A 72,089-nucleotide genomic window follows, 5' to 3' on the forward strand; every position below is an offset into this window, starting at 1 on the left:
ACACTGTATGTCTTTGTGCATTTGTATGTTACATGCAAAAGGAAATGAGATAGACCCATAGTTCCTTTTAGGCATATACATAGAATCACCTTCAGAGTCGACTTATGCATGTCCGTCCCTTTGTGCATGTATTTTTGTAATCAAAGTACAGATTTTTGGCCAATTGCATGTGTGCAAAAACAGTTATTCGGGGTCAAAGGTCAACATTTAGGGATTTTTATAGGTTTTCGGAAAACCGTGGGTCTAATCAAAAAGTGACTAGAACAAATATTGTAGACATAACAATTCTCTACAAGTTTGGTAATTTCTTTTTTCTTAGATGGAACCATTCTCAAGATAGAGTGGTTCAAAGAAACACATCGTTTATATGCACTTATAAGGAAAATACACACATATCCAGGTGAAACGGATAAAATAACCGGGGTAACCGGTTCTGTCCCCCCAAAAATATATGTTTTCTTGAAGAGCGAAATTATACCTAACTTTTAAAAAAATCGAACAAAATTGGATTTTAGAGTCATATTATGCAAAAATAGCCTACATGTGTAATCGAAAGCCCAACTGGAACGACCCCGAAAACTCTACGTTTTTTTTTTTAACTTTTGGCCAATGGTAGGGTTTGTCGCGCTGATTACGGAAATGTATAATTTTCATGGGCAACGGATCCGGTTCACAGGTTATTTGACCCGAAAGGCAAGATTTAAAACCGGGTTAGACCCGTTTCTACTGAACCGATTACAGCAAAGTGGGTATCGTTTGAAACCGTATGGAAATACCTAACACATGACATTGTTATTTTAACCGGTTCATCTCATGATGTTCTTTCGCGGCTTACTCCTTAACATGTGTAATTTAACATTTACACAATATCACAATATCTCAAGAATGGTGACCCCTATTGAAAAGTCATAAAGATCATTCTTGTAGGAAATTTGTAAGCCTACAACTTTTACTTCAGTCGATTTCAAAAACTTACCTTTTTGAGAAAAATCAAAAAACTGAATAGTGCCACCAAAAATAACATTTGACGTTGAATAAATTCGTTTGCACACATGGGATCGATGGGAACTTTTAGGGCTTTGTTGGAATTTTTGCTATTTTCCCCTTATACGCATGTCTATTTTGACTGGACTAACCGTTCTATGAGGGCTATATGAAAAAATGGACCTATGCAGACTTATTTCAGGTGGAAAGTGGGATTTTGACGACACAACCTTCAAAATACCGAAAATCGGGAGGTTCGCCCTGTATAGGCTATATCAAAACGTTTAATACCAAACATATTTGGATTAATAGAAACTTCCGTACCAAATTATAAAGCAATATCAAATCTATAAACCGAACTTGATTTTGATTTCAGCAGACAATTGGACAGACATACCTAGCAAACCAAATGTCGCATGTCCGACACGTCTGAACAATTTCGGAAGCAACATCGTTCAGATTTCGTTCCGATGTCTAAACGATTTTTCGGAGTGGAAATAGTTCAGATTATGTACCGATTTCGTAGTGAATGTCGGAAAGAAATTTTCTTTTCGAATTTCTCAAGGATTTTCTTCAGATTTCGTTACGAAATCGGACCGAAATCGATACGATGTCGCTCCGACATTTTGCTCCGAAATTATGTCAACCACTTCATACAATTTTCGTTCAAATATCGTTACGATTTCGGATCCGACATCGGACGTATCGTCCGAATTTTGTTCCGATTTCGTTACGATTGGTTTGCTGGGTAGTTATATCAAGAATGTATAGACTTCATAGGGTCTCCTCTTGTGTAGGAAGTACCTGAACCGACATAGTCAATTTTGGAAATGGATCTAATTGTGTGGGCCGTTCATTTCGATAGCTATCATAACAACCAGCCATTTTTGGTGGTCACCGTAGGATTTTTAGCATTTCAAAACAAGCCCTAAGACTGCACTTATTCGAAATTTTCAAACATTTGTGAAAGAATTCCTTCCGATATAGCCTATCTTCGAACTTCATTTCAGTATTCTTCATACAATTTTATTTTGCTCTCTGCTAGTTTTGAACGCTCGAACTTCTGATTTGTAGCCAAACACACTACATGCTGTGCCATGTGGACGAACATTGATAGTTGGTGGTTAAACACATGCGAGTAAAACAACATCTCTTCCTAGTATTGATAACAAAAATCTCCAGTACCGACGCTAAGCGTTGAACACACAACTATCGGTTTGGTGGTCGGACACATTCGCTCTGTGCCACCGTACTCATTACTTAATAATGAGTAAAGTAAGTAGTTTTGTCTTGTAAATTTTTTAAGAAATAACCCATTATTTTTATCATACTGGTAATGCAGAAATTGGCTTGTTTACATTACATTGTAATGGGTTATTCGGCACATGTGGCTCCGAAATTTTTGCTGGGTAATATGACTGTAAAATGGACCACTTGTGAGGAGGTACCCGAAGGTGCTGTCCGATATAGCTTTCTTGGAACTTGATGTCATTTTCGAAGACATTTTACGATGTGTTTGAGCCAAATCGGGCAATCAAATCGCAAATAATCATGTTCGTCCATATGTTTAGTTTGTCTCGTTGTAGAAGGGACCGCGAGGACAACGTGACGCAAAAAAATTCAACACAACCCGATAACTGGCTTTAAGTTACACTTTCGTATAATTTTGTAGGGGATTTATACGGAGAAGTGGACCGATGTAGTCCATATACAAACTTGAAGAACTGAGGAGTTTACCGATATAACCTATCTTTGAACAGGATCTAAGCTTAGACAAAATATTACAAGGAACTAATTTTGGATCAAATCAGTTCATCCGCTTGAAAGTTATCATGCGTTCCAGCCAGCCAGACAGACGAACGGACATAGCTAAATAGACTCCAAATTGTCTAAAACGGATTTCGCCCAATCATACTTGGGGGCATACAGCATTTCATCGCTAGCCTAATTGTTGGGCATACAAAGGTATGTGTTAATCTCCCCAATCGTTTTATACACAATGACATGAAATGTATAAGGCCAATATTCGTATATCTTTGCAACAATTACTCAACTCAGTTAAGTATCCGATAACAGAATGAACGCAATTATAGTTTACATTTAAACATTCCTACATTTCGGTACACATACAGTTTTGAAGATATCGGTTCCCGTTCAAAACTGTATCATAGTTCATTGTAAATTATCTTCATTGGGAGGGTCTGAGTGTCAGTTTTTATTCCTGTTCCATTGAGTGTGTTTCTTTGTGATTTCACTTCTTCTCTGTAATCTTTGGCTTCCTCTTCTTGGATTTTTTTTTACTTTTTCATCGTAGAACAATATCGAAAATACCAATAGTATAGTCCAATCATTAGTTTAATAGTCCACACAATAACTTCGATAATACTTTGTATGCGATTGGGACGCGCTACCAACTGTCCCCCTTAACATTTTATAATAAAAATTAGCTTTTGTTTTCTTTTAATTTTACACAAATTCAATCATCAGTGAGTGATTGTTTGGACAAATATTTTTATTTCATTTAATATTTCATTTATAAATAAATATCAATTATTTGCATTGTTGTTGTAATTAATATTATTTACTTTAATACAGTTGTCGGATTACTCGAAAATATTCTGCCATTTTTCGTCCATTTTAATCCTTTGTCGTCCGTTCAATGGAGGGAGGAGTTTACTATCAGCAGTCATAGATTGCGTGAATGCCGTTGTGGTGCCGGTGATGGTAAGACTACTATTTATGTAAACATTACATAAATATATTAATTATAATTATGGCAATTATTTGTTTGGTCATGTATGGTTGGTCAGTTGTCTGTCGGTCGGTCGGCGGGTTGGTCGGTCATGTTGTGTTAATGTCGAATACTATTATCGAACAATGAATGTAGTTGAATATTTCGTCAGGAAATGGTTGATTGGAATTTGTTTTTACGTGATGGATTTTGTGAATTAGAAACACATGTGCCGAATAACTGATTACAAAGTAATGTAAGGAAGGATCCTTTTAAATTAGTAGTAGGTGGAATTATGGGTTTATTAAAATCAAGAAGAAATTTGCCGTTTTAAAAGCTCCACCATAAATGATATTGAAACCAGATTTCAGCAATTTCGGTTGAATGTTGTGTAGGTAACTAAAAATACCGAACTATTTTTTTGTCTTTAGAAGTAGATATTTTTATCCCTTATTTGTCTATAATGTAAGATTTACTATGTCTTCTGACTACAGGAGAATATTCTGTTTATACAAGAAGTTCTATTTAATATAATAGTCTATCTAAGAAAGAAGACCATCCGCTATTTATCCATCCGATATATTATCCAAATGTCTATATCTTTTCAAAGGTCTTTTGTCTACACAATGCAAGCATTCATAGCCTTTATAATGTTGGCAAAATTTGCGTCAGCCTAAAGGTGGACCGAACATAATAATAACATGTACGTATGTGTGTTTAACATGTCTGCATAGTACTATCCTATATTATATGTACATAAAATCCTCTTTAGTCCATTTTCACCCGCCTGCTGTTGCTATTGTTGATGTTGTTGTTCTTTTAATTTCATATAATTTACCAAGCAAATCAGCGCTTGTTATTACGAATACGAACAACACTGGACTTTTGTGTGATTTTGTTATTGGAAATTGTGTAATGACATGTGAAAAATGAAATATTTTGTAATTACTTCAATTTTACGTATATTAATTTTATTTAAAAAACAAATTAATTATAATTATTTACCGTTATTGAACGAAAAGCAACATAAACACAATTAAAAAGTTATTATATTGAAAAAGAACAAAATAAATAAAAGTTTTATGTATGTATGTATGAGGATGGATAGTGCTATCCTATGAACTAAAATGTGCAGTACTCGTATTATAGTAAAAATAGTAGAAAACAAGTAAAAACGGCGTTAAGTTCGGCCGGGCCGAACTTGTTATACCCTCCACCACAAGTTGTATTGAAGTAAAATGGAATAATTTGTTTCTTTTCGTGTATGAAGAAGACTTAATACTACATTTCAGCAATTTCGGTAAAACAATGTGAGGCACCATTCTATGGGGGCTATTTCAAAACGTCGATCTATACCGACAAATTTCTTACGGAAAGTTTTTAGGCTCAAAGAAGACTAAATACCAAATTTCCTATATTTCGGTAAGAGAATGTGGCTAAAATTTAAAAAATACCGAAAATCAAGAAGTACGATTCTGTGGGGATATAGGAAGGCGTGGACCTATACTGATAATACTCTTCTGGAATATTTTATAACTTTGGAAGACGAAATAACGAATTTCAGCCATTTCGTTTGGATATTGACGTCGCAATCTTCAGTATTACGAAAATCGGGAGGTACCGTTCTATGGGGACTATATCGAAACATAGACCTATACCGACGAATTTTAGTCAGAAATGGGGCAATATGAAAGCGTGGACCTGTACAGACATATTTCTGGCGAACAGTTTTATATCACATTGAAGACTAAATACTCAATTTCAGCCATTTTGGTGGAATATTGAAGACACAACCTTCAAAATACGAAAAATCGGGAGGTACCTTTCCATGGGGGCTATATGAAGGCGAGAACCTATACCGACAAATTTAGAGGGGAAGTTTGAGTACCCCCACCGAAGTCTAAATACCAAATTTCACCCATTTCGGTGGAATATTAAGGCCACAACGTTCAAAATACCGAAAATCGGGAGGTACCGTTCTATGGGGGCTATATGAAGGCATGGACCGATACCGACAATGTTCTGGGGGAAAGTTTTATACCACCAACGTAGACTAAGTACCAAATTTCAGCCATTTCGGTGTGATAATGAAGCGAAAACCTTCAAAATACCGAAAATCGGGAGGTACCGTTCTATGGGGGCTATATGAAGGTGTGGACCGATACCGACAACATTCTGGGGGAAAGTTTTATACCTCTAAAGAAGACTACGTACCAAATTTTAGCCATTTTGGTAGGATAATGAAGCTAAAACCTTCAAAATACCGAAAATCGGTAGGTACCGTTCTATGGGGGCTTTATGAAGTTGTGGACCGATACCGACAAAATTCTGGGGGAAGGTTTTATACCCCTAAGGAAATTTACGTACCAAATTTCAGCCATTTTGGTAAGATAATGAAGCTAAAACGTTAAAAATATCGAAAATCGGGAGGTACCGTTCTATGGGGACTATATCGAAACATGGACCTATACCGACGAATTTTAGTCAGAAATGGGGCAATATGAAAGCGTGGACCTGTACAGATATATTTCTGGCGAACAGTTTTATATCACATTGAAGACTAAATACTCAATTTCAGCCATTTTGGTGGAATATTGAAGACACAACCTTCAAAATACGAAAAATCGGGAGGTACCTTTCCATGGGGGCTATATGAAGGCGAGAACCTATACCGACAAATTTAGAGGGGAAGTTTGAGTACCCCCACCGAAGTCTAAATACCAAATTTCACCCATTTCGGTGGAATATTAAGGCCACAACGTTCAAAATACCGAAAATCGGGAGGTACCGTTCTATGGGGGCTATATGAAGGCATGGACCGATACCGACAAAGTTCTGGGGGAAAGTTTTATACCACCAACGTAGACTAAGTACCAAATTTCAGCTATTTCGGTGTGATAATGAAGCGAAAACCTTCAAAATACCGAAAATCGGGAGGTACCGTTCTATGGGGGCTATATGAAGGTGTGGACCGATACCGACAACATTCTGGGGGAAAGTTTTATACCCCGAAAGAAGACTACGTACCAAATTTCAGCCATTTTGGTAGGATAATGAAGCTAAAACCTTCAAAATACCGAAAATCGGTAGGTACCGTTCTATGGGGGCTTTATGAAGTTGTGGACCGATACCGACAAAATTCTGGGGGAAGGTTTTATAACCCTAAGGAAAACTACGTACCAAATTTCATCCATTTTGGTAAGATAATGAAGCTAAAACCTTAAAAATATCGAAAATCGGGAGGTACCGTTCTATGGGGGCTATATGAAGGTGAGGACCGATACCGACAAAATTATGAGGGAAAGTTTTATACCCCTAAGGAAGACTACGTACCAAATTTCAGCCAGTTTGGTAGGATAATGAAGCTAAAACCTTAAAAATATCGAAAATCGGGAGGTACCGTTCTATGGGGGCTATATCAAAACGTGGACCGATATATCCCATTTTCAATACCAACCATCCTGCAAGTAATAAAAACTTCTGTACCAAATTTTGACTCTCTATCTTTAAAATTGCGAGCTGTATCTTGATTTCAACAGACAGACGGACGGACTGACTGACTGACGGACGGACGGACGGACGGACGGACAGACGGACATGGTCAAATCGACATAGAATTTTATGCTGATCAATAATATATATACTTTATAGGGTCTCCGACGAATATTTCGATGTGTTACAAACGGAATGACAAATTTAATTATACCCTCCATATGGTGGAGGGTATAAAAATACCTCCGAACTCCATAAATATTTCGAAGAATAGTTAACTCAGTACAAAAATCGTTTTAAAGACCTCAAATCTGACAAAAAAAAAAACTAAACACAAAATTTCAGCCGTTATCAAAACGTGCACCGACAAATTTCTAGAGATAAGTTGTGCTGAAGACTAAGTTCCAATTCTCTGCCATTTCGGTGTGATAATGATACTAAACCAATAAAAATATCAACAAGTAAAAAAGCTATTTATGTTGTTTTTCTTATTTAGCTTACTGACCTATGTTAATGTTTTGCAAATAAAACAAAAGTTTATTGCGTTTATTCCCGACGTTTCGTGTATTTTTTGTGGACTTCTTCTGGGGAACTCTTAATACTAATTTAGATACGCAACGTAAAAATAAAAAAATTGCATTCAAGTACGAGCAAATCGAATGACAATTGTAAAAATTAGGCCCGAAAAATATGATTTCTAGAAAAATGTTCGCACAAAATTTTCTTATTTGAATACAGATTTCTCTGAAGCTGTGAAGGCTAAATTCACGACACATATATTAAAAATCTCAGAATCGCGACTTCTACAATCCTATATATGATTTTTTGAAAACCCTGTTTGCGGAACGAAATTAGAAGAAAATTTCAAAAAACACTTAAAATCTGGCTTTAATAAGTCAGCATCATTTAATGGTAGACGCAGATCAAATTTTGAAAAGTTATACATTGGTGAGATTATGCTTATTTAGTTGGATTCTACATTTAATTTGACATTTTGTCTAAAAGCATTTAATTTGTATAATATACAACCACAATTAGCGAGTTATAAAGGGGTAAACCTTAGCTTCAACTATGTTAAATTTTCAAAAATATTGTCCATATATGGAACTTAATGACGATCGGTTAAGGTTAACCGTGCCAACCGGGCGATCTTTGTTGCCATTGTAATTTGTATGGGGCCAAAGGTGCATTTTCACGAAAAATTTCTAAAAACCGGATTTATGGTCCAATTTATGAAATTTTTTTTTACCAGTTCATTGTTAAGGCTAAAACTCGGGTAAAATTTGGATATAACTAGGATATGGCACCATCTGTAGTGGATGCAGCGCACGATAACTCTCCAACGAATAAACCAATTCGATCATAATTTGGCATTCGTAATATTTTGTGCAGACTCAAATCATGTTCTATAATATGTCGTCGAAGGCTCAGTTACTGCCTTCATGGTCCATTCTTTGCACACCCTGATATTTCTATGAGACACAGGTTGTAATATGGACTATATATGTACGTCAGCTTGTTCGGCTACCTCCCACACAAAATTTCGGAAAAGTGCAGTTTAGGACCTCCTTTGGAATCGTTTTGATGTTTCTTGCAACAGGTTGCAAGTTTTTTAAAGGTTGCAAGCTATTAATCATGAACAAATAAAGCGAATTCAGTTTAGGAATGCCCCAAAATATTCTGTCCAAACTTAGTTTATGTTCAAAAGTGGGACCTAACGGTCCCCTGCTCGGAGTACCAACCACACATTTTCAACATTTTTGTTTAAGGGTCTGTTCGAGGATGCATTGGAAATTTTTACCGAAGGTACTCCTAGTGTCCCTGTTTACAGCGATAATATGTTTTTCCGCGACATTTATAAAGATTAATGACTCCCAAAATAAATCCCACTTCCAAAACGGACTATTTCGGTCCACTCCTTTGGTACCTCCCCCGCAAAACTTTTTAGCTTTAATCCAAAACCATATTTTTGACGGTAAGTTCATACACCCAAAATTCTGAAAACCCCCTAAATACATAAATTTTTATACCCGCCACCATAATATGTAGGGTATAATTATATTTGTCATTCCGTTTGTAACACATCGAAATATTCATCGGAGACCCTATAAAGTATATATATTCTTGATCTGGGTAAAATTCTAAGTCTATATAACCGTCTGTCCATCCGTCTGTTGAAATCAAGATACAGCTCGCAATTTTTAAGATAGAGCTTTGTAATTTGGTACAGAAGTTTCTATTACTCCTAAGATGTTTGGTATTGCAAATGGGAAACATAGGTCCACGTTTTGATATAGCCCCCATAGAACGGTACCAACCGGTATTTTGAAGGTTTTAGCTTGATTATCACACCGAAATGGCTGAAATTTGGTACTTTTACTGCGTTGCGGGTATAAAACTTTCCCCCAGAATTTTGTCGGTCCAGGCCTTCATATAGCCCCCATAGAGCGGTACCTCCCGATTTGCGGTATTTTGAAGGTTGTTGCCTCAATATTCCACCGAACTGGCTAAAATTTTGTATTTAGTCTTCATTTGGGGCATAAAACCTTACATATGAAATTTGTCAGTATAGGTTTACGCCTTCATATAGCCCCCAGAGAACGGTACCTCCCGATTTTCGTTATTTTGAAGGCTGTGGCCTCAATAATCCACCGAAACGGCTGAAATTTGGTATTTAGTATTCGTTTGGGATATAAAAAATATTCCAGAAGAGAATTATCAGTACAGGTCCACTTCTTCCTACATCCCCCATAGAAGCGTAACGCTTGATATTCTGGATTTTGAAGTTTTTAGCCACATTATCTAACCGAAATATCGGAAATTTGATAGTTAGTCTTCTTTGAGTATAAAAACTTTCCACTAGAAATTGGTAGGTATAGATCGACGTTTTGATGTAGCCCCCATAGAACTGTACATTGTTTTACCTAAATTGCTGAAATTTGGTATTCAGTCTTCTTCATAAACGAAATTAAAGTTATTGTTCCATTTAACTTCATTACAACTCGTGGTGGAGTGTATAACAAGGCCTGGCCGAACTTAACGCCGTTCTTACTTATTTGAAAAAGAAGTATTTCAATTCACACAGGCTGAGGGTATATCTCTGTCGGCAAAGCCGACTGGTAATTTTGTACTTGTCTTTTTTTTTTTTTTTTGTTCTGTCTAACATATAATTCGTAGGGTCTTTTGATGTGTTACAAACGAAATGACAAAGTGGAGAGTATACAAATATGACATTTTTATACAAAGCTTATGGTTAATTTAAGCCGTTAAATATTATCCGATCATTATACAAAAGTCCAGGTTTCCATGTCAAATTTTCGTGTTTCATCCATTCCACCGGCTAAGCTTTTTACAATCATTTTCTAAAACTATATGTGTTTATTAAATTGATAATGATTTATGCCAGGAGTTTGATTACAATTTATGATGGACACATTGCTTCATCATTTTATCTTCTCGAGATATGGGGATGGGTCCTAGGACAAATATTTCGAGGTGTTACCTAATTTATTGGCAAAATAAACTTACAATGCTCTCCCACATTGTGATGTAGGAAATAAATACGTTTGGCTATCACACAATGGACGTCATATTATTGCGTTTGTAATTAAGCAAGGAATAAATGCCATCGTTGTTCTACAGCTCACAAAATAGCAATTTCCCTTTCCTAACAAAAAAAAAAAAAAAAATCCAATGCCTTTTAACGGCCATACAATATTTTTTAACACTTTGTTTTCGTTTTTTTTCCTAAATTTGCCAACAATTTAAAATAATTAAAACAATTAAAATTCAATGTTGTTTTTAGTTGGCTCTAAAAGCTTTTTAATTTGAATTTAGATCGAATATTTTTCCATGAATAATGTATTCTATTTTATTTAACTGCATTTGGATGTATGTCAGTATGTTTTTTTAAATGCTGCTGCTACTGCTTTCTGGCTGAGTTAAATGGCGAACACTTAAACATTTTCTGTTACTGACAGAAAGTTGAGCCTATTTAAGCAATTAATGGACTCTTTATATGGATGTTTTAAAAGAAAAATTGCCTCAAGTTGGCATTTTAGACGGCTAACAGAGAGAACAAAATGTCGGTTTTTTTTTTCTTGCGTCGTTTCACAACCAAAAGTCAAATTGCAAACGAACGAATGCCAAAAATCAGGTCATACCAATCAAAAACTTTGTATGTTAGAGGTTGTGCACACACACAGCCATCTAGCATCAAGAATTACCCTTGTTATACAAGTGGGTAAGAAGGGAGGATTAGAAAAAAATGCAAAATTGTATTCCGTAGCATACCATGTCAGTCCATGCTGATCTATAAAGATTTTAACAGTAAACATTCCAGAAGCGCAAGGGCCTTCGTGTAGAGCTGAGGTAAGCTCCGTTGCTGCCAGTTTCGACCGATTTATATTAATTTTTTTCGTTGGAGTTGAGCTGGATTATCGAAGATTTTTTGCAAGTGTAAAAGGAAAACCGATGATTTGAACCCACACTACCACCAAATTATGTGACCGTTTCTCTGTTAGTTAGCAGCTCATCAGACATTTCGGCGAAACAGGATTACCTGTCATCGAATTTTAGTTTCTCAAATGCGATCAGTTTTTACAGCGACATATATTTGTCCGTTCAATCTGCATGGCTTCCATGACAAAAGCTTTTTTAGCGCTGCCTTCCTAATTGCCATTTTACTCCATCTAATGTACAATCCTCACATAGATCCTATACGTCGATTTGAATAGAATGCTGCTAAAAGCCATCTTCATCTGTGGCACTGTTTCCTGCCGTAGCATTTGCCAATGCTTTGAGCTACCACGTACGTCAATTTGAAAGGAAATGTGGCCGAAAACAGTTGAACTTTTTTTGTTTTCATCTTCAGTTCTGTTCCTCAAAGGCTATTCATGTGTATTTCACTTTTTTATTGAATTTGTTATTGAGGGTATGTCCTAAGGCAATAGACTTAACGGAACACGAAAATGGTTGGCTTTAAAAGTATATTTACATAACGAAAAGATAACTGGTTCATAGTTCTGAAATTGTTACACGAAGTTATAAACGAATGTTTTATGGTATTGATAGGTTTAAATGCTGTAAGAAAAAACAAAATCCTGAAATCTACATTTATCTCAGGATGCACTCTTTCAGATATTAAAATTCCTCTAAAATCAGCCTCTAAAATCGTGAGCCAAATAAAGGCGACAGCATAATGCCATTGTTAGTTGTCCCAAGCCACCTCTACATTGTTTGTTTTGATTTCTATTTTGCCAAAGTTTCAAATCGAGAATTCCCTCACCGGTATTTCCCCAGCAGAGTTCCTGAAGTTTTTGGATGACCTTGGAGTTACATAGATCCTGGATATGCTAGGAATTTGGAAGGGAGTTCACTGATTTTCTTAAAATTATCTGCAACTGGTGGACCTCTTGGAGCCGCACGCGAAGTCTGTCATTCTCGTGGAGGTAGTCAACAGCTTTGGGATGGGGTCAAATCGTAGCTGGTGACGTAGGACCAAATCCCTCACCTGACCAAAGCGGCGACACATTTTAATGTGTATGACTGCGAACTTGAGAAGGAGGGCATGCTTGAAGTCTTTGGCAAACAAAACGAGTCTTTGGAAGTGAAAAAATGGGATTGTCTTCCAATTGACGACCTTTCAGAACAGAAGGCTAAACCTCTGAGCAATACACAAGAGGGAACCGAAACCATTAGCGAATCCCAAGATTGAGGTCATCCAAATAGAAACACCTGTATCAACTTGTAGCGATTTATTGACACCGATAGAGGGTCTGGCCGGCTGAGAAAGATAAACCAAAAAAAAACGTGTAACGAAGTACTAATAGGTAACGATTCTAACTCATACCACATTCCGTAGGTAGTACTAAAACAAACTAAATTGATAATTTCATTTTACGTTAATCGGAAGGAAGAGGAAGGTTTATACATAGCAATATGTTAAAAAATTTCCGATATTTCGGTAAGATAATGTGCCTAAAACCATCAAAATACCAAAAATCAAGAGATACGATTTTATGGGGGTTATAGGAAGACGTGGACCCATATTGATAATTCTTTTCTGGAATATTTTATAACCCCATGACAGACTAAATAAAAATTTCAGAATTACGAAAATCGGGAGGTACCGTTCTATGGGAAAGTTGTATATATCAAATTTCAACCATTTTGGGTGGAATATTGACGTCAAGGCCTTCAAAATACCGAAAATCGGGAGGTAGCGTTCTATAGAAAGTTGTGTATCCCAAATGAAGACTATATATCAAATTTCAGTCATTTCGGTGGATTATTGTGGCCACAACCTTCAAAATACTGAAAATCGGGAGGTACCGTTCAATGGGGGCTATTAGAAGGCGTGGACCTATACCGACAAATTTCTGGGGGAAAGTTTTGTACACCCAACGAAGACTAAGTACCAAATTTCATTAATTTCGGTGGAATAAGTGAATTGTGGGCAACGGTTAAGCCTCTCTGGAACCCTGGAAATAAGGAACATATGATCTGATATTGCGAATGCCATCATGAACGTTAAATCATTCAAAGCGTTGGGCCCTGATGGAATCTCCATGGTAATGCTGAAACAGATGGATGAGCCGGGAGTCGAGTATTTTACCAAAGTTCTCAACATCGTTCCCGAACTCTAGAAAATGGGCAGAAAACCAAATTTGCTTTGCAGAAGGTCCGAAACGGCTCTAAAAATGGCTTATAAGTGGGCCAGACGAAGAGGTCGAAATTTAACCCGGAAAAAATGAGTTATGCCTATTCACTAGGGAAACGAAAAAAGATCGAAAAAGACTACCAAATCATATTAAGAGTCACGTTCTTTTCCACTTTTTTTAGGGTGGTTATATCGCCCGGACCTTAAGCCCGATTTGGCTTACCCCAGACATGGGATATTTATTATTAATCTAAGTCGAAAGTAATTGCTTAAATACCCAACTTATTCTGAATTTATATTTTGTCAAAATAAGTTGTTTTCACGCAAATCAATGTTAATAATTTTATGTCTCCTTGCCGTTCAAATGAAGACAAAATCAGTGATGAATAAATCAGTGAAACAGAAACAAAAATGAGATTTATTTTCTTCCATTTTTTTAGTTTTCTAACAAAAAATTTATGAATTCACATCGATTTTCTACCGTTCTCTAAGTAAGTCTAAAGCTGAAGTAAGTAAGTTCGACTAGTAGTAGTAGTTTTAATGAAGTCTCTTCTGATTATTGCCAGTTCTTAAACAAAACAACAACAGCAACTAAAACAACAAATGGAAAGAAATCAAATCAATTGATTTTAAATGCAATTCATCTTCGTGTCAATTCTTCATTTTTTATTCAATCAAATGCAATTTATTTGTATTTTATACGTCTGTCTGTCTATCTGTCCGTCCAACTGTCGGTCTTTGTTGTTGCTGCTGCTGATGATGATCCCTTTCCGTTGCATTATTGTTTGTTCGTTCGTTGGCATGGCAAGCAAACTCCTTTCGCTACTTGAGGCTACTTTTTATGCATCATTGGAGAATATTTCTCCACAGCCAAGTTTTTTACAACTCCTCGTTAAACTCCTTCTAAAGTTTTCTTCAATGATTTTGGTTTTATTCCTACTTGGCTACTCTTCTGCTTCAGCTTTTTCGTCTATATCTTCTTTAGTGTGCCTGCACATATAAACGGCAATCAATGTTTATATATCCGCATTTTTTCTTTACCTACAAACTTCATCTCTCGTCTTCGTTGCAGTCATCGCTGTAGTAGAGCATAGCTTTTCCTCCTTTTTTTGTTTTCTCCACAAATCTTTTTTTTCGTTTTATTTGAGAGAAAAGTTTCCAAAGCGGCAATGGTCTGATGTTGTCTGTTTATAGCTTTAAAAGTAAATCCATCATTTTGTTCCTCAATAGAGATGAATTCAATTTATCCCTGGTGCAACAATACAGGGCAGAGGTGAGAGACGTCATCATCGAATAATGTAAAGTTTTGCGTTTGCACTATTATTGACCGAGCCGTGAATGTACGTAATGATAGACTCAGGGAAATTTGTGAGTGGATTCGACGCTAGTGGTGAAAATAGGCCAAATATAGGCTATCCCCTATTTTTTTATAATCGTTATTTTAGCACGCTCACTTTTTAAATATGTTATATATTCAAAAGTACTGAACCAATTTTCCTGAAAATTTTAGAACCCGTGGTGACATATTTTATATATTTTGATGGATTTTGGAGGGGGAACCTCCCCGCATATTGCATCTTACATTGTAAAATTTTATAAAAATTTATCAAACGAAGAACAAATTTGTTTCGTTCGACAATTAAAAACGGCTAACTTAATAAACAATTTTTTTAATGGATAACACGTGTAAAGGTATGTAAATTAATATTCTGATTAAGAATTAAAAGAAGTAAGATTTGGTAAGGTGTATTTTTAGTGTAGTTTATATTGTAGTTTATATGGTTTTTGGAATAGAACTCTCGGTATTGCGACGTATTGTCGAAACTATATATATGTGATAGAAAGTAATAGTGAGTACTATATGTGTAGAAAATTTCATGTCCGTATGGATCCGAAAACTTATAGAAAAATACTTACAGATAGCGTGACACTTAAAAATTTGGATATTTTTATTTATTAGACTGGGTTGGGACTGGACGATGCTCAATATGACACAAGTTGCCAAATTTTATAGTAATCTTATCCGAGTTACAACAAGCATTGAAATCTTCAATATTCTAGATCTTTAAATTTAATAACTGGTTCTACAAACACCTACTAAATTTCAAGATCTTAACCTGTAATTATAAAGTTTTCAAATAAAGGACGGGATCGCGGTTTTCTACTTCCAAAACATAAATTAATGATACACAATTACTATTGTTGTGTATACCAATGCGTTTAATAATCTCTGAGATTTCGCGTTTGGCTAAAACACGTTGTGGGGGAGGTCCTGAAAAAGTTTCTATATATATGTAAATATAGATCTGAACCGATCAGAACCACATTTTCAGGACATGATTCTAAACTGAACAGGATTTACCATATCAAATTTGTAGGCGATCGGACGCAAATTTTGACCCTTGTAGGGCTTAAATATAAAATCGGATTAAATCGGTTGAAACATATATATGAAAACTATATCTATATCTGAACCGATTCTTACCAAATTTTGCAGAAGTACTTTTTGCCCATTATAAACATTGGAACGAAATTTGGTAGCTTCAGTGACTTGTTGCCTCAAAAACCTGTCATTGGGCCCAATGTGCACCGTTGAAAATTTGATGTTTGCCTAGCCAGGGAATCGCACCCACGACCTTCTGCGTGCAAGGCGGATGTGCATACCATTGCACTACGGTGGCACCCACATTTTGATATAGTCCCATAGAAACTATCTCCCGATTTTCGGTAGTTTCAAGTGTTTCGCCATATTATGTTTCCGAAATGGTTTACATTTAGTATTTAGTCCTTGTTTGTTGTATGAACTATTCTTGCGAGGAATTGTCGGCATAGACCTACGTCTTGATATAGCTCATTTGCAGTTATTCCCCGATTTTCGGTAGTTCGAAGGTTTTGGGCGCAATATCTAACAGAAATGGTTGAAATTTGGTACTTAGTCTTCTTGGGGTTACAAAACATCCCGATGCGAATGGTCAGTACAGATCCACGTTTTGATACAACCCACGTCGAATGTAACTTTCGATTTTCGGTATTTTGAAAGTTTTAGCTACATTATCTAAACAAAATGAAATACTAATTATAGTATTTGGTATGGGTATAAAACATTCCTAAACGAATTATGGGTGTATGTATGTATGTGCTTGTTTTATTATATACCCTTTAAAAGAAGGACACCAAATTCATGTTTGTACCCTCCATGTTGGGTACATTAAAATTGTCATTCTGTTTGCAACACCACTAAATATTTAACTAAGAATACTTGAAGTCCATAAATTATATATGTATGCAAATTCTTGACCAGCATATAATTCTAAGTAGATTTAAGATGCCCATCCGTTTGTCTGTTGTGGTTTAAAACATTTTAAGCAAACTTTGTTTATAGAGCGCCAGGTTTCAGTATGGCCCTGATATAGCGTACCGCTCGATTTCAAGTATTGGAAGTTTTGGCATTTCGTATTCAAAGTAGTCAAAAATCATATCCACCAAAAGCTATGTACATCGGTCCACCTCCACCCGATTTCAAGTATTTCTTAAGTTTTTATCGAGTTTTCTTCCCAATTTGGGTATAATTTGGAATTTATGGATGCGAGTAGTCAAAAACTTCTCCACCAAAAATTGTTGACATGGCTTTACGTTTTGGTATCACCCTATTTCAGGTATTTTGAAGTTTTAATCGTTTTGATCGTTTTCGGCCCAGATTGGATGTAATTTTTATACCCTTCTCCATAATATGGAGGTATAATTAAATTTGTCATTCCGTTTATATCACATCGAAATATTCATCGGAGACCCTATAAAGTATAAATATTCTTGATCAAGTTAAAATTCTAAGCCGATATAATCATGTTCGTCTGTCCGTCCGTCTGTTAAAATCAATATACAGCTCACAATTTTTATGATAGAGCTTTCTAATTTGGTATAGAAGTTTCTTTACTCCTATGATGTTTGGTATTGCAAATGGGCTATATTGATCCACGTTTTTATATAGCCCCAATAGAACGGTACCTCCCGATTTTCGGTATTTTGAAGGTTGTGGCGACAACAATCCATCGAAATAGCTGAAATTTGGCGTTTAGTCTTGGTTGGGGGTATAGGTCCACGTCTTAATATAGGTCCCATAGAACAGTTCCTCCCGATTTTCGGTATTTTGAAGGTTGTGGCCACAATAATTCGTGGGGGACTTGTGGTTTCCAAGCAAAATCGCGAAAACCTAAAATAAACCTAAAAATGTGAACTTTGACCGCGATTTATTTAAAAAATCCCTCATCAATGAACATTGCTGTTTCAGAATCCGCATAAACTTCCCAAGTGTAAGCGGTTTTTATTTGAAGTTAGTTAAGGCGCACCGTACATGACATTGTTTTATTTCCTTACTTCCATTTTGATAGGACTTGTGATTTCCCAGCAAAATCGTGGAAACCTAAAATGTGAACTTTGACCGCATTTTTTTTAAACGCTCCGGCAAATTTTTTTGTTTTTTGATTTTTCTGATCTATGAACATTGAAGTTTCAGAATCCGCAAAAACTTCCCAGGTGTAAGATCCTTTCATTTAAAGTTGGTTTAAGAGCACCGTGACTATGGTGGAGGATATAATAAAGACGAACACGAACATGTAGTTGCTGAGGTGACGGCCCCTGGCCCAGAAGATGTTTCCTCGGGTCAATCCGGTACATAGAAACGGCCGTCGCGGTATTAAGACATTTATTGTTTCGCCGCCGGCCAGCTTTAAGAAGAAGAAATAATGTACTGCCCTATTACAAACTACATTCTTTGAGTGTTTTTTACCCACAACCAGGTACAAACTGACCATTACACATGTGCAACATTCAATGAGGTACTTAAAAAATCTCTTTTCCAATTGTGATGCTGATGTACGAATTGAATTTGATGGACTACATGCTGACAGTTGGACAGTTGAGACAGCTCAGCCAAAAAGCAGGACAAAATAACAAAAAAATCCTCATAATCACAATGCCAAAACAAACAAATAAAATTCAAGAAATAGAAGAATAAATGGTAAAATCCAAAAGAGGAAATCAACCAACAACAAAACCCAGCCAAACGACGAACAGATGAAATAATTTTAAGGAAAGCTGACGTGTCTCTTCTATAAAATTTTAACCAATTCGGAAAGTTTAAAGCGCCAATTCAACATTAAAAATAAAATTTAGCATTTTAAATTTTGTTGTTGTTTTCGTTTTAGAAGGAGGCGAAGATGTAGTTTTTTGTTTGTTTGTTTAACAATTTTCAATGGTAAATCTGTCAATTTGGAAAATGATTTTTGGCTCTGGAGGGTATTTGCAGTAAAAAATGGCAATTCTTTTTCTTCTCACACATGACATCAATGCTGCATAAATATAATGTGAAAAAGGGGGGTTTTCGTTTGGGTGTGGAAAGATCTTCTTTTTCTTACAGTTCTATGTTTGCAGCTTGAATTTGAAAGGAAAGTCCTTGGTCACACTAGCGAGATTCTTGAAGAAGAAGAAGAAAATAGTTAATCCTGATTGATTCTGATTGCTTGAACTCAAAACTGACCTTAATTAGTGACAACTGCATCACTGCAATTTCGAATTCAAACCTTTTTAATCATTCCAATCATCTACCCTTTATATACATATGTGAAGCAAAATTCCGTTTTGTATAAAAGCTTAACAAGCAAGACGAATGACACAACATAGCTACTATGGCAACGGTCAGCTACCACACAGTAAAAAAGCTTATAATTTTAAGCGGATTTTGAGGAATTTACATTTGTGAAGGTATTAAAAGTTGACATGTCGCCACTCTCTCTCTCTCTCTCTCTCTCACAGTTGAAAAAAAGAAAAGGTAGCTAATGGTCACTAACAATTTAGCCTATGGTCCTGAAGCTTGAAATGCTGTATAAATTTCATTTGAGAGGAAATTTATGCAAAATATCTTAAACTTTTTCAACATAAAGGTTAGTAATCAGATGAATATTATTGAATATCATTTATATAACCAGTGAAAAATCCCGGAAAAGAATTTATTCTTTTAGTCTTCTTCTTTCAGTTACTACCCAGTAGGAAGCCTTGGGTCATGTGTCGACGACATGTCACCACTTTGTCTACTAGTCTAGTAAAAATAGACATTGAAATAGCAAAAATTCCCACCAAACTGAATTTTGGTGAAGAGCTAGGGTTTGCCATTAGAAGCAATGTCCTAAAAGTGCCCATCATTAACATGTGTGCAAAAAAAAGCTATTCGGTGTCAAAGGTCAAAATTTAGGGATTTTTCAGGTCTTCGATTTTTTTCTTGAAAACGTTGGGCCTAATCAAAAAATGACTAGAGCAAATATTGTGGATAGAATTCTCTACAAGTTTGGTCTTCATAATTTTTTCCTAGAAGGAAGGGAAATATGCACATATTCAGTAGAAACAGCTAAAATAACCAGGGTAACCGGGTCTGTCCGCCCAAAAAATATATGTTTCCTTGAAGAATGAAATTATACATATGTATCTTTAAACAAAATCCAACAAAATCGGAGCGTGTTTAGTAGAGTTATTCCATGTTAGAATCATTTTATGCAAAAACAAGTAAGAACAGCGTTAAGTTCGACCGGGCCGAATTTGTTATCAATTCCTTTTGTTTATGAAGAAAACTAAATAACAAATTTCAGCAATTTCGGTAAAACAATGTGACTAACCTTCAAAATGCCGAAATTCGGGAGGAAGCGTTCTATTGGGCTATATCAAAACGTCGATCTATACCGAAAAGTTTCTGGGGGGAAAGTTTTGTAACCCCAACGACAACTAAATACCAAATTTCAGCCATCTCGGAGGAATATTGAGGCCACAGCCTTCAAAATGCCGAAAATCTTGAGGTACCGTTCTAAGAAGGCTATATGAAGGCGTGGACCTGCACCGACAAATTTCTGGAGGAAAGTTTTTTGCCCCCAACGAAGACTAAATACCAAATTTCAGCCATTTCGGTGAATTATTTTGGCAACAATCTTCAAAATCCCGAAAATCGGAAGGTACCGTTCTATGGGGTCTATATGAAAGCGTGAACCTGTACCAACAAATTTCTGCGGGAAAGTTTTGTTCCCCAAATGAAGACTAAATACTAAATTTCAGCCATTTCGGTGAATTATTTTCGCAACAATCTTCAAAATCCCGAAAATCGGGGGATACCGTTCCGACAAATTTGGACCTGAACGGACAATTTTTTTATGTAAAATTTTATACCCGAAATGAAGACTATATACCAAATTTTAGCCATTTCGGTGAATTATTTTGGCAACAAGCTTCAAAATACCGAAAATCGGGAGGTACCGTTCTATGGGGGCTATATGATGGCGTGGACTTATGCCGACAAATTTCATATGGACAGTTTTATATCCCAAACAAATACTAAATATCAAATTTCAGCCATTTTTGTGGATTATTGTCGCCACAACCTTTAAAACACCGAAAATCGGGAGGTACCGTTCATGAGGGGCTATATGAAGGCGTAGACTTATACCGAAAAATTTCATATGGAAAGTTTTATATCCCAAACAAAGACTAAATACCAAATTTCAATCATTTCGGTAAATTATTGTGGCCAAAACCTTCAAAATACCGAAAATCGGGAGATACTGTTCTATGGGGGATAAATGAAGGCGTGGGCTTATATCGACAAATTTCATACGGAAAGTTTTATATCCCAAACAAAGACTAAATACCAAATTAAAGTTATTTTAGTGGATTATTGTCGCTACAACTATCAAAATACCGAAAATCGGGAGGCACCATTCCATGGGGGCTTTATGAAGGCGTGGGCCTATACCGACAAATTTCATATGGAAAGTTGTATATTATAAACGAAGACTAAATACCAAATTTCATTCATTTCGATAGATTATTGCGGCCACAATCTTCAAAAGACCGAAAATCGGGAGGTATCGTTCCATGGGGGCTATACCAACAAATTTCATATAGAAGTCTAACAGAATTGACTGTTTGTTTTTTTAGTCTTCGATATGGGAATGCAACTTTCCAAAAAGTTTTAATATAAACCCATATTTTACAAATTCACCGTAGCGTAGGATATCATATTGTCGGTCTGCCCGACTTTGATCCTTTCCTTACTTGTTTTTAACTGCTATATTTCTTTTGTGAAATGCTGATGATTACCTTACGATTCTCCTTCCTAAATACATCATGAGTTTGGCAACAAAATGCAAACATTTTTCATGTGGTAGCTAATGATTCAAGGTGAGGTTAATCACCTCATGTACTTATTTTTTTAATTTTTGTTTTTGCAGTTCTGTATTGCCCTGTCAAAAGCATACAAAGTATATAATGCAAAATAAACCCAATTTTTGTACTTTTATACATTTCCACAAGAAAAGCTTAGATTTAGACACCACCGTATGCTTCGAAATGAATTATTTGTGCAAAAGTCTTTTGATATTCTCAAACTGAGTGGTAACATGATATGCAAGTAAGCGGCGGCATTGTCGTCTACTTATTGGCTCAAATGTTATTTAAACACTTATTTTGTATTTATTTTCTTGTTTCTCAGTTTTCTGTTTTTTTTTTTTATTAAGAGATGTGGTCGGTTAGTGACAATAGGGTGGCTTAATAACGTGAAATATATTTTGCTCTTTCTCGGCAATAAAAATTCGAGTTCTACCCAACGACTGACAATGTCGTAGAATGGACTGATTTCAGGTATTAGAATAAACACAAGAAGAGCTAGAAAGTTCCGTGCACTGCATAATGGTGTTTGGTCTTGTTGTCAACCTTCATCTTCCATGTCAAGCTACAACGCTTGTCATTTAATTGTTGTTGTTGTAACAGTGTGTTTGCGTGTTCGTTCTTCTGCTCACTCTGGCTCTGGGTCTATCTCTAGTTTCAAGAAAGTGGCTGCTTCGATGGAATGTAACCACAGATCCACTGGATTTAGTTGAGTAGGTTTGGCAGGGCAGTTGAAAAGGAGCAGGCCCATGCCGCATACTGGGCAGATGTTTTGAACGGCGCGACCAATATCCGCCTAATAAGAATTTAGGCGACTGCAATATCCCGAGCGAAGTTGAGCCAAAACTAATCTGGTTTCCCGTGACAGCTGACACTCCTCAGCCGCGGATGGCGTATGTACTTCGAAGACTTTATTCACACTGTATTTGATTCGGACCTTAGCAACTGCGTCCCTGTGAATGCTATTCAGACCTGCCTGATATGCCTGTTGATCTAGGTGTTCTCTTCTATATTGTTGGACCTCCCTCTCTAGAGCATGAATATCCTTCCTGATATGCCTGGGTGTGTCGGGCCTAGCCAGCAGATGATGATTGGGATGGCTCTCACGGTAACATCCGAGCAAGTACTGCAACGAAATCATTTCATTGTGTTGCTGTACTGGAAGAATCTTTGCCTCCTCATGTAGATGGTCCACTGAAGACTTGAAGAGGCACCCTGTTTCTGTTCTCAGGGCGGCATTCTGAAGTGAACGTAGTGGAAAAATGTGGTAAGATCGGCTAAATAAGAGTTCAGACTCTCACAGATGTCATCAGGGTAGGTACGATCCTGGCGTACAATCATCGGCATACGTTACAATCTCAATGCCGTCTGGAGGGGGCGGAATACAGGAGAGGTAGAGGTTAATCAGTTCCGGAGATATCACCCCACCTTGGAGAACTCCCTCTTTCACTCTACGGGGTTTGGACTTCTTCCATGTACGACTGGCGTCCAAACATATTATTGAATATCTAACGTTTCAGACTTGGCCAGAGCGTTGTCTGCTCAATGTCATCAAACAGCGCGGAGTGCCTGACAGTATCAAAGGCTTTTGAGAAGTCAAGCGCCACCATCACCGTTTTATCACACGGCCTATCCTGGTTGAGTTCTCGACAAATATATGTGGAGATGTCATGCATGGGACTAAGGCGTCAAGGGTATTCGCTACAGGTGACAAAAGCGAAACCGGCCTGTACGATTCACTTTTGTTGTCATCCTTGCATGGCTTCAGTAGCGGGACCACCCTGTACATTTTCCAGACTTCGGGAACAATGGGGGTGGCTGGCGACAGGTTGAGAACTTTAGTGAGAGACTCCACTCCCGGCTCATCTAGCTGTTTCAGCATTACCATGGCGATTCCATCAAGTCCCAACGCTTTGGATGATTTAGCGTGGTTTATCTTTGGCAGGAAGAAATCTGATGTGACGTAGTACTCTTCTCTTCGCCCTGCCACTACCGGGGTGCTCGACAAACTGTCGATTGAAAAAACTTGCGCACCTCTTCAGGTCAGTCAACGTAAAATCGCCAAACGCGACTGAGGTCCTAACTTCCCTCCTTCCGGGGTTCGAGAGTGACTTAACCGTTGACCACAATTCACTTAAATTGGTGCCAATGTTGCAACTCTTCAGATGATTTAACCACTTGTTCCGTTTATGCTCTCCGACCAGCCTGTTAACTTCCAGTGTCAGCTCCCTTATCCTGCGGTCACTGGCGTTGGCTCGACGAAGCTCATCACGCTCATTTGCTAATCCAATTGCCTCTGCAGGAAAGTTTGGTCTTACTTCGGATATTCGATGGCGTGCGGCTGCAGCAGTGATGTTGTCTCGGAACGTCCTTTCCGCAACACGAACATCAGAAGATTTGGACATTTCTCTGAAGCGGTGATTGGTGAACTCTCTGAAACCTGGCCAATCAGCTTTCTTATGATTGACGAATGTGCGGCGTGCAGATGTGATGAAATCGGTTGGTCTGGTTATGGAGACAATTATGGGAAGATGGTCTGATCCAAGGGAAATGACGTGTTGTCAGGTAACGTCATTTGTCAGACCCGGTGACACGATGGTTATGTCTGGCGAACTGTGACACTCTCTTCTAATTTTGGTAGGAGCGTCCTTATTGACCGAACAAAACGTAGAACTATCAATCTGCTCAGCTAGCGCCGTACCCCTCTGGTGAGTTCCGAGTGCCGAATGCCACATCTCATGATGCGCATTAAGTCCCCCAAGGCCAGACGATTAGGACCTTCCAAAAGCTTGCTAATGTTAGGCTTGTAATCTGAGAAACAGCTATTTCTCGTCGGGATGTATACTTTTAGCAACTCTATCTCGGCAGTTCCACACCTGACTGCAACATTCCATGTACTGGTCTTAAGTGTCAGGCTCAAGCGAGATAGGTCTGTATTGAACAGACTGGTGCAAAAGGAAAGTTAATCTCCCACCCCCACTTCTGGTGCAATCCATCCTCAATACGTTGTAACCATCACAACGCTGTAAGCTGCAGTTGTAGTTGAGTTTGGTTCCTACGCCGCCGCGACTTTGATCTTCTTCCGATTCACGAATTCCACTATTTCTTCGATCTTACCTCGGAACCCATTGCAATTAAATTGCAAAAGGGATGCATTTTCTGGGATTGGAACAACAATGACTGGTGGTATCATTTATTTGGCATTCACGCTTGTTTTATCGGCAACAGTCGTCAGAATTGATCCTCACAGTTTGAACACATCAAATACATTCTAGAATGTTTTTGTGATTGTTTGAGATTTCCGATCTTTCAACCTCTAAGTGCAGCCTACTTAATTGTTTAAGGTTCACTCTTGAGGACCATGGCCTGATATTCAAGCACTCGATGTGTTTGTCGTTCATGTTCACGCTCCTGAGCAGCTTCTATGCATATAGTTTTGTGGATTCCTGACTCAAGCAAGAAATTTTAAATTCTTAATTCAGAGTCTGACAAACAATCATAATTTTGTTCGGCATCCTAATATTCCGTCATTTTATTGTGTCTGTTTTTTTTGTGCCCATGCACTTTAGAATATTGTCTTGCATTCTGTTAACCTTATTAGGTATTTAACAAAAGAAATGTCAGGTAAGTGTCCCAATTGTTTAAGATGAATTGAGAATGTTAACTCGTTTTCTTGCTCTACTAAACAGACGTAAAGAAGGACAGTCCGACAGACATACAACAAGAGACAGTCATCGGACTTTAAGAAAACACAAAGCACACAAAACACAGACCTACTAAAGGTTTGCCAAAGGTATTGTCGTCTTGTCGTTTTAAGTAGTTTAGTTAAACTACAGTTTGTTTTGCTAAAAGTACCGAATAATCCGTTGCGGTGAAAGGTACATGGAATGATGAACAAAGGAAGTTTAAATGATTTTGTGGCTCGACAGATGATAATATCCAATGATTTCGGTACAAAAGTTATGTAGGCCAATTGTCAGACGTAATAAAATTTAAATGAGTGATTGTTTCAGCTGAAGTGCCCCTACATAAAGAGGGGAGGCTAATAAGATAAACATAATAAGACAATTATAATTGCTGGCGAATAAAATAAGAAGTGACAAGGGAATTAAGGTCTGATCGAAATTTTGTAAAGACTTCATTCATCATGGAATAGTACAAGTCAACGTTTTAAAACAAGGGGGGAATGTAAAACAATTATGAGAAAAATCACTTATATTTTAGAGTGAAGTGAGTCAGAAAAATTGTTTTAAGAAATAAAATAAGAAAAGGTATTTATAACCATTCAACATTAATAAACATACGCCAGATATCTGATATTTGGACCATTTCTTTATTATTCTTTAAAAAGCCCTAGATCCAGATCATTTTATAAAGGCGGAGACACACCACCAGAAATAAGTTAAACATGAGAAGCATGTTGCTTAGTACCTGTTTTGAAAAGGTGATGGGAATAAAATGGTCTGGAAGTAAATAAATAGGGAATACTTCCTTATTCTTACATGTGGTTCCTAAAAAGCATTAGCCGAACTAAGAGTTATTTCCAAATCCACCGATCCTTCTTTGTCTTTCCAATTTTGTGTGTTTTTTACCATACTGGTAATTTGTTTTCTCCTATAAAGACTTGACATCCCGATTTACGTATATCAAAACTCTCACTTGTAATTCATGTGACGAAGATCTTCACAGTTAAGGCAACGAGGTTTAGAGAAGACTGCCACAGTTCGCCAGACATATCCGTCATGTCACCTGATTTGACGAATGACGTGACATGGCAACCCGTCATATCCTTTGGTCGGACCATCTCCCGATCTTCATCTTCATAAATAGACTACCAGACTGCATAACCTCTGAACGCCGTACTTTCATTAACAATGGGAAAGCTGATTGGCAAGATTTTAGAGAGTTTACTAACCAACGCTTCAGAGAACTGCCCAATCCCTCTGATGTTCGTGTAGCAGATACGAAATTCCGAGGCATCATCACTGCTGCAGCCGCTCGCTATATTCCTGCTGGTCGAATACCTGAAACAAGACCTAATTTCCCAGCAGAGGCGACGGAATTAGCTAATGAGCATGATGAGTTTCGCCTACACGAACCCTAATGACCCCAGAGTCAGAGACAGTGGAAGTCAATAAATTAGTCGGTGAACACAAGCGAAAAAAGTGGCTAGATCATCTGAAGTGCGGCAACATTGGAGCCGGTTGTAATACATTATGGACAACGATAAAGGCGCTATCGAAACATGGTAGGAAGGACGATCGGACATCCGTCATGTGGCCGAGGACTCAACCAGGTGAAACCATGCCACAGAACGGTGATGGTAGCATTGAACCTGACTAAAGCGTTTGATGCGGTCAGCCATGCTAGGCAGTTCGAGGATATCGAGAATACTACGCTCCGGCCTTGTGTGAAACGTTGGGTCATCAACTATTTGTGTGGTCGCCAGTCATACGTGAAATTCAGAGACAGGAAGTCCAAAAACCGTAGAGTGAAGCAATGAGTTCCCCAAGGAGGGCTGATGTCTCCGGAACTGTTTAACCACTACCTTTCTGAAAATTCAGGCCCTTCCGACGGCATTGAGTTAATTACGTACGAGGATGATTGTACACTCATGGCTTCAGGTCCCAACATTGGTAACATTTGTGACAGATTAAACGCCTATCTCATTGATCTTGTAGAGCATTTCCAAGAGAGGAATATGAAAATATCCACCACGAAGTCAACAGCCACACTGTTCACCACATTTACGGCCCAAATGAAGCTCGCAATGAATGTGCAGGTCGATGATTCAATAATTCCGACTACAAACTAACCCAAAGTTGTGGGGGTCACATTTGATAGCATGTATAAATCGTCCGAGCATGCTACAGTTATCTGCGATAAGTTGAGAAACAGGAACAAGGTCCCCAAGTCCCGAGGCCGCAGCACTTGGAGTGCGGATAAAGAAACCTTGTTAACCACATACAACGCGATAGGTCGGTCTGTGGTAAGCTATGCGGCGCCAGCGTGGTTGGCTAACGCACGCAATGGGATAACTTACAAATCTGTCAGAATGCTACCCTGAGAACAGCTACATGGTGTCTCCTCATGTCTTCAGTGGAGCATTTACATGAGGAGACCAAGATCCTGCCGGTGCGTCGACAAAACAATATGTTGACAATGTTAAAGGCAAGACCACCAAATCACCATCCGGTGGATATGCCCGAACCTCCCAGGCGATTCAGGGAGGATTATCGTGATCTGGAAAGGGAGGTCCAGAGATATACAAGAGAACCCCTTGATCAACTTTCTTATTAGGCAGGTTTGAGATATATTCACACTGATGCGGTCGCTGAGGCTCTAGAAGCCTATAGTGCGAATATCGTCCTCAAAGTCATCCGGAAGAGCGACAGCTGTGAAGGCAAACGAGAGTCGTGTTGGCACAATTAAGATCTGGTTGGTGCAGCCGCCGCAGATTATTTCGTAGATCACTCAGATCAGAAGTCACACCTATACACACACCAAGTTTTTTCTTACCACATTCGGGTCCATACATTAACACGGGCAGTACAGCTGTTGAATGGTGCACTTGTATGAGAATGTCGGACCATTAGATTTGGTTAAAAGGTTTGAAACACATAGAACATCGAATGTCCATTGATTTGCCTCATGTACATTTAATGTCTATATGCCACAATTTTGATCGGATTTGTGGTAAACAGTTAACTTTTATTCGTATCCTAGTACCTTCGCTTCTGTTAGGAGTATTCCAAAGCAAAAGCAAGTCAATGAAAGTAGAACATAACACCCTTACAATGATGTAAAGTAGTCAAGAGGCGCAAAATGCCCCATCCCATCCCATTCCATTTTTTTTATTTTTATGTTTGTTTTCCGTTTGTAATGAACTGACATTATAATTTGCGACCATACATGTTCGGCCGTCTGTCTTTGGTAACCATTTTAGTATCCGGAGATAGGACGCTGACATTTTGGAAAGATGCGACTAATAGTCAGAAAACATCTCCACCAAAAATTGTAGACATATGTACATTAGATAAATATAAATCAAAATCAAATGTCGTTCGTTAGTAAGAACGGCGGGACCGATTTGGATAATTCTTTCTATGAAATGTTCGTCATAACCCAACTTATGCTTTTATGCAAAGAAAATTTGACCGCGCTCTCTTTTTTCAATTTTCATTTTTATTCTTTTTTACAAAAACTGCCGAACCGATATTCCAGAAATTGTCAGAGAATTTAAGGGAATGGTCCCCGCTGAAAATAGGCTACATATTTTGTTGAATGTATCCGTTTGAAAATTAATTTTTTAATAACTAATAATTCTCCGACATTACCTACCCCAAAGACTTGACCACGCCCAAATTTTTAAATACGTTACATCCACAAAACTACTAACATGATTTTCCTGAAAGTTTCAGGGTATGTAAAGGGATGGCTCACGTTGAAAATAGGTTCCATATTTTGTTGAATTTCAAAGGGGACGGAGTATCCCCTTATGAAATATAAAAAACGCCATATCTTTATAGATACTTCTTTTAGGGCCTAAAGACCCGACCACGCCAATTTTTTTTAAATATGTTATATCTAAAAACCTATTACACCGATTTCCATGAACTTTGCAGCAAATGCTCAAGGTTTGCCATGGTAATGTATATTTTATGAATTTCGCAGGAGGTGGGGTAGCTTCCCCACGAGCCAAGGTCTCCGACCCAAGGTACAAATTTGGAACCAAAATCCCGGACCAATTTTTTTAATGAGTTATATCTTAAAAACTGATGACCACGCCCACTGTTTTCAAGGCATTATTTCTTCAAAACTACTGAACCTAATTTCATGAAATTTTCAGAAAATGTTCAGGAATGTCCAGTGGTGCAAAATGCTATAAACATATTTGCAGACGAATTTCAAAGGCCTATAGTTTTATAATCGCTATATTTGCAAAACTCATGAGCGCATCCGCTTCCAAATTAATTTTCGAGACAACGGTGGTTGCGCCTCCGTTCAAATGTTCTTGGTGCCCGAAGTCGCGACCATTTTTTAGTACGTTATGTCTCGAAAACTAACAAGCTTATTTCCATTAATTTGAAAATGTTGCCTTTCTACGCAAAGACAATTGTTTTTAGTATTAATTTTTAATGAATTTCTCGTTGGAATCGGTCTTAATGATCAATAATTCAAGTGAAAAAGGAAATCCGACGATTAGAACCTACACACCCACAACTATCTGACATGCATGTTTCATTAAATTGTGGGGAATGTGCCGTGGTACATGTAGGCATGAATGTCGGAAAACGATACATTTACAAATTTCCTTAAATGGTGAGGTTCAACGCTCCATTAGCCATGAAAATCTAAAAACATATAAGTCTCAATAAGTGGAAGAATTCGGCTATAATTAGAGATAGGGGACAGGGACGATAATAAATACTAAACAGAATCAGTGGGCGAAAAATCCAAAAAAGTCCGTAAGAGAAAAGAAAGGCTACAGACAAAATCTGTTGATAAATTTAAAATCATCAATGAATAACTTGGTTTGACAATGAACCCAAAGAAATGAGGTAGAAAATACCATAAAGTCCATAGAACACGGTCATTAATACTCAACACGAGCGGCCTGCAACGCGGACCCGGCTCTGCTAGTTGTAAAATAAAACACATTCTCCTCAAAATTAAGATCATCAACGGGCAATGCCATCTAGAATCAAATGATTATATAATGTAATAAATAGGTACACCCATGTTTCAAATGCGATTTTTTTGTAGATTTTATTTTGGAAGTCGTTCCTTTTAAAAGATTTTGCTCCCACCAGTCATTTCAGTTCGTCACAGAATATTTTTCAGTTTTTTTTTTCAGGAAATATGGACTTGCCCACGAAAAACACAATACCGTTCTAAACACAGGGAATACCTTCAGTAAACATTTCTAAGGATCCTCGAACAGACCTTAAACTGCATTTAACAACTATTTTGATGGTTTTTGAAGGATGTACCGCAGTATAAGGTTCGAAAGTTGTCGTGCGCACCAGTCACTACACATGACGGCCCTAGGTGTTCTTTACAGCTTTCGGGCCATTTTCTCTGAAAGTATGGACTTGCCCCTGAAAAACTTGTACTGTAGTAATAGTGGCCCCGAGAACACTTGTTGCAAAAAAGGAAAGCGTTTCCAGAGAGGTCTTTTTATTTATTAATTTATTTAGATCATATTTTTACTTATAACTAAATTATTAGCAAAAAGGAAGTGAAGCCATGACTACCCAGCAAAATAAATTGGAAGTAGTGCAATGTAGACTAGTTCTTTCACGGCATGTTTTTATGCAGTTCAAACGGTGTCGTGAAAAAGGCACTCCATTCCTCACATTTTAACCGCATTTGGATGCAATCCAAAGAATCACATCCATTCGTCACATTTTAACAACATCCGGAGGCAGTTCAACGGAGTCGTGAAAAAGGCACTCCAATTCCTCACAATTTAACAGCATCCGGATGCAGTGCAAACGGAGTCGTGAAAAAGGCACTCCGTTCACTACATTTTATTAGCAGTTGTTAGAGATCCCTACATGTACATAAATCAGTTTATACATCTCTACAGGCAGCGGAATAAAAGAGATAATCGCGTTAACATTTCCAAACATTCGTTAATACAAACTAAATAATATTTAATTTGTGAATATTTTTTCCGGTAACTCACGAGAAGAAAATTTCCCAATGGGGTGCTGTTGGAGTACATGTCGAAATCTTAACTGGTGATGGGAAGACAATATCAAACCCATTTAGCAGAAGAAGCAAAAGCACTTAAGCTTGGATTAAATAAAGAGCGAAGGAACACACATGTTTGCGATTGAATTCAATAGAGAATTTTCATAATTTGTGTTAATTTAATAAAGTTATTAATATTTTTGTTTTACACAAATAATAAATGCATTTTATTTTGTTATTCAAAACACGTGCTCTGGACTGCCTCCTATTCTACCCCAAAGGGTCAGTTAAAATGCAGTGCCAAAGGGTCAGTTAAAATGCAGTGCCAAAGGTTCAGTTAAAATGCAATGCCAAAGGGTCAGTTAAAATGCGGTGCAATGGAGTGCCTCTTTCCGGGGTCACTCCCTTGTAAAAATCATGAGTGAAAATGCATAATTTGATGCACTTCCAAATCACTTGTACATATCATTTAACTGCCTCTTTGGAGGCAAACTTTTCGCTGGGTACTTAGGTCTTCAGCTTACACTTATCCACTTATTTATTGTCGAGAGAGGTCTTAAACTGCACATCTCTGAACATTTTTGAAATACTCTGTGGAAGGTTACCGAAAGAATGGATTGATATGGTCCATCTTCGAAGTTGATCAAAATTTGGACAAAATAAAACGAAAGCCAAATTTTGGACCGATCTGTTCGAGAATCATCGTGTCCTCCACCAAGACGGACGAACATAGCTAAGTCGACTTCAAGTTTTCTGAAACAGATTTCTTCCAAACACACTTTGGCCTTAAACCATTATTTCGATGAGGTTTATTTTGACTAAAGGCTGAGAGTATAAAAAATGTAGATTGGGAATCATTTTGTTCATGGATTTTTGCTAAAAGAATGTATGCATGTATTGATCTTGGATTGGACGCCAGAATTTCATTTAAAAAGAATTCAAGACTGGTTGCCAGAGTTTTCCTAGTTCCTGATCAATTTATGAGAAGATCCACGATCGGAAACAAGAATTCCTATAAGAGAAGTCCGACGATTGGACACCAAAATAGTCTATTTACATGCACGATTGGGCAATAGAATTCGTCATTTACATACCCGCGATTAGGTGCTAGAATTTCATGATTGATAGACTCACTATTGCTCAGAATATTTTTTTTTGTCAAGAAAACCATTATCGGCCTTAAGAAATTCTTTGGGATAAGATTTACGATTGGACACCAAAATATCTTTAGGGAAATAACGATAGTTGCTTTCTTTATGACAATAAAAACGATTGGACACCTGAACTTCCGAAATGGAAAAATTGACCATACTCTGGGGTGGAGAATTGAAGCCTAAAACAAGGGGAAATTGGCCAAGAAATCTTTCGCCATTTTAATTAAAAAAATAGTAATGAAAATTATTTCATTAGTTTCAGTAAAATAAGTAGTAAATTTTCGCTAACATTAACTTTAAAAATTTTGGTCTGGTGGGCCCCGTCCGAAATGAAATCCTGGCTACGTCTCTGGCTGCGGTGTCAGAATATGGTTAATAATTTTCGTGTTGCAACAGAACAAAAATAATTCATACCATTTTTTTCGTCTTCGCTTGCTTGGTTTGTTAACTGTTACAGAAAAAATGACTGCTTGTGGATGAATAAATCGCAACAAAAACAACAAAGAACGGAACACACGTGTTTGGCCGCATATCGCATATACACCACCAAAGCAAAAACATTTCAGGTGGAAAGTTGTGCACTTCCAACGAAGAATAAATACCAAATTTCAGCCATTTCATTGGAATATTGAGGTCATTAACTTCAAAACACCAGAAATTGGGATGTACTGTTCTATGGGGGCTATATCAAGGCGTGGACTATACCGACAACTTTAGAGGGGAAAGCTGAATACCCATAATGAAGACTAAATACCAAACTTCAGCCATTTCTGTGAAATATTGAAGCAATAACCTTCAAAATACCGAAAATCGGGAGGAACACTTCTATTGGGGCAATATGAAGGCGTGGACCTATACTTACAAATTTCAGGTGGTGGTTAGCTCCCCCACCAAATTTCATCCACTTCGATGGATAATTGTTGCTATAACCTTCAAAATACCGAAAATCGGGAGGTACCGTCCTATGGGGGCTATATTAAGACATAAACCTGTACCGACACATTTCTGGGGGAAGTTTTATACCACTAACGAAAACTAAATACCAAATTTCAGCCATTTCGGAGGAATATTGATGCCATAAACTTCAAAATACCAAAAATCGGGAGATATCATCCTATGGGGGCTATATTAGGACATGGACCTATAGCGACAAAATTCTGAGGAAAAGTTTTATTACGCCAACGAAGACTAAGTACCAAACTTCAGCCATTTCGGTGTGATAATGAAGCTAACACCTTCAAAATACCACAAATCGTTCCGTTCTATGGGGGCTATATGAAGACGTGTTCCTATACCGTCAAAATTCTGATGAAAAATGTTATACCCCCAACGAAGACTAAGTACCAAATTTCATGGGGACTATATCAAAACGTGAAGCCCATTTGCAATACCAAACATCCTAGGAGTAATAGAAACTTCTACACCAAATTACAAATTACGATTTTTGTGGAAAGGAAATATCACATATAAATTTGAAGGCAACTTAATTAAAATTGACCGAGTTATAGCAAAACCGAGGAAAGATATATATATGGGAGCTATATCCAATTATGAACCGATATGGACCAAAGTTGTAATTTTTCAGTCCTATGCGATCATTAGTACTTGTGAAAAAATTCATCATCCTAGGTAAACTCCTTCTATTTTTGTCCACTTTTGTATGGAAGCGGCAACAGGGTGCGTCGTCGCTTCTACTTCTTCTATTGCACCAAACAGCTCCTTATTGTGAAATAAGCGAGAGCCCTGTTGTTACGCTATTTGACAAAAATCCTCTCTCCACCCATAAAAAATATGTTCTAACACAAAAAATAAAATTGAGATATGTTACAAAATGTAGCAAACATATATTTGTCTGCAACCAGTCCCAAACATATATTTGTTTGGATCCAAACATATTTCTAACATATATTTTTCTGCTTGTAGTTATTCTTGTGGTCATTGAATACCTAGTGAATCAGTGCGACATACCCTTGTTAAAATAATGGGTTAGTAGGGGGTTTGGTAAGTAGTTACGACTACCAAAAAGCACTATAAAAACTTATTATTTAGTAAGGATTTTGTTTGCTGGGTATGTGTGGGAATTTGCTAACTGAAGAATATAACTTTTTTGTAAAGAAGGCTTAATTCGAATAAGGCATCGACGTTTTTTAATATCCGAAATACCATGTTACTTTACCTTCCGGTTCCTTCACATTGAGTTTATACTATAATATAAACCTATTTGAAAAAACTTCATATCTGGCAGTATTGTTTGTCTCCCAATCTGAGAACACCTTTTACGAATTTACAGAAACATCGGCCGGTATTATTGTGTGAAAGTTTTGCTAAAATCCTCAAAATGTCAAAAATCGGGATGTTGCGATATATCAACATGTACACCTATGCGTGTCAATAGTTTTTGTGTAGTTTTCTAGCCACTGGAAAACTAATTCAATTACGAGTAGTAAATGTTTTTAAAATCTTGAAACCTTAACAAATACTATGTATGCTGGCAACAAAGTTTTATTTGATGTGGGATATGGTAGTCAACTTGCAGTAAAATTTCTATTCTATTTAAAAACACTAATATTGTCAAATTTATAAATAAGTCATTTTCCCTGTCAACAATTCTTACAAACTCAAAACCTTCGAAATTCCACAATAAGCAATTTAAAGATGTACAATTAAATGCAGGCCACAACAAAAAACTGCCCCAAATGGAAACTGACACAACAACAGCAACCTAAAACCACCAATGAAATCATAAATAATGCAAAAGTGGTGCCAAAGCTCAAAGAATTCAACTCAAATCTAAACGAAACTGACTGATGCAACTTCAAATCGCCAGGAAACTTCAAAACGAAAGGAATGCCTGCCTTGCATGTATACAACAAACACAAAAAAAAACTGAAAACTTTAATGTTGAAATATGTTGTTGCAGATTAAGATTGCCAGTATTATCACGTTGTAATGGATACTTTTTGGTTACGCTTAAGAGACCTCAAATCTTCACCGAAGTTAAATGTAAGTCATAAAAAAATTTAGAGGACAAAATGAAAGAAAAAATATGGCTTAGGCAACTAACCACCAAAGAGGAAACCAGTTCATGTCATGTATTTTAAAAGTTTGAACACGTCGGTTATCCAGTCGTTTTCTTTGGTTTGTTTTTTTTTTTCACTTCAACTTACATGGACTCCAAGTGTGTGGTTTGTTCTTTTTTTCTTTGTGATTTTCAACTTAAACTTATTTGTTATTCAAAAGTTTTCTGTCTCCATTTGAGAGAATGGCTAGTGGCTTGTTTCTTGCACGTACCTACCTCCTTACAGGAGTTTTGGCTATGAGAAGAGTTGGTGCATTAAATTATTGTAGGTTGATCCTTTGCCTGAAATTCTGGCAGGCAGTAAAACAAAATTTCTTTCATTAAGATGAATAAAAAGAAAATTATATTCGAGAAAGGTAAGAGGGTATTTTAAATGGGACCTATTTAAGGCATGGTGCTGTTGAAGACATCATTTACAAGCTTTATTTAACACGTGACTCATAAAAACAGAAAGAAAATCGTATAATATAATCACGCACAGATTTACGGCAATGCGTAAAATGTTGTCTTTGGGTTTTTATCTGACCGACACAATCTTCGCTGTTGTTTTCTTCTTCGGACCAAATCACATATGGATGTGTACAAATGAGAAATTTATTTCAGTCCTTAGTAAGATGTGAATATTTTAAGTGGTTGATGTACAAATGTAAGCACTTAATATTCCAAATATATTGAAATTTTTAAATGAGGAACGTTGCTAATCTTTAAATTTAACGTAAATTGTAATTTAATGGGTTGACCTCAATGAAATTGGACTATAGTTAGGTCTACAAATGAAAATTCTAATAATGTAGGTCGACATTGTACTAACCTACACCATGATGAAAATTAATCGCCAGCAAAGTGTGACAGAATCATAGGGCCAGTACCCGTGGTTATGACGTTACAAAGTTTTTCTGCATTGTACATATCAAAATATTTATTACAACGAGGATTTTATCTAAGGCTGAAGTAAGATCAGTCATAGCCAGGGTCAACTCAAGGACCTTCGTGGGTCCTTAAGTAAAAACACGAGTGATGACAATTCAATTCTTTACTATCACTTATTGTTGCTTAAATTATGATTGATATGTGGATATTTACGTGACATGCTGATCTATTTAGTTATGTTGATTATTCGACTCAGCTGGGTGGAATCTTACTGTGGGCTCGCATGCAATCGCCTTGCGATGTTGGTAAAGTTGTGGTTGTGGTAGTCGACTCGGCGGTGCTCGGGTGGCAGGTGTCGGCTCGAACCCACGGAGTGGTAGTGGCTGATGTGTTCATTAGAATTATGACTTTTTTAAACCTCGAATCCCTGTATGATATTTTGATGAGTTTTTACTTAAGATTACATAAAATCTTAATTATAAGGCGATTCGGTGAAAAAACTTCACGCACAAAGTGATTTTAAAATTTGAATTTATAAGAATTGTTGGAAATTTTTGAAGTCAGTGTAAGCAAATTTATAATTGAAAATAAACTTTAAATCCACATGAGATAACTAAACTAACATAACATTTGTTTCTCACTAATTTTCATTAATTCTGAGATTCATAAAAATGTCGTAAAAAAGTAAAAAAAATAAATAATAAAAAAACTAAAATTTTTTCAAAGTAGTTTGTTCATGACTTTTTTCAACATTTGAATGGAATAAACGTTATTTTAGTTATTCGTAGGCTTAAGTTTATTCATTCGTGCAAAAGGACATAATTTTTAGATTTTTTTTTTTTAATTTATACATTTTAAAAAAAAATATATATATATATATATTTAAATCGATTTGTTTTATATTTTAATAGAATAATTAGGTGAATAGTGATTTGTGGGCAAAAGTTTATTTATCCGTGCTACAGGAAATCATTTTTGAGAAAAAATTTCAAAAAGTCATAACCCTAGTGTTCGTACTCGTCTGTAGTACCCGTGCCAAACGACTAGGCTTGTTGTATTCGGAATGATGACACTCGGCTAAGTATAGTCGTGTTGAAGCGACTCGGCTTGTGGTATTTGGGTTTGTCAAGATTCAAGATTTTATTTCCCATATAATTCTTTACAAATTTTAGTAACTCAAGACTATCTTATTATAATAGTTACTCCTAACAGATTTACTCTTTTTTTAGGAATATTTAGTTGAAATTTAATTTTTTCAATTTAAATTTGACTATGTCATTCATTTTCGTTTTAATTTAGAAAGAAAAGGGAATAAAAACTTTCTATGCTGTTTTGGTTACATGTATGATCATGCAAACTAAGAAAACTAAAATAATTCAAATATAATCTTACAGTCTACTATTTACATATATACATATTTAGAAAGGTTTTAAATAAAGTTATTTTTACTACATTAATATTGTTCAGTACTATATACTAAATTATTTTCATCCATATTCATTGTTCCATATCTTCGGTTATAGAAGCCAATTTTTCCATTATTTTTAAAAATCATTTCCTTATTTTTTAAATGCATCAAGCACATAGGAGAAAGATGTCCATCATTTTGTATGTAACGCACAAAGTCTGTTTCTTCAATTTTACAGCTTTTAACTAATGTATTGATATGAGTTGTACAGCTTTCTATGACTTTAAGTGCTAAATTCATCATGAACTTATCTATCCGTTCAAGTTTACTGGCAAGATATAATGCTCTTCTGGATGGCGATTTAAATCTTCCGTCCTCTGTCCTTTTAGTTCTCATATTTAGACAAGTCCCAAGCATTCTTGGTTCGAACACTCTAATTTTTTCCATTTGTCGGGAAGATATGCCATACCAGATAGGAAATGAGTAAGCCATTATCGGTCGTATTAATTGTTTATATAGACACAACTTTATTTTAGTGCTCAAGCCTCTTTTACGACTTAAAACTTGCATTACATTATTAAATGACACTTTTGTTTTTCTTAATGTGTTATCGACATGTGAGATAAATGAATATTTTTCATCAAATGTTACCCCCAAATATTTTAGTTATTTTACGTTTTCAATTTAGTTATCATTAATTTTAACTTTTGGAGCAACTTTTCTACCATTATTATATAAACTAGACTTTTTACCTTTAATTATTATTGTTTTGCATTTATTTATATTTAGATTAAGCTTCCATGTCATAAAATATTCATTAAGTTCTTCTAAGTAATTATTTAATTTAGTTTGTGCAAGTTTTGCCTTAGGATGGGTGGCTATTAATATATCATCAGCAAATATCAATAGTAATATGTCATTTTCTGGCTGAGGGATGTCAGCTAAGTAAAGGTTATAAAGGACCGGTCCAAATACCGAGCCCTGCGGAACTCCTGAACATATATTATGTATTCTAGAATTTGCATTTTCTATGGAAACTGAAAATGTTCTGTTACATAAATAGTTCTTTATTAGTCTAACTATAGTTGGATTGAATTCAAATTTGTCAGTAATTTTTGTTATTATGCCGGCTTGCCATACGGTGTCAAAAGCCTTTTGAAAATCCAGGCTTACCGCAATGGTGGCGCTTCTATTATTAAAACCATTTGAAATTTTATTGGATAATGCAATAAGTGCATGCGTCGTTGAATGTCCCTTGCGGAACCCAAACTGACAATCTCTTAATACATTATTATTATCTATATGTTCTTTTATTTTTTCTAAGATAAATATTTCTAATAATTTGCCTAAATTTGCTAACAGTGATATTGGTCTGTAGCTATTTGGTTTCGTAGGATCTTTTCCAGGTTTTAGCACGGGTACAACCCTAGCATTCTTCCATTTTCTTGGAAAATAGCCTATGTTGATACACTGGTTAAAAATAATAGCAACCCTATTCCAAAAATTGCTATTAATTTTTTTGAGAATAAAATTTGGTATTCCATCGCCACCACTACTTTTTTTATTTTTTAGATTCTTTAAGGCTGAGCTTATATCATTACTTGATTTTAATTTGGTACCTTCTTCTTCGATGTATGACGAACTACCATCAGCTAAAATGTAGTCACTAAAATTATAGATCGGCGTATGCTGTTCTGTGTTGATTTCTATTTCAGGTAAGTTACAATTCGCTTGTACCTTGGAAAATGCATCAGCTATTAGGCAGGCCTTGTCTAAATTATTTGTTTTATTGACACCATGTTCATTTACTAAATCATGCATCTTTCTTCTTTCTGAACTGCAAAATTGTTTTACCTTTTTATACCATTGCACACTGGTCCCATCCTGCGACAAAAATCGAAAAATCGATATCAGCAAATCTCTGTGACAATTCAGCAAATTTTCTCTAAACATATTATATTTTAATATTCCAGCACTGTTTTTGTAATTTATAACGGTATTTAACAAAACAAAACAGAAGAAGTTGACATTTACGTATGATCTCTTAAAAACTTTAAAAACATCAGTAAGGTTGTGACTTCTTACAAGGCAAGTAACTCAAAAGTGAAAGGATAAAATTATTTTTTTCGAAATGGAAGTTTTAGCACAAGTCCTAAAAATTGAAGTAGAGTTTTACTAACTTCGCCATCCTTCGCCACTCTCCAAATTTTCTGAAGAATGTTCGAAATAGTGTAAAGTTTACAAAAAATTTGGTTCCAGCTACATATATTTGCATTTCCGTGTGTGACATTAAAAATACTGACGATGCCTCTGGTCGTTCCAGTGAATATACCGTATTACTGTATTCTCAGTTTCTTCTTTGTTTTGTGTTTTAAGTGTTTGTTTTCGTTTTTTTCTTTAAAGATTTAGACGTTTTTGTTTTGGGATCTACTCATGAGTGTATTTTTTTAAATTTGTATATTTTTGTTATAGTATGTATGATGCTACATAATATATGAAAAACAAGTAAAAATGTAATGTTCGGTCGCAGAATTTTATTATATCTTCCTACCATGAAATATTCTGAACTCTAATGGAATAATTTGTTTCCTTTCCTGTCCACGATACCAGTCGGTGACGTTTGTTGACCACTGAAAACTCCAAATAGCAAATTACAACCAATTCGAACCGAAAATGTAGATAAAAACCTCAAAATAACTGAAATTGGGATATAAATAAACCTGGACCTAAGACCACAATTTTTGGCGCAGAAGGTTTTTGATCATTGAGAACTCCAAATAGCAAATTACAACCAATTCGAACCGAAAATGTAGATAAAAACCTCAAAATAACTGAAACAGGGAGGTACCGTAATATGAGGGCTATACCGAAACCTGGACCTAATACCTCAATTTTTGGCGCAGAAGGTTTTTGACCTTTGGGAACCCTAATTACCAAAGTACATCTAATTAGGGCCGATAATGTAGATAAAAGCTTCAAAATACCTGAAATCGGGTGGTACCGCTACATGGGGGCTATAGGAAAAACAGGACTCATATTGATGATTTTTTGGCTAAAGTATTTTTTACTTATTTTTGCCATATACTGAAAAAATCAGATTGATCCGACGATTATAAATATTTTTGTCGCACCTTCCCATACAAGTGGGACCACTGTGCATTGCATCGAATACTGACCAACTTGTCTGTATAATATCTTTCTTCGAAAATACTGATATTTTCCTGTATTATTTTATCCAAACACCTTAAAATAGTACTAAGAGTGTTGTATTCGTTTATGTCAAGGACTATATATCTTCTTCTTCTCAAAGTTTTTTTCTGCTTTATTAATTCCAATATGTCTTGAGGTAATTCTGCAAGCATACCATGTTTAGCTTTAAATTTTTTCATACTATTATCCATAGCACCCCTTATTATTTCTGACAATATATCTACTCATTATCAATTTCTTCCAAAGTTGCATTTCTATTTGTAGGAAGACATAGTCTATGCTTATGTTCGTCCATTGAATTATTGAATACATTTTTATTAAAACTTTTAAAGTCAAAGAATTCTTCTTCTATTCTCCTTTCTAGTGTACTAGATACAACATTTATCATTATGGCCTTATGATCCGAATTTTAGTCCAGCGTCTCGACACATCTGGTTGGGTCATTAGCCGATATTCCTATATTAGTTGTTGTCATGAATATATCTATAAATAATTGAGTATTAAATGTACATCTAGTTGGTTGATTTGTAGGTCTTATTAAGATATTGGGTGATGTGTCGAGCCATTCAGCCAATACCCTGCCACTTGCATTGTATTTGATTCCCCCCAAAGCGGATTCTTAGCATTTAAATCGGCACCAATTACTGCCTACTTGTTTCCTATTAAGCTGCTAGTATTCATTAGATCGGCTTCAGCAATTGTTCCTTGAGGTCTCTTGTAAAGCGACATGACCAGAGACGAGAGACCGTAGAGTTAATATTGATTCTAATAATAAACCTAAAATAGCCTGGGCTCTTTCTTAGTCGCTTACTAGATTTTTACGAGTTTTGGCATACTCGTCTATCTTTTGTAGGGTGGTCAGCATGTCCTTCCCTATATATTTCTTGCAATCATTATTGAATATTTCAAAAGCTTTAACAACATTATTTGATGTGTTTTGCTTTGGTAATGTAACTCCATTATATGTTATTTTTTGACTTGGTAATGTAACTTGGTTTCGTCTAGATGCTCCTGCATATGACACATTAGCATTAACAACGGGTGCTATATCATTAATTAAATATGAAACTGGTTCATCTTTACAGTTAGCACAGACCAATTTGTCTAATGACATTACCTGTGACTGAGTCAGTGGTCATGTTTTCCATTGTATTCTCCTCCCTTGGGGGGATTGTGCAAGTTTTTGGCTCATGAGATTTGCCACACTTTACACACCTATAAGGCATGTTGCAATTAATAGCAACAAATCTTTGGCATTTTTGCATTGAATAATGCCATCTCTACGATAATATTCTATATATGTATACTCTACCACCGTATATATATTTATGTCTTATTAAAGCTCTAACATCTGAATCATTTGAAAGTCGTAAAATCCATCTGTTCTTTTTTAATTTTATAGCTTTTGGAATAACTACGTTCAAGTCTGTTCCATCAAAGTAAGCTTTGATTTCATCTTCCTCGTATGCACTTGACAAATTTCTAACGTACATACTCATCTTTAGGACAGTAAGTGTAGAAAGAATATTTTAATTCATTAAACATCGTTTTTACTTTAATGTGGTCTTCATTTTTCTCAAGCTTCAGAATGACCATATTTTTGTTGATTATATTAGTAGTAAATAGAGTATGACCTAACAAACCTCTAACTTTATTGTAAATTTCCTTAGAATCAATATTATATACTTTAAAAATACGTGGTGGGCTGAGCTTACCATTTTTAAAATTTATTTGTTTTTCAGGTGCTGCAATAGTTTCGATCATTTCTGGAACCACAGGCGATATAAGCTTATCAGCATTTTAGTTTTCTGTTAATTCTCCACTTTGGACTTCCTATTGTCTTCGTTTGTATTGGTGACCATGCACACTTTTACTCTGCGTCTTGCTTTTAGAATAGTTTTGGGTACCGCCGTACCGAAGCCCCTGCTTCCTTCGGCAGCCCCATCAGTTGTTTTATTTGTATCACTTGTTTGGTTAGTGATGTCACAGATTTGGGTTTTAAAAATTGACAAGTTCTTGTATCATATTCTTTAATTTTAAGATTTCACCTTTGGAATCTGAATCAGTACCACTTGCATTATTTTTAGTTTGGCATAACCACATTTTATTAGTTCTAAAACTTATATCTAAACAAGAAATTGTGACTTATTTCTAGATGCAAATTAATCATATTGATGTGTGCCTAATACAACAAGACTGCTTTAAGATATTTTTACATAAATTCAGTTAAATGATCCTTAAAAATTAGAACTATTAAAAAAGGAATTTAATTTTTTTATAAAAAGTACTTAAGACTACAAACTTAAACTACTATTTACAACTTTGCATTATTTTTTTTTTTTGCTTTTTGGCTATAGCCATTGTTTATTGAAAAAAAATCTTAACGCTATACAAAATGGCTTATTGCTAATCTATATAAGTAGGCATGTGGCTTTTCGCTACCTTCTTATTCACTACATATAAATGCTGTGGATTGTCCACAAGCAGCATAATCAAGCATAGATATTTATTTAAATTCATTATTAAATCAGCCACAAAAAATACAATTTCAAAAAAGGGCGATATCGGATAATGTCTTAAAAGTACGGATTAAAAACTAAAGCTAAACTAAAAATAAGATGAGAACTAAAACTACTATGTACAAATTATTTACAAGATATCAACAATCACTGTGTCGTAATGTACACTGTGTTGTTGGTATCCATAGTATTGTACCTTCTGTGGTAAAATACTAATTTTCCTTCATTATTATAAAGATAACCTTCATCATTCAAATTTTTTAGTGCACTAGGATGTAAGTGTTTACTGGTGCCTAAGGCACTTGCGTCATATGAGCATATCAGGGATCCTTCAACGAGTTCGTTTTGTACGTTCCGAGAAGCCTCAATAAAGTTCAGGGCCCCGCGCATGAGGAATCTATCTATTCTTTCTATGTCGGCAGTGTCGTAAATTACCCTACATGAAGGCTTTTTAAAATTGACCTTTCCCATCTTCTTAATCTGTCCATTTGGCTTGACGATACCAAAAACCAAGTAGGAAATGCATATGCGATAATGGGTCTTATAATTTGTTTATAAATCAGAAGTTTTATTTTGTTCGAGAGACCTTCACTATGGCATTATTTTTTGATTTACTTTTCTTTTTATTTCGTTTACGTGAGGTATCTTGCTACCATCACTTAAAGTCTCTTTATTTTCCATTATTGTAGTTTAGCGACTACTATGCGCTTCTCAAAGTTTTAGGTACCTTGGCAAAATGCCAGGCCCAAATTGTGAAAAGAATTTACTCTCTTTAGCACTTCACTTTAGTATTGTTATCACTTTCACACTTTTAGCTTTTAATTTCACTATCATTAGTGTGCACAGTTCAACAGCTCAAGAGGGAATCCATTTGGGTTGGTGCTACTCGGCTTGGTGTAGTCGGTGTAATCATGTTGATGACCTTCGGGTCGGGCTGATGATACTCGGCTAAGTGTTGTCGGTTTGGTGTGATCGGGCTGATGATAACAGGCTATGTGTCGTCTACTTGACGTTGAAGACCCTCAGGTGTAGTAGTCAGGTTTGTGATTATCGTTGGGGCCCTTTGGTTTATTTAGCCTGAAATGAGAAGACCGTATGAGGAGAGAAGCGAAGGAGTCACGGAATGGTTACGTTGCACGAATGATGTCAACTTTATTCCTATACTTTTAATTGTTTGTAGTGTCAGTCATGGCTATATCGTTAATATATGCTTGTCCGTTCCACAGTCCGTCCGTCCGCCTATCGTAATCATTTTAGAATCTACATAAATTCAGATAGGATTATAAGCATTTACACAGATTAGTTTTTTGTTTGCAGGCGGTTAAAATTCGAAAATGGGATATATCAGCTCACGTTTGGAATAGCACCCACATAACTGTACCGCCCGATTTCGGATATTTTGAAGGTTTCAGATACATTTTCAAACCAAATATGTACCTATAATTTGCCACTTAGGTTTCCTAAACTGAAATACTAAAAAACTTCTCCACAAAAATTGCGATAAGACGTCCATGTTATGGTGTAGCCCTCATAGAACATTACCACCCGATTTTGGTGTTTTTAGCCTCTTTTTCCAACCAAATTGGATAAAAGTTGGAATTTAAATCCTTAATGCCAACTTCCATCCAATTTGGTGGTCAAAAAACTTCACCACAAAAAAAAATATTGACATAGGTTCGCGTTTTAAAATTAATTAAAATTTGATTTTAAATATTAAATCGCGAAAATTGTATCCAAGTGCACTGTGCAATTTTTTTTCTATTTTTTATTAAATAGCTGATAATAACAACAAAACATACAAGAAAACATTTATTCAAATTGGGCTAACATGAGCATTTCTTTGCCTATACTTTTTACAGGAAATATAGGAAATCAAAAACTTTTTTTTGAAAATGTGTCCGACTTCACTCAGAAATCCCCATATATATTCTTGATCAGGATAAAATTCCGAGTCGATATAGCCATCAGAGGTCCGCAAAATGCCACTCGCTTTTTATGCATATTCGCGTTTTCGTGCCTTTTTCATTGCTTGCTATTGACATCACACTTTATTGCTATTGCTTGTTGTGTCTTTTCTTTCGTGAGAGTGTGCAATTGGCACATTCACTCGAAACGATAGCAGTGACAGTCACCACACTAAAAGAGCTCATTGCCTCTCTGTTTTGATAATGCATTCGCACAAGCACGCTGCAGTAAAATAAGCAGTAAATATTTCTAGTCGGATTTAGATAGAAATTAATATTGAGGCAATAAAAACAAATATTAACGATGGTGTTTATCGTATTGTTAAACAAACTAAAAAAAGAAGCTAAATTTGGAAAATGTATTCATTTATTCAAACAGAAAATGATAAAATAATTGAAAATGTTGTTATTTGTGTACAATGTAAATGTATTTTAAAATATAATGGGAGGCAGACATCAAACCTAGTTCGCCACAAATGCTACGTTCGACAACAACGAAATGCTCCTTTAAATGTCGGTAGCAACGAAAATAAAGAAAAATTCTTGGTGGCATGTTCGCAATGGGTTACTGAGGATTGTCGTCCGTTTTCAGTTGTTGACTTATAAAATGTTTATATTTAAAGTATTCAGTTTTCAATAATTTTGAATAAAATTGTTTTCCTTGGTACAATATATTTGATTTGATGTATTAACTAATTAAAAAATGAAACAAAAACATGTGTCAACGCATTTAATTTGTTTAATTTATCATTTTATGATGGCCAGCAGAGCGGCCAGTAATCTGTGCTGCTCGCGCGTATGTGGTGGTGGTGGTTTTGTGGGTGATCATAATTTGGAAAGCAGTACTGTGCATACTGCATTTGCGAATACAAATGTAAAAACAAGCACTGCACGCACTAAAGCAGTGAATCTTTTTTAGGGGTGAATCTGCTTTTTGGCATAATCATATTTTTATAGGCAAGGCACTGCACTATTCGCTATTTGGAAAAAGCATGAGAGTGTGCCTTTTATATGCATTTTGCGGATCTCTGATAGCCATGTCCGTCCGTCTGTCGATGCTTTGGTGCAATATGAAAAATGCCAACAAATTCGGACTAGAAATAAGTTTGACAAATTATATTCAAATCGGTTCTGATTTGGATATACCTTCGATATATATTTGGGGTACTTCGTGCACCAATCACGCTATATACATCCAATTTTGATGAAATTTGGAAATTAGTAGGGAATGTTAACTCGATTAATTTAATTAATTAAAAACTTGCATAAATAATGACCTGCGTCCTAATAAGACAACAATAAATTCGGAATTTGGTCTAGAAATATCTTAGCCACATTATTTTGAAAACGATTCAGATTGGGATATAGCTCCCATACATATTTTCTGCCGATTTCGCGTGTTCGACTCACAAAACACAATTGTGATGAAATTTGAAAATGTGACGCAATTTGATCTAGAAATAATTTCGGAAATCGTGGTGGTGTAGGATAGCATATAGTCTGGTCTTTTATAAAATTACAGTCGAATCTTCTATGATGAAACTTATTCGTCTTCTACGAGGAAAGCTATTGATCATCCATGAGAAGACGTTTTGGAGGATTTTTTAATTATGAAGTTCCCACATGTAAAGTCAAACTGGTCTTATGCATACATGTGTATGTATGTATATGGAAAACAATTCAACTTTTTGTTGAGAAGGCCTACTGTTGGTCTTCTATTAGAAATTCTGCTGTTCGTCAAAGATAAGTGTTACTGCTCTTCTATATTTGATTTTTACAATGCCTGTCGGTCTGTGTGCTTTTTGATGTGCATTATGTGTCTCGAATATTTTAATAACTTTTTTTATGCACTCCACCATAAATTGGAGTGTATAATTAAATTTGTTTGTAACACATCGAAATATTCATCGGAGACCCTATAAAGTATATATTCTTGATGAGGGTAAAATTCTAAGTCGATAAAACCACGGACGGACAGGCCGTCTGTTGAAATCAAGATACAGCTCGCAATTTTTATACCCTCAGCATTAATGCTAACGAGAGTATTTACACTTTCATATGGGCAAAATGTGCCTCATCGAAATAATGGTTTTAGACCCCAAGTATGTTTGGACGAAATCCGTTTCGGACAATTTGGAGTCGATTTAGCAATGTCCGTCCGTATGTCCGTCTGTCTGGCTGGTGCGCACGATAACTCTCGATGAGGTTCCAATATGGACCCAATCGGTCCACTCCTTCGGTTACCTCCCACACAAAATTTCGGAAAAGTTCAGTTTAGGACCAGCTCTGTAATATATCTACCAGGCATAGATCAGGTTCGGATATGGACTATATTGGTCCACTCTTTCGGGTACCTCCAACACAAAATTTCGGATAAGTTCCTTTTAAGACGTGCTCTCGAATCACTTTGATTTTTGTTGAAGCACCTTGCATTCACTTACCTCCTTTACGATGGTACAAGTTTTTGCAGGGGCAAGTAACTACCTCCTGAGAAAATAGCTCGAAAGCTTTAAAAATCCCTATGGCACTATGTGTAGTGGCTGGAGCGCACTATAGCACTCGAACTGGTCAACCGCTTTGGTCGGAAATTTGGCCTTCGAAATATTTTGTCCAAACTTAGTTTCGGTTCGAAGATGGGCAATACCGGTCCACAACTTCCAGTACTTCCCACAAAAATTTAAAAAATGTCACTAAAATGGTATGCACGACACACTTTCTCAAACGGGGTAACCAATTTGGTCCAAACTTTAGATCTTCTATTATTTTGTCCACATTTATTTTAACTTCCAAAAATGGCCCATATTGGTCCTCTCCTTAAGGTACCTTCCCTGCAAAAGTTTAACATTTTTGTTTAGGTGCAGTTTAGGGTCTGTTCGAAAATTCTTTGGAAATGTATACAGCGATATTATGTTTTCCGTGGGCAAATTCATGCTTCCTGGCATACTGGTCTAAATGTTATACCATGACTCACTGAAATGCCTAGTGGGTGCGATATCTTTCGAAAAGATATGACTCCCAAAATAAGATCCACTTTCATAATCGACTATGTCGGTCCATTCCTTCAAGTACCTCCTCCGCAACACTTTCGAACTTTAATCCTAATCCACATTTTTGTCTGTAAGTTCAAATGCTTAAAAAGAGCCTCAAAATTCTGAAAAGACCCTAAATACATTCGATCTGTCCGTAGATGAAAGTTTCAATGCACATAGGCTGAGGGTATATCTCTGTCGACAAAACCGACTGATACTTTCTTACTTGTTAATATAGAGCTTTGTAATGTGGTATGGAAGTTTCTATTTCTGTTAGGATGTTTGGTATCACAAATGGGCTATATCGGTCACGTTTTGATATTGCCCCCATAGAACGGTAGCACCCGATTTCAAGTATTCAGTGCTTTCAGCATTTTCAGTGTTTTTAAGGTTGTGGCCACAATAATCCACCAAAATGGCTGATATTTAGCATTTGGTCTTCATTAGGGGTACTAAACGTTCCATATGAAATTTGTCGGTATAAGTCCACGCCTTCACATACCCCCCATAGAACGTACCTTCCGATTTTCGGTGTTTCGAAGGTTGTGGCCTCAACATTTCACCGAATTTGCTAAATTTTGGAATTTGGTCTTCATTTAGGATATTAAACGTTCGATATGAAATTTGTCGGTATAGGTCCCCGCCTAAGTATAGCCCCCATAGAACGGTACCTCCGTATTTCCGGTATTTTGAAGGTTGTGGCCTCAATATTCCACCGAAATGGCTGAAATTTGGTACTCAGTTTTCGCTGGGGGTATAAAACTTTCTTCCAGAAATTTGTCGGTATAGGTCCACGCCTTCATATAGCCCGAATTTCGGTATTTTGAATGTTAGCCACATTGTTTTACCGAACGTGCTGAAATCTGGTATTTAGTCTTCTTCATAAACGAAAAGAAACTAATTGTTTCATTTTACTTCAATACAACTCGTGGTGGAGGGTATAACAAGTACGGCCTGGCCGAATTTAACGCCGTTGTTACTTTTTTCCAATCTTCCAATCTTTGTTATACCATACAATTTAAATCCCATTTAAGGCATATTCTCTAACTTTTTAACAATCCGACAATTGACAACGTTGTCTACACTAAAAATTGTTTGCAGTAACGATTGTGCTATTCTGTAAATTGTGCTATTCTGACAAATTGACGTTAATCTTTCAAAAGCTTTCAATTTTGAAGATTGGCCCATTTTACAGTGTTTTTACGGTGTTTTATTTAACTTGCATTTCAACTCTGGTAACTCATTTTCAACACAGTTGCAGTTGAAAAATCGAACTGAAACTTTGCACACTTTTCAGATTTGGATGACAATACATGAATATGGGCCCAATTTTTCCTACAGCCCCCATATAGTGGTACCGCCCGATTTCAGGTATTTTGAGGATTTTATCTTCATTCTTGCCAGAATTAGCTGTCATTTGGCAGACATTTCCCCACCAAAAATTGTGAACATAGGTTCAGGTTTTGGTATAGCCCCCGTTATAGCGGTACCACCCGATTTCAAGTATTATGAGGATTTTATCTTCATTTTGAGGCCGCATTGGCTGTAACTTGGCAATTGGAGTCTCAATGGTACAAAAACTTCTCCACCAAAAATGTTTGACATAGGTCCAGGTTTTGATATAGCACCCATACCCGATTGCAAGTGCTTTAAGGATTTTATCTTCATTTTTAGCCACAATTGGCTGTAGCTTGGCATTTGGAGTCCCCAATGGTACAGAAACTTCCCCACCAAAAATTATGGACATAAGTCCAGATTTTGGTATAGCCTATATATAACGGTACTACACGATTTCAGGCATTTTAAAGCTTTTATCTAAATTTTCGGCATAAATTGACTGTAATTTTGTTCTCAGTGGTCAAAAAAATGTATTTACTAAAAAGTTAAAAATAAAATATAATTTAAAAAAATTAAGTTTCAGTGTTTTATTTAGAAATGCCCTTAAAACTAGAAAATAGTTTGTCGCTTAGCCTCAATAAATATATTCTTTCTCATGATGGAATCTCTCAAATAAAACGCTTGCATTCAAATTATAAATGGTGGCAAAATTAAACGCAAGCGTTTTATTTGAGAGATTCCATCATGAGAAAGAATATATTTATTGAGGATAAGCGACAAATTATTTCCTAGTTTTAAGTGTATTTCTAAATAAATCACTGAATCTTAATTTTTTTAAATTATATTTTATTTGTGTTGTTTCTATAACAAAATTTTTAACAAAAGTTGTTAGATTTTTTTTTATTTTTGCTTATTAGGGCGAAGGTCATTTATAGTGATATTTAATTAATTCTCTTTCGAGTTGAACTTATTAGACCTATTATATACATTGAAAAATTAGGAGTCTACCGAAGTCCCACGCATTCAACCAATACGCTACGTTTCACGGGTGGTTAAGCCGATCTCCAGGCGTATTGAATGTTGTTTTTGTGGCAGACGAAGGCAAATCTTGGGAACTAGTATATATATCGCACTTCATTAGATAAATGCATATGCGAAATTATGTCAGTTAATTGAAACTCCAAACTTTTCCTTTAGTCCTGCTTGGTAATCCCATTTTTCAATGTTCACAAATACTATGGTAAGTTTTATTCCTACGTTAAATGTTGTTTACAGAATATCAAGGTTGTTAATTATGTTGTTAAAATGAGTTTCTCGAAAAACAAAAATAACGACTGTCGTTAAAAAGTTAAAGAATAGGCCCACTGCTCTCGGAAACATTTGCCGAATTTAGTCCTTGTGGTATCTATTTAAACTGTATATAGGCCTACTTTTTGGTCTGGTCCTTTTATGTATATTTCATCCAATACGAAAGTTTTGAAACCTTTTAAGTTGTTGAAACCTCTATTATTTAAAAGAGCAAAATTCATTGTAGGAATTTTATATTAAAGCTTTTATCATTTTACCTTATTTAGTTCCATTACCCTCTATACTTCTCTAGCTAAATTGTTGTTCTAATAAACTTTCTATTTGTAGTCAAGCATCACAGATGCTGTTGTTTTTGTTGTAATTACCAAATAAATTAAACTTTATACGGCAGTTAATCAAATTTCAATTTAGCCGTCTGATGTGTATGCTTTATCTACACAGATACTCACTCAAATACACACCAACACACACACATAGGCCAAATGGTTAGGAGTAATAGATGTTTTTTGCCTATTGACATCCTTGCCGAGTTTTTTTTTTCTATCAACTGGTGACGATAGGAAAACCATTGGGGTTTGGTTTGGCTTAGATTTCGCAGCCTTTTCGTGATTTATTTCTAAAATTGAGTTGTTGGTCATTCAAATTGAATTTTGTCATTTGCACATGCAAGTGTGTGTGTGCGTTTGTGTGTCAGGTTTTTATATATCACATGTGTTTGTGCATATTTGATTTCATTTACGTTGACTTCATTTAAATCCTTTTAATTTTGCAGCACAGAAATCTAGGCCACTTAATTCATTTGATGTGTGTGTGTGTGTTTTTTTTTTGCAACAAGTTTATTATGTTACGTTGTGATGTGTTGAACCTTGTATCACTGATTGTTTTAACAAATTAAAATGATTTTATCTATTTCTAAATAGAATCTATTTTTTTATGTGCCAACTCCATTAGAGATGATTTGGAAAAATATTGAAATTTTAAATTGAAATGAAAACTAAAAAATATACCTATACCAATGGAATTTACTTCTTTTTGTATGGTGTGAAGTCGGCGGAAATAGGTTATATAGTATTCTAAAGGACGTCATTATTGGCGAACAAAAAATACAATACGACAGAAGCAATTGTAAGAAAGTTACTTCACTGGAAATTCAAAGGTTTAATGTGATATGAGAAAGAAGAAGAAGAATCATATAATAGAAATATACATACTTATATACCGGGTATAGAGAAAATGTAAACACAAAGATAAAGAAAATCAGAATAACTTCAACCCTGAAACTTGAAAATATATTGTACATATATTATGATTACTATTAGCAAATATAAGTCCTCTGCGAAAAAAATCTTATCAATTTTTAGCACTTCAGGAGTTATCAAATGTTAACCGTGGGCAACATTGGCCTATTGTCGTTAGGAAGAATTAACAACGTTTGTTTCTTAAGTCTCTACATTATTATTACCTCTTTATAACCTCTAACATAATATGGATGGTATAATTAACAGATGTTTTTATTACTCCTAGGATGTTTGGTGTGGACAATAATGGTCAACGTTAAAATATATCCCCCATAGAACGGCACCTCCCTATTTTCGGAATTGTGAAGATTTGGGCCACATTATCTAACCGAAATGGCTAAAATATAGTATTGAGTCTTCGGCGTTAGTATGAAACAATCTTACAGAAAATTGTCGGTATAGGTCTACGTTCTGAGAATTCTTAACCAGCATAAAGCTATAAGTCGCTTTAGAAATGACCCTCCGCCTGGCTGTTGCAATCAAGTTTGTAGTCACAATATCTAAGAGATATTAATGAAATTTTGTGTAGTCATTTCGACGAATCCAAACAATAGTAGGCTAAGTCGACTTAGCATGTTTTCAAGTTCTTTAGATTTTTATACCCTATACCACAATGTGGAAAAGGGTATTATAAGTTTGTTTTGGTAAAAATTCATGTAACACCGCGAAATATTCGTCGGAGACCCCCAATGTGGTATACCATTCTTCATATCTCGACGAGATAAAGCGATTTTGAGATGTGTGTCCGTCCGTCAGTCCGTCCGTCCGTCCGTCCGTCTGTCCATTATAAATTGTAAACACGCTCCAGGCCGTAATTATGGACCGATCGTCACGAAATTTTGTATGGAGGTTGGGTTCTGATCAGAATAGATCCCTATTCTTATTGGTGATGATCGTGAAATATTTAGCGGGTGAAATGGACCAAAAACATAATATTTATCTAATTTTGTAGCGGCTCTGTAGGTCTCAATAACAGTCCGATCAACGCGTAATTTTAAATAAGGTAAGAGTATATCACAAAGGAGAAGCTTGCAATTTGAGATGGCGATCGGATAATATTTAGAGGGTTAAATGGACCAAAACTTTTGTGTGAAAATTGTGAACATTTTTTATATACAGCTTATATCTTAATTCCTGGAAGTGACATTCCGGACAAGTGAGATATACTTGAAAGTGGAACGCTTGACCTTTCAATTGATGCCAATTATGTTGGTGTGCATGATTAGATAACAGAGTTACAGCCTAGTATATCCCGTTATTTGTTTGTAGTGTAATAATAAACTCGCTAGAAGCCGCAATTATACATCAATAGTCACGAAATTTTGCACCGAGTAAGAGTAAAGGTCGAAAAAGATGCCTACAATTTTGAACGATGATCTGATATTCTTTAGCGGGTGAAATGGACCATTACTTTTGTATGAAAAATATAAAAATTTTACATCTTTGTGTTTATTTCAGCTTTAGTCCATATTTTGTTGTATTCAAGTATTTGAATAACAACAAAATGTTTTACAGTGGATATGAAATTGATTAGTTGCGGGCGGAGGGTAGGGAATACTATAGTTTCAGTTGTCACCAAACAACTTCATCAGTTCCCTTTTCCGCCGACTCTGTATCGATAAACAGGTCAATAAGCCCATCCAGCAAATTAAACAAAATGAGAAATTTGCTATATGGCCCTAAAACTGATTACCCTACAATTTGAGTCGAACTAAAGAATTTTATATCCACCACTGTTTTTATGTCGTCTTTGCTTTGCAAAGAATACGAACATAGGAGTGTTGCTTCAATAAGCGGGGGTAAAACAACGAGAAAGTTGTTGTTTTTGCATTACGCATTGATCAACAAGGCCGTGCTGATGCCTATTATTGTTGTTGGCGTTTTTTATTGTTGGACTGCAGAATTTTACATCTTTGTGTTTATTTCAGCTTTAGTCCATATTTTGTTGTATTCAAGTATTTGAATGTTTATCGATACAGAGTCGGCGAAAAAGGGAACTGATGAAGTTGTTTGGTGACAACTGAAACTATAGTATTCCCTACCCTCCGCCCGCAACTAATCAATTTCATATCCACTGTAAAACATTTTGTTGTTATTCAAATACTTGAATACAACAAAATATGGACTAAAGCTGAAATAAACACAAAGATGTAAAATTCTGCAGTCCAACAATAAAAAACGCCAACAACTATAAAAATTTTATTTTTGGTCGATATTTGAATTCCTTGAGGACATACTCGTATATATTTCGCAAAGTAGCCCACATATGGAAAAAAACTACTGACCTTTCCTCTGATGTAAATTGCAATAAAGTGTTTGCTAGATAACGGGCCTACTGCCTAATATATAATAGGTTCTGTGTAGAGAACCACATTTTTATACCATGCTACATATTGTCTCTCCAAAAGTTTATGTAACACCAAATTCATATCTCGACGAGATAAAGCGATTTAGTGATGTGTATCCGTCCATTAAAAATTGTAAACAAGCAATTATGGATCGATTGTAACAAATTTTTTAAGGAGATTGGGTTCGGGCCAGAATAGAAATGATTAGTTTTTGGTGATGATCGTTAAATGTTCACGGGATGAAATGGACCAAAAACAGAATGTTAACCAATTTTGTAGCGGCTCTGTAGGTCAAAATAAAAACCCGCAAAATTTAAACAAAGTTTGAGTTTATGATGAAGAAGAAGCGTACAAACCAACGTGAAGATCAGATAATACTTAGCGGGTTAATGGACTGAAACTTTTGTGTGAAATTGGTAAAAATTTCAATAACGTAGCGGTTAAACAACGGAAGTAGTAGTACTACATAAGTGGGTTTAATTACATTTTAGTTTGTGTGAACTAAATTTTCCTTTCCTGCCACAAAAATGTCTTTGTCATGCTAGATAACTTTTTGTTTTGGTCATAAGTATTATACATTACATCTCTGGTATTTGATAAATAAATTTTCACAATCATTGAAAATAAGTTCCGTGGAGAGGGTTTGTCCAGGGATAGTGGTATAGGGTATCCCATGTTCGGCTCCGTCCGACTATAGACTTTTCTTACTTGTTATATTTAACGTCCTTTAATTTAAATTTTTTCAAATTTTCGTAATGATCGGACAATCCGAACAAAAGTTATAAACAACTATTTACTTAGCATAGTACTAAAGGTCAAAGAAATTTCCAAACTTTTAGAGCTTGTCCTGCAAAACTCGCCTTTCAGAATTAGCAAACTATTATTTGGAGGTGTCGAACGTCCTTTAACTTAAATTCTGTCTAATTTTGGTAATGATCGGTCAATCCGAACAGAAGTTATAAACAAATATTGACTTAGCATAGTACTGAAGTTCAAAAAAATTCCAAACTTTGAGAGCTTTTCCTGCAAAACTCACTTTTTAGACTTAGCATACTATTATTTGGAGGTATTGATTTGTAGCAGTCCAAAGATAAAACTTGGTCTATATAATGCTACTTTCGGTGGCCTTTTTAGGTGTTTAAATATTTAAGGGTTTAACTACATTTTGTGTCATTCGCTGTTATTTCATTTTTATACACAGCACCATAATATGGAGGGCATGATTAATTTGTCATTCCGTTTGTAACATATGGAAATATTCATCGTAAACCCTATCTGTATACATATGTAAAAGAGCTCAGTGAGTGAGTGACTGACATATCATCGCCCAGACGAAACCGCTGAAGATAGAAAGTTGAAATTTTGACTGTGGGTTGCGGTTGTTGTGTAGGCGTAAGATAAGCCTAGGTTTTTGGAAATTCGAACTAGAAGGGTACGAAAAGTACTAAAAGGTACTAAATAGTGTACCCTTTGTTTTAGGCAAACGGGAAGAGCTAAAACCCTGAAATTTGAATGAGGGGCTCTGATAAAGTGTTAGAAATCTGTACCAAAGGGTTTTTGGAAATTCGAACTACAAGTGTACGAAAAGTACTAAAAGTTACTAAATTTGGTACCAATTGTATATTTTGAATGGATATAGCTAAAATCTTGACATTTGGTATAGGAATCAAGGTTGGGAAGTGATGCTGATATAAGGAAAGCGTTTTGGAAATTCGTACATATGAGTACGAAAAGTTGTAAATGGTACTAAATTTAGTACAACTTGGATTTGGGTGAACGGATAGCGCTGGAAACATGAAATTTGGAGTTATTATTACTGTTGGAGTATAGGATTGAGGTACGAAAAGTACTAAATAGTACTAAATTTGGTAAAATTTACATTTGGGTGAACAGACAGAGCTGGAAATCTGAAATTTGGAATTGAAATTACTATTGAAGTGTAGGATTGATATATGGGGTAGTTTTGGAAATTCGTACTTATGTGTACGAAAGGTGCTAAATTTGATACAATTTGGATTTGTGAGAATGGAAATTATGAGTTATGTTGTAGTATAGGTTTGAGGTAGTTTTGGAAACTCGTACTTATGCGTACGTAAAGTACTAAATGGTACTAAATTTGGTACAATTTGGATTTGGTGAAAGGATAGAGCTGGAAACCTAAAATTTGGAATTGAAATTACTATTGAAGTGTAGGATTGACACATGGGGGTAGTTTTGGAAATTCGTACTTATGTGTATAAAAAGTACTAAATTTGGTGCAATTTGGATTTATTTACACGGATTGTGATGCAATGATGAAATTTGGAATTAAGATTACTGTTGGGGTATAGGACTAATGTAGTTTTAGAAAATTGTACTTATGTGCACCAAAAGTACTAAATTATATACAATTTGGATTTGTGAGAACGGATAAAGCTGGAATCCTGAAATTTAGAGTTATGATTACTGTGTGTACGAAAAGTACTAAATTTGGTACAATTTGGATTTGGTTGCAGTGATGCAATCATAAAATTTGGATTTAAGATTACTGTTGGAATATTGGATTGAGGTAGTTTTGGGAATTCGTACTTATGTGTATGAAAAGTACTAAATGGTACTAAATTTGATATAATTTTGATTTGGGAGAACGGATAGAGCAGGAATCCTGAAATTTGGAGTTATGATTACTGTTCGAATATAGGATTGAGGTAGTTTTGGGAATTTGTACTTACGCACTAAAAGTACTAAATTTGATACCATTTGGATTTAGTTACACGGATAGTGATGCAATGATGAAATTTGGAATTAAGATTACTGTTGTAGTATAGGATTTAGGTAGTTTTGACAATTCGTACTTATGTGTACGAAAAGTACAAAATTTGGTTGCACGGATGGTGTTACAATCATAAAATTTGGTTTTAAGATTACTGTTGGCATAAAGGATTGAGGTAGTTTTAGAAATTCGTAATTATATGCACGAAAAGTACTAAATTTGATCAAATTTGGAGTTGTGAGGACGGATAGAGCAAGAAGCCTGAAATTTGGTATAATGATTATATTGGAGTATAAGACTGAGGTTTTGGAAAATCGTACTTATGTGTATTAAAGCTACAAAGTGGGACTAAATGTGGTAGAATTTGGATTTGGAAAGATTTGAATGGACAGAGTTGGAATGCCAAATTTTGAATAAGATCACTGTTGGAGTGTCATATTGAGATATAGAGGAAGTTTTGGAAATTCGTATTGAGGTGTGGTAAATGGTACTAAATTTGGATTTGGGTAAACGGATGGAGCTAGAATCCTGAAATTGGGAATTAAGATTACTGTTGGAGCGAATGATAGTTTTGGAATCGTACCTTTGTGAACTAGATGGTACATGGTACTAAATTTTGTACATTTTGGAGTTGGGTGAACCAATTGCGCTGGAATCATGAAATTAATACCTAAAATTACGCTCGACGCGTAGGATTGAGATATGGATGTAGTTTTGGAAAAACATCTTTTGTGTACGAAAAGTAATAAATGGTTCTAAATGTGGGTACAATTTCAATTTGGATGAAAGGATAGAGCTCGAATCCTGAAATTTGGAACTAAGATTACTGTTGGAGAATAGGATTGAAGTCGTTTTGGAAATTCGTACTTACGTGCACGAAAAGTACTAAATTTGATTAAATTTGGATTTGTGTGATCGGATAGAGCTGGATTCCTGAAATTTGGAATTAAGTGTAGGGCTAATATATGGAGGTAGTTTCGGAAATTCGTACTTATGTGTATCAAAAGTTATAAGTGGTACTAAATTTGGAAACGTTTGGTATTTCCTAAACTAAGGAACTGGAATTTTGAATTTTAGTATTAGGATCAGTGTTGGTGTGTAAAAAATAGAATAAGAAAGAAATTTCGGAAATTAGTGCTTATGTGTACGAAACGTACTAATTGGTACTAACTTTAATGTTGTGTTAAGGAATAGAGTTGGGATTCGCAAAATTGGTATTAAACTCTCTGTTGGTGCGTAGGGATGTGGTTGTGGAAATAAGTTCTATAAATATACGAAAAGCACTAAATGGTACTAAATTTGTTATTGGATGTAAGGATAGAGCTGGAGTGTAGCGTTGGTATATGGAGGTGGTTTGGGAAATATGTATGTACCATAAATATACGAATATTACTAAATCGTTCTAAATTTGGTTCTGTTCGTGTGTGGGGTTTTGATATCGAGAAGGTAGAGGTGTAGTGTTGAGATATGGAGGTTTTGGAAATACAATAAGTACTAAGGGAGTTGAGCTGGAATTTTGGGATAGCAGTTGGTGTATAGAGTGGAGATAAGGAGGAGGTTTTGTAAATTCGTACTTATGAGTACTAAATGGTACCAAATTTGGTACAGTTTGGATTTGTGAGGAAGAGCTGGAATCCTGAAATTTGGACTTAAGGAAAGTATTGAACGGTACAGAATTTGGTATAATTTGTTATTGTGTAAAGCGGATGAGATAGAATTTTGAAATATCGTACTTATGTATATGAAAATTGTTTCTGGGGAAACAGATAGAGCCGGAAATTAGAATCCCGATTGGTATATAGGGTTGATATAAGAAGTCATTTTTTGAAGCTTATACCTATGCGTACTATTTTGGTATTGCGTGTGAGAATAAAGCTAAAGTAATTTGGAATTATACTAGTAGTGTACTAAAAGTTCCAAATGGTAATAAACGCTAAGTGTACTAGAAGTACTAAATATTACTAAAAATTGAAGAACTAATATTGAGTGAACGGCTAAATCCAGCGCTTTGACATTTGGGATTAGATCAAAATCGTTATGAAAATTCGAACTTAAAACGTACAACATGTTTCTACATGTAATGTAATAAGAATTGGGTGAACAGGGAGTGGAAAAACTGTTAACTGTTTTTAGATAAGCTCCCGGTTTTGAAAATTTATATTATATATTGTACCATTGCACTATAGGTAATTTGCCCAGTTTTTGAGGCAAAAAGTCGATTTTGCAACTTTTAAGAATAATAATAATTTTTTGGTTGGCATTGAAAAAAGAACATATCAAAATTTATTAATATGAATGATATTTTTGAAACTAGCGTCATTATCGCTGTTTAAATTGCAGTCAAAGTGAGAATTTCGAAGAAGAACTAAACAAATATATATTGTAAGGCATATTTCAATGTATTTAAACCGCGGAAAAATAAACCAAATATAATTATATGTAAAATGGAATAGATTGGAAATTGCCGTGATTTTGCCACCTAGAACACATTACTGAAAGTCTTCTGCATTGGTATTAAACCCGATTTTGCCCGTTTTTTGATATTTATGAGATTTTTATTGGTTACTTCTCAATAAAAAATCTTAAAATTGTGGAAGTTTGGTTTGAGGAAATAAATAATAAATGTAATTTCATTGCATGTAAAATAAGTAATGGTGACAAATTGTTCGGTATATCTGTGGTTTCCTATAAACGGTGCGGCAGTAGTAAGCTTTATTTTATCTCTCTTTTACATATTAATCATTGATGCGGTTTAAAGGAGTACTAAAGTCGTATTTATTAACGTATATTCAAAAAATATACAAAACTGTAGTAACAATTCGTTGGAAAATCAACTCGCGGGGACCAAATGTTTGTTACTTACTACGGTGATCGTTTTCAATGGTTTGTTTGAATTTATCTGTAAAAATCTCTGTTTTATCTCACTTTTACACACAAATAATTTAAAAAGTTAAAAAAAATCCTTTAATTCCACTGTTATTAATTTTTGCCTCAAAAACAGGGCAAATTACCTGTAGCACATTGGTTTTATGTGAACGTGAAGTAACTTACTGTATTCAAGTAATTAAACATCAATACAACTTTTTTTAACATTATAGTAAGTTCATTTGGAAAATGTTGACATACATATGTGAATTTTTTTACAAGAAGGTTTGTATCCCTTAATTGTAATACCTTAAATGAATTGACGGCTGTTGATGTTTTGTGGTGAGATAGACCGATTTGGTGGAAATTCGGACTAAAGGGGTACGAAGAGTAGATAAATGAAATGAGGTATCAATTAACAACAAAACATTCATACCTCACCATTTCCATACGAAATATTGTTTATTCCCTTTCCGCTTACGAAGTAGCGGTCATTTTGCTAGTCTTAATTATAAATTTCAGGATTCCAGCTCTATCCGTTCACCCAAATCCAAATTGTACCAAATTTAGTACCATTTTGTACTTCTCGTATACATAAGTACGAACTTCAAAAACCATTTCCTTAGAATAACACCACTTCCCAAACTTGATTCCCATACGAATTTCAAAGACTAACTCAATCCTACACTCCAACAGTAATCTTAATTCCAAATTTCAGGATTCCAGCTCTATCTGTTCACCCAAGTCCAAATTGTACCAAATTCACTACCATTTACTTCTTTCTGTACCCATAAGTATGAATTTCCAAAACTACCTCAATCCTTCACTCCATCAGTAATCTTAATTTAAAATTTCAGGTTTCCAGGTCTATCCGTTCACCCAAATCCAAATTGTACCAAATTTAGTACCATTTAGTACTTCTCGTGCACATAAGTACGAACTTCCGAAACCATTTCCTTATAATAACACCATTTCCCAAACTTGATTCCCGTACTAAATTTCAAGTTTCTATCTTAAATGAAATTTCAGGATTCCAGCTCTATCCGTTCACCCAAATCCAATTTGTAATAAATTTAGTACCCTTTAGAACTTTTCGTACACACAAGTATGAATTTCCAAAACTACCCCCATATCTCAATCCTACACTTCAACGGTAATCTAAATTCCAAATTTCAGGACTCCAGCTCTATCTGTTCACCCAAACTCAAATTATACCAAAGTTAGTACCATTTAGTACTTTTCGTACCCTACGAATTTCCAAAACTTCTTCAATTCTTCACTCCATTAATTCCAAAATTTCAGGTTTCCAGGTCTGTCCGGTCACTCAAATCCAAATAGTACCAAATTTAGTACCATTTAGAATTTTTCGTACACATAAGTATACATTTCCAAGACTACCCCCATATCTCAATCCTACATTTCAACGGTAATCTAAATTCCAAATTTCATGTTTTCAGCTCTATCCGTTCACCCAAATCCAAATTGTACCAAATTTAGTACCATTTAGTACTTCTCGTACACATAAGTACAAACTTCCAAAACCATTTCCTTATAATAAACCAATTCACAAACTTCATTCCCATAACAAATTTCAAGATTCTAGCTATAACCGCTCAAAATATACAATTGGTACAAAATTTAGTAACTTTTAGATTTTTCGTACACTTGTAGTTCGCATTTCCAAAAACCCTTTGGTACATCTTTCTACCTCTCTATCGGTGACCTTCATTCCAAATTTCAGAATTCTAGCTCTTCCCGTTTGCCTAATACAAAGGGTACCATATTTAGTAGCTTTTAGTACATTTCGTACCCTTCTAGGACGAATTTTCAAAAATCCAGCCTTATCTCACGCCTACGCACCCACAGCAACTTACAGTCAAAATTAAAAATTTCTAGCTTCTCCGATTTCGTCTGGGCGATGATCTTTCTCTCACTAAGCTCTTTTATATAATAAGATATAGATGCCTCGCTGATCGGACTATGATTGCGACCTACGGAGCAGATACAAATTTGGATAAAAATTTTGTTTTTGGCCCATTCCACTCCCTAAATATTTCACGATCACCATCTATAACACTAGAGATCTATTCTAATGTGAAACCGACTTCCATACCAAATTTCGTGACGATCGGTCCATAATTGCGGCCTGGAGTTTGATTACAATTTATAATGGACAGACGGACACACGGACGGACACACATCGCTATATGGCTTTATCTCGACGAGATATGAAAAATGGTATATAACATGGCGGGTCTACGACAAATAATTCGCGGTGTTACAAGAATTTTTAGCACATTGTGATAAATCAAATCGGCTTCCTTCTCATTTCAACCCCGATAAACCGAAAACCCCAATAACTTGAGACGGCATTACGACGGAATTCCTCTGTATGTGCATTTGTTTCCATTTATCAAAATATTTTCTTCAGAATCACCTTAATAAAAATGTACTTTGTGTTTCACCTACTTAAGTCTACTTTACTTTGATATCAGCATTCAAACAAACCCTATTTGGAGTTCTTTAGAAATAACGAACAAAAAACATAAACGAAGAACGAACATAATCAGATTTCATTGCAAAACATTAAAAAAATATTCTTTTGTTACAACTGGAAAATAGCATTAAATGTGCAAAACTGATTCCATTACGGCATTGCATGCAAAGTATTCACCATTTTCAGGATGAGCAGATAGACCGGTTCACAGAATAATGCCTCGTTGTCGTTATTGTAGTGTGTGTGTGAGTGCAGTGGAATGATATCTCATCTTACCAGACTTTATTCATCACACAAACGGATTTATGATAATTAACGTCCATTTAAAGCGCTTAATATTTTTTTACTTTACTCTTCTCGTTGTTGTTTGTTTTGCTTCATTTGAAATAAATTAGAAAACTATCATTCATAGCCAAACAAAGAGGCAGCAACAACAATGACATTGGTATTCAACATCATCCTGAAGATGTTGTTGTTGCTTTGCTGCAGCTCTAGAAAGAACCAAATGCGATAATCTTTCATTCCTTGGAAATCCAGACAGACGTAGAATGAATGTCTCTGCGTATTTGGAACCAAACTGTCAGCCAGTAGAAGCAGCAGCAGCAGTCTTATCACTGATCATTTTGGACAGTAGTTGATGGTGATGACGACGGTCGGTATTGCTGGTGTATGGAACTGCAAGACGCATGTTATTGTGTACTTCTGTTTTTTTGGGGAATTGTTGTTGTTGCTGTTTTTGTTGTTATGGCGCACAGGTTTTTGTTGGTCTGGTAATATGGTAATCAAGAGACACATTTGTACAACATAATGATGATGTTTATCGTCCAGCAACTGCATTAGCGGGATATAAGCAACTTCTGCTATGTACTGCAACAGCAATGAATAGAGGCTGACGTTATTTTGGTTTGTTATCGTTGCATTCAAATCTCATACCGGAGCAACCCTATACAAATCAACATCATCATCATTATTATTGTGATAATTGTTTTACATTTGTGGATATTTAAGAACATCAACAAATAATTTTATGTCGTAAAATTATCAAATTAGTTTTGTGTAATTAATAATCACAGAAAATATTCTTGCTGATAAGAAGGTTTTCAGATCAACAGAGAGAGGGAAATATAAAGGCATGCCAAGTGTTACAATGCTATGTGTAATATGCTATCTCAGAGAATTGAACTCAGCTTCCTACTTCAGTGGAACGCTAGTACCTACTATCTCAGCTTGAAATATGAACAAATGTCGTGAAAAATAATCTTAAAAAAATTTTGGGATAAATTCTCAAGGGACATGCTTTTAGGCGTAGATGAAAACATATAAGAAAATAATTAAATTTTATTATGTGGTTTATTGAACTAATTTTTAGTAGTTTTCTCTAGTTTCTACCCAACTAACAATTTTTGACAAGAAGTTTTAAAATAATATTTTTGAAAAAAATATTGAATAAATTTTCACAAAATTTCTTTAATCTGTACACAGTTGTCTGCGCTTGTTTCTGATAATTTGCCCAATAATCTGTACATATTATAAAGGTACAGGAAACATGGCGCATCTGAAATATTAATTGGAAATTAATTTGTTTATCATTTATAGCTGTACCTTCAATAGCAGCACTTTGAGCAGAGTAGCATCAATATTTTTGTGATGTTACTTTAATTTGGCTGTATAATTTGTATATACAGTTAGTCAACTTAATTATTGCAAAACCAAAATTATTACAAAATTTTAAATAAAACATCATTTTATTGATATAAATAAATATCATTATTAATATTTTTGTTAACAATGCAATTCTTACACATGTTTATTAATATAATAAAATAAAAAGAAGTTAAATTTCACTAAACATTTTCTTAAAATTAACAAAAAATGAGTACAACTCATTATTTGCACTGTCAACTAAAAAATTGCAAAATTCACAACTTTTCAGTTTTTCACGGTATTTTTCGAAAAGTTGGTTTCAATATTTCGTATGCTCACATTTGGCATCAAAAACAGCTTGTAAACGTAACTGAATTTAATAAATAATTTTCGGAATGTCATATTCCAATGGTATTTTTCAGCCATTCTTCTTTATTGCATTTTATTTAGTCCCCCAGGTTAGTGGGCGACCTATTCCCGACTTTTTCCATCAGGAGTACAACTCATTATTTGCACTGTCAACTAAAAAATTGCAAAATTCACAACTTTTCAGTTTTTCACGGTATTTTTCGAAAAGTTGGTTTCAATATTTCGTATGCTCACATTTGGCATCAAAAACAGCTTGTAAACGTAACTGAATTTAATAAATAATTTTCGGAATGTCATATTCCAATGGTATTTTTCAGCCATTCTTCTTTATTGCATTTTATTTAGTCCCCCAGGTTAGTGGGCGACCTATTCCCGACTTTTTCCATCAGGCGTACCTATGAATTTTCGATGGGGTTAATATCTAGACACTGGAGCGGGGTGTAAATGACTTTGGTACAGTTGTATAACAACCAAGTCCTACATAAATTAGATTTATGCTTAGGGTCGTTGTCTTGGTAGTACTCATATTGCAATTCGTTTGAATTTTCAGGGCCAACAGGCCCAAATTTCTTGACGCTTTTGGTTAAATCTTTTCTAAAAACATCTAAATAAACCTCCTATGTCATTCTTTCTTCCAAAATCAGGATTTTATCAACGTCACTGCTTGGTATAGAACCCCATACCATAACTGAAAATTTTCCGAACTTTACGGTATGTATTAAATTTTTGTTTTCCATGGTTTTCCAAGGGGTTTCCAAATACTTTTTGAGGTCCATTGTGATAGTACAACATAATTTTAGTCTTATCAGAAAATATAACGCCATCCCCATACTAAAGATGGCGTGAAAAGTTGTCTATAACAAGTCTGAATAGTTTCTATATATTGTGAATGGAGGGCAATGGTTTTTACCTAGTCACTCGTGATGAGTGCTTGTTATTATGTAGCACTTTTCTGACTTTCCCATGTGACACACTTACTCCAAAATCATTTTTAATTAGAAAAAGCAATTTTCTGGTGCTGATTTGGGCTATTTCGTTAATTTCTTTAATCATTCTACAGTCAATTCGTGTGGTTACTATTTGGACCTGCCATGTAACGCCCTCAGTTTGAGCCTGGCTTCTTTCTCGGTACGCTCTATGATGTTCTATACACTTCTCAGCTTACGAGAGGTGATTTTAGGCATTTCTCTTTCGGAATTACAATTGTAATAAATCGAATAGACCAAAAGTAGCATATTTTCCAAAACCGTTTACCTGACTTTCTCTTTTTCTGAATATACCGTTTATGTTACACCCACAAAAATTAATTTATGATCAAAAATGATGGATCTACATGTCCACATTCCATAAAAGTCTTAAAAATCCTTAAATGCAAAAAATCGCGGGAAATCCCACGATTTTATTGCACATTAATTCGTTTTGCAATTATTTAGTTGACACCACAAAAACCAGGTACCTATCCTTTTTGCCCGTTGTTTTTGTTATTTCCAACCGATTTCTGGATTTATTGACTTGATGTTGTCATTAACAGGTAAATAAGCAGATATTTACAAAAATCCCAACATTATTGAAAGAATATCTTGTAGTAACTCCTAATTAAACGTCTAAATATTTAAAAATTCATCTTTTGCAATTATATAGTTGACTAACTGTATGTAACTGCACAGAAACAAGTAAAAAAGTATCAGTCGGCTTTGCCGACAGAGATATACCCTCAGCATGTACAAATTGAAACACTTTTTTTCACAAAAAACTTATCTATTTAGGGGGTTTCAAAATTTTGGTCACGTATGAACCGACAAACATGTTGATTAGGATTAAAGTTCAAAAATTTTGCTGAAAAGGTACTTAAAGGAATGGACCGACATAGACCATGGGGGTGCCATAGGGGGTTTTTACACCCTTCGGGCTGTTTTCTCAAGAAGTATGGACTTGCCCCTGAAACAACTTTTACCATCGTAATTGAGGCAGCGAATGTAAGTTGCTTCAACAAAAATCAAAGTGATTCAGTAGCAGGTCTTAAAGTGAACTTATCCAAAATGTTGTGTGGGAGGTACGGGATGGAGTGGACAAATATAGTCCATATTCGAACCTGATCTATATCTGGTAGATATTATGAGAATGTGTAAAGTATGGACCAAATCGGTCACTCCCATCAAGAGTTATCGTGCCCACAATTTTTCCGAATATTTTTGAACTTTTGTGGGGTAGGTACCTGAAGGAGTGGACCGATATGGCTTATCTACGAACTTAAAGTAAGTTTGGAAACAATATTACGAAGGCCAAATTTTGGCCGGAACCGGCATTTCCGTTCGAGAATTATCTTGCGCTTCCACCCATAAACATGGTGTCATAGGGTTTGTTTTTCAACTTTCAGGCTATTTTTTTAGGAAGTATGGACTTGCCCCTGAGGAAACTTGTACCTTCGTATAGGGGACGGTGAATACAAGATGGTACAACAAAAACCAAGGCGATTCGAGAGCAGGTCCTAAACTGAACTTTTCCGAAATTTTGTGTGGGAGGTACTCGAAGGAGTTTACCGATTGAGTTCATATTGGAACCTCATCTAAGTCTGGTAGAAATTTCATAATGTGCAAAGTATGGACCAAATCGGTTACTCCCTTCAAGAGTTATCGTACGCACAAATTTTCCGAACATTTTCGAACTTCTGTGGGGGAGGTGCCGGAAGGAGTGGACCGATATAATCCATCTTTGAACTTGAACTAAGTTTAGACAAAATATTACGAAAGCCAAATTTTGGACCGAATCGGCAGATCCGTTCGAGAGTTATCTTGCGCTCCAACCACTACACACGGTGTCATAGGGTTTTTTGTAACTTTCAGGCTATTTTCTCAGGAAGTATGGACTTGCCCCTAATGAAACTTACAGCGTCGTATAGAGGACAGCGAATACAACTTGCGTAAACAAAAATCAAAATGATTCTAGAGCAGGTCCTAAACTGAACTTTTCCGAAATTTTGTGTGGGAGGTACCCGAAGGAGTGGACCGATTAAGTCCATATTGGAACCTAATCTAAGTTTGGTAGAAATTACACGATGTGCAAAGTATGGACCAAATCGGTTATTCCCTACAAGAGTTATCGTGCGCACACGTTTTGCGACAATTTTTGAACATTTGTGGGGGAGGTACCTGAAGGAGTGGACCTATATGGCCCATCTTCGAACTTAAATCGAATCTGGACAAAATATTTCGATACCCAAAATTTGAACCGAATCGATTGATCCGTTCGAGAGTTATCGTGCGCACCAGCCAGCCAGACAGACCGACAGACAGACAGACAGACGGACGGACATTGCTAGATCTACTCAAAATTGTCTGAAACGGATATCGTACAAACATACTTGGGGTCTAAAACCATTATTTCTATGAGACACATTTTTGGTCGTATCAAAGTGTAAATACCCTCTTTAGCCTAAAGGCTGAGGGTATAAAAAAATCTAAAAATGTTTGGGAAGAAAAAAGATGCTCCTTTTGTTCGAAAATAGGAGGTTTCTGACGGAATTACCGATAATTTGGCTTTTAGTGTTCCCAGTAGTCAAAAATTTTCTCTACCAAAAATTGTTTACATATTTCCACGTTTTGGAAAAGCCCTCATATAACGGCACCACCCGATTTCGGACCCTTTCTCATTTCAGTATATTTTCAGATTTTTTTGACCAACTCACAGTACGAAATATGGGCACTTTAGATGAACTTTGCACATTACTTTTAATGTAAAAGACGTATGTTCCTGATATTTTCCAAAAATGTTTCTCATTTTTGTGGGTCGTATGTGGATAAATATGCGCCACATAGACCCGCGGTTTCCTTAGACACCACGTATCGGTGGCGACCGTTTTTACGTATTAGGTTCATTTTTCAACCGATTTTGCTGGAAATTGGTATGTTGGGGTTTCAGTGGATGTACAAAATATTGTTAATATCTGTTCGCGTTTTGTATAGTCCCCATTGAGCAGTACCGGCCGATATGACATATTTTAATGGTTCCAAGCACATTTACCAACCTATTTGATTTTATTTTGGCATTTTATGTTCTTCGTAGGTGAAAACCAGTTGTTTCGCGGTTTAAATCGCAAAACTGAATATGAGGCATTTGTCATAGGATACTAAGCAATGGAATTCCACAAGAATCTCATTAGTTCTATGTACAGTATAATCTCGATAATCCGGACACCGTTGTCCGGATTATCGAATTGTCCGGATTTCCGAGTAATAACAAAAACATATAATTTTTGTACGTTTATTAATGATTTAAACGTACAAAAATGGAATTTTACTAAGTAATAACCTGACATATAAGGTAGACAAATTCATATTAAGCCAATATAATGGGATCTAACCATTTTAAGACCGGAAGCAGCTTCTCTGGCTACCAAGTTTACGTTTTATATTCCTCCAGCGTAATTTAGGTGAAATTTGCTGATTACTTTTGTCATCTAAAACTTCTCTACAACTGGTGTATATTTATGTATGGTTTTTAAGGAAATAAACTTCGTAGGCCATGTACATACGTACATATATTGATTTCCATTGTTCATGGGTCATGAGCCTCTTATAAATCGCGATAGAACTTCAGAATTCAAATGCACTCATCTCATTATGGGGAACATTTAGCGATCTCTATGAACTTCACCAAATTATTTATCTCGTCGACGAAATCAAAAAGAAACTTTGTTTTATATAAATGTTATAGCTTACGAATAATACAAAATGTAATTTAAAACTATTGGTTGCATAATGCAATACAACAATCCTTAGTTACCGGTGATTTTTAAATCCCAAAGAATGAAAATAAAAAGGGCCATACTACTTTGTTTTAAGTTTATTGATTTTTTTGGCTTTGTTTATTTGGCTTGAGGTCAGTAAAATTGAAAAGACATAAAATTTTTATTTTTCAATTTTGTTTTTTATTTCAAATATTTCGATTTTCGACTATCTTTATAAATTCCTATATAAGGACTCTAACTAAAGACCTCGTTTAGCTATAAATCCCAATAAAAACTAACCTATCAATACCAACGGTTTAAATGATTTAAACATTTCTAGGTAAAATATCCTTGGAATTCATTACATGCTCCTAAAGGACTTTCTCACCATTAGGAGGACTAATGAACTAATGCCTTTAGAGGAAAGGGCCATACAACATAAATTTTTCAGGGAAATAGTCTACAAAACCCTATGTTTTAAATACCGTTGCTTATCATAGACAGTCATCAATGATTGAACGATAGGAAAATTATTAACTGAGTTGACAGTGGATATCTAGCAGGTCGAAAATTGGACGTCAATTTCTTTAGTTAAGAACGAAAACATCAATGAAATAAATAAGAATCTAATGCCCAAGATAGGAAAAAATATTGATGTCCAGATTATCGAGGTAAGAAAAATATGTGTTGTTCTGATTACCGAGTCTACAATGTAAAAAATTATAGTGTCCGGATTATCGATACTGTACTGTACTTTAATTTTTGAGAAAAGTTCCACAAAAGTTCCTCCATTTCGCACAGTGCAGCGGTTCCAGAGATATCGGTCCATGAAAAAGTCGAATTCTGTAAAAACTAAATGTAAAGAAATACTCATAACTTCTTTAATATTCGTCCAAATATAATCTTTTTTATACCCTCCACCATATGGAGGGTATAATTAAATTTGTCATTCCGTTTGTAACACATCGAAATATTCGTCGGAGAGCCTATAAAGTATATATATTATTGATCAGCATAAAATTCTATGTCGATTGGACCATGTCCGTCTGTCCGTCCGTCCGTCCGTCAGTCCGTCCGTCTGTCTGTCTGTTGAAATCAAGATACAGCTCGCAATTTTAAAGATAGAGAGTCAAAATTTGGTACAGAAGTTTTTATTACTTGCAGGATGGTTGGTATTGAAAATGGGATATATCGGTCCACGTTTTGATATAGCCCCCATAGAACGGTACCTCCCGATTTTCGGTATTTTTAAGGTTTTAGCTTCATTATCCTACCAAAGTGGCTGAAATTTGGTACATAGTCTTCATTAGGGATATAAAACTTTCCTCCAGAATTTTGTCGGTATCGCTCCACACCTTCATATAGCCCCCATAGAACGGTACCTCCGATTTTCGGTATTTTTAAGGTTTTAGCTTCATTATCCTACCAAAATGGCTGAAATTTGGTACGTAGTCTTCTTTAGGAGTATAAAACTTTCCACCAGAATTTTGTCGGTATCGGTCCACACCTTCATATAGCCCCCATAGAACGGTACCTCCCGATTTTCGGTATTTTTAAGGTTTTAGCTACATTATCCTACCAAAACTGGCTGAAATTTGGTACGTAGTCTTCTTTAGGGGTAAAAACTTTCCCCTAGAATTTTTTCGGTATCGGACCACACCTTCATATAGCCCCCATAGAACGGTACCTCTCGATTTTCGGTATTTTGAAGGTTTTAGCTTCTATATCCAACAAAATGGCTGAAATTTGGTACGTAGTCTTCTTTAGGGGTATACAACTTTCCCCCAGAATTTTGTTGGTATCTGTCCACACCCTTATATAGCCCCCATAGAACGGTACCTCCCGATTTTCGGTATTTTAAAGGTTTTAGCTTCATTATCACACCGAAATGGCTGAAATTTGGTACTTAGTCTACGTTGGTGGTATACAACTTTCCCCGAGA

This window comes from Musca autumnalis, unplaced genomic scaffold (genome assembly GCF_047663935.1).
Source record: "Musca autumnalis isolate F117 unplaced genomic scaffold, ASM4766393v1 scaffold_3, whole genome shotgun sequence".
Lineage (NCBI taxonomy): Eukaryota > Metazoa > Arthropoda > Insecta > Diptera > Muscidae > Musca > Musca autumnalis.